At 48.4% G+C, this 72089-nt stretch overlaps 1 protein-coding gene across 1 annotated transcript; it reads right to left on the reverse strand.

Annotated features, from left to right (window-relative positions):
- Positions 1-6737: 6737 nt before the first annotated feature.
- hhip (hedgehog interacting protein) lies at positions 6738-41421 on the reverse strand. Its single transcript, XM_034291267.1, has 13 exons — positions 40754-41421; positions 37293-37485; positions 31570-31714; positions 29450-29651; positions 23192-23343; positions 21847-22020; positions 21579-21722; positions 21338-21459; positions 19226-19349; positions 16339-16475; positions 13584-13663; positions 8421-8571; positions 6738-8278 (listed from the first exon to the last, which is right to left on the reverse strand). The coding sequence occupies exons 1-13, from the start codon at positions 41024-41026 to the stop codon at positions 8082-8084; spliced, it is 2094 nt and encodes a 697-aa protein (XP_034147158.1). The 5' UTR covers positions 41027-41421; the 3' UTR covers positions 6738-8081.
- Positions 41422-72089: the final 30668 nt, after the last annotated feature.

Consider the following 72089-nt stretch of genomic DNA (forward strand, 5'->3'; position numbering starts at 1 on the left):
ACCCCAGTCGTACGTCTGACCCTAAATCTCTAAACCTGAGGTCCTAATAACTGCAGACGCCTGTTTTAGTATCCTTGTGAGGACATCTGGTCCTCATTCGATCCGTGAAAACAGGCGCGCATGTGCTCGCCTCGAGCCTGCCGTGAGGGAATACTTCACTAGAGGGAGCCTCTCTCACTCTCTCACCGCCGCCTCCTCCTCCCTTGTTCCTCCCAACCTGTCCATTTAACCATGTTCCCTCCAGCCAAGCATCTCTGCCTCTTGGCTTGGCTTGGACCGGACAGGGGACGCCAGGGACAGAGAGACAGCAGGGACGGCACTGAGGAACAGCCATTGGACACAGAGCCTGGGAGGAGATTAGAGGCGCACAACGGCACAGGCTGTTTCTAACCACAGATTAGTCCTTTTAGCCGTGGAGGAGAACGCAACGGTGCCGTTGAGGCGGAAACACCAAACCACGCAAAACGGGGGTCGTAGGAAATGTCCCCGCCTGAATTCTGGACTTTACATAACGTGGATGCGATTGGAGAGAGTAAATGGGGAGAATGAGCGTGGAGAGACCGGTGTGTGTGTGCGCGTGTGTGTGTGTGTGAGAGGGAGAGAGAGAGAAATTCAGTGCGCTCTCTGTAACATTCTCTTTCTGGAATGTTGCTAATGAGATTTCTTTCAAACGTGTTATGAATTCCCAAGGAGCACGCAGTTGTGGATCAGGGGTTTAGGAAGCTGCGACTGGTGGACGGATGAGTGGTTGAAGCCAGGAGGTTTCTTTCCACCTAGGATGTGACGGTGTGATTTGTAAACAGTGCACATTCACATTGGCACACACACACACACACACACACACACTAGCTTTATGACAGGCTACAACAAACACTGATATTGTGCTGCAAAAAGGATTAAAGGACTAATAGGTAGATGGACAGACGATGGATGGATGAGCTGGACCCAAGCACCCAGCCCAGAGTTGTGCAAGCCACTGTTTAAACTGCATATACGTATGAAACCACACAGGGCCCGTGGTAACGTAGGTGGTACAGGAGTGGACGGCACGTCGACCTACTGACCCCTCTCGGGTTTCGGTGTGTGTGCGTGCCGCTGAAGTGCCGCGCACGCGCACACACAGAGGCACTCGAGGCTCGGTGCTTGACCCCGGAGCTCCAGTGTTAGCGTTGGGGCTGCTGTGGATGTAGCAGGGTTGGCTCGTATTGACGTAAGCTCCGATGAGACCGGCAGATTAAGAGGCGAAGGCAAACAGAGCGGCCTGGAGACGATCCCCAGTGTATACAGGCCGCCACAACAATACTGCAGAGGAGTGCTGGCATGAACCATTTGCATAACTCCTTTTAATGTGTTTGGGAACATTTCTTTGCGTTCGTTTTGAAAAGCCTACCTCAACGTGGAAACTTGTGCCTAGGTGGTCCATTCCAGTCCTCAGGAATTGTTTACCTAGCCCCGCAGAGGATCGCATAGACAGACGGGGGAAAGACGAACGCACGCACACACACACACACACACACACACAAACACACAAAGAGATGTGTAGTCTTTCAGAGACACAAAGACAAACACACATATACACAAGCGCGCCCAGAGGGGAGTCTCGCTGCACCGCTCTTGTGTTCTTCCAGTGGTGTGTGAGCTGACAAGTTTTGTCTCAATTAAAATGTACAGCCACAGCTACATCCCCTTTTCTAGCCCCTCCCTCATCCATCTCCAACCTGGATCATCCCTACCTGTATCATCCCTACCTGTATCATCCCTACCTGTCTCTCTGGGCCTGCTCTCTCTTTCTATCGTGTTTTTTTATTTGGGCGTGTTTACATGACAGATTGCGCCCCAGTGGGGCCCTTAATTGCATCATTTCATGGGTCTGGTTCTGGATCCGGAATGAGGGAGGGACCGGGAGGACAAGAGAAAGTGATAGAGAGGCAGAGAGCGAGGGAGGAGGGAGGGCGAGATCATTTCAGTCGAGAGGAGGACAGCCCATCTTCCTTGGCTGAAGGCGAGACGGAGACGCGTTTCGGGAAAACAAATCGGTTGGTAATCAAACCCAACGTACGGTGACCGGTTCTTTGTTTTGATACCCGATAAGGGCTCGGGGTAAATGTTTGGGGCGGGGACGCCCGTCAGTCAGCAGGCCCGGGGAATATGAGAGTTCAGCTGCCTGGGTCGGTCACGCACCACACCAGTAGTGCTCACTGAGTCAGCCGTGTAAACACATGAGGTAATTGAACACGCCGCGCCATTACGGGCGTGACAAAAGTAGACACACAGGCAGTGGGATTGACACACATGGAAACCACCATCGATGTTTACGCAAGCCAAATCCAGCTCTTGCACATAAGTCAATGTTGTTATAAGGCGGTGGGGAGGGGAGTGGGGGTTTCAGTCAGGGTTATAGAGTAACGGGAATACTGGACCAATGAGAGCGATGCACTGTGGATAATAAGTCGTGCGGCTGTGCTAATACCTCTCATGACACGTGTGACATAGGATGCGACATAGACAGCAGACTGATTAGCGCCGCATAGCGTAGCCACCGCGCCGTGTCATTCAGCTGCCAGCGATGCAGTGTTTGTCGAATGGAACTGGTCTGTTAGATCACGGTGGAAGCCATGGTTCAGGCTGCAGGGTCCGACAGATGTTTCTCTCAGATGTCAAGTCGGGCCGGAGCAGATGTCACGACGATCACGTATCCCGGGCCGCCCCGCCTTCCAATACAGTGTCACTGACGGCCACTGTGCCGACGGCTAGACCTGATTGGCCGTCAGTCTGCGGTTGTGCCGGGGAGTTAGTATGACATATGGGGGAATATCAGTAGTCATTTCCAAGCGTATGTAATTTGAATTCCCTTCACAGAGGCCACTTTGACTTATTAACCCTGTGTGGTCTGGGCAAACATGGTCCGCCAGGTCCATTTCAGTCACGCCTGCTAATACGGTAACGACAGGCTGAGGTCAGGTTTTTGAGTGGCTTCGAATACGTTTACAAAACGTTTTATTTATTTATTTTCATTTGTGCAGTTCTACAAAAATAAAATCAGATGAAGTGCACTTTAATTATGGTAAATTTTTTGGGTCCTGAGACACCAAAGCATCTTCCACCACCGCCACGTTTCCACCACGACGCTACCTCCGCCACGCTTCCACCGCCACGCTACCGCCGCCACGCTACCGCCGCCACGCTACCGCCGCCACGTTTCCGCCGCCACGCTACCTCCGCCACGCTACCGCCGCCACGCTACCGCCGCCACGCTACCGCCGCCACGTTTCCGCCGCCACGCTACCTCCGCCACGCTACCTCCGCCACGCTACCGCCGCCACGCTACCGCCGCCACGCTACCGCCGCCACGTTTCCGCCGCCACGCTACCGCCGCCACGCTACCTCCGCCACGCTTCCGCCGCCACGCTACCGCCGCCACGCTACCTCCGCCACGCTTCCGCCGCCACGCTACCGCCGCCACGCTACCGCCGCCACGTTTCCTCCGCCACGTTTCCTCCGCCACGCTACCACCGCCACGCTTCCACCGCCACGCTACCACCGCCATGCTTCCAGATTGACCTGACAGCCCTATGAAAGGCCATGACGGTGACATCCAAGAAATGTTCATTGTTTGAAAATTTTGTTGTTATGATATTTGGAGTTCTGATAGTGTATGAGTCCATTATCTGTTTTATTCTGTAAGAATCAGTTAGTATTTGTAACAACTAAAGACTCCAGTTTTACACAATAAAAGCTAATTTACCAAGATTTTCTGAAAACGGATGAAGCATTTTGGGAAGAAATCCTCTTAAGATGTTTTTAGAAATGTCCCCTTTCAAATCAAAGACGGAATTGTTGTGTCGATCTCTCTCTGTCCGTCTCCCTCCGTCTGTCACCCCACAGTATTTGGTTGGGCTAACTCTTCAGCTCATGTATACAATTTTATAAAATGCACTTCCAGCCATCTTGGTCCTACAAATATTTAGTATACAGACTCCTCATGTTTATTCGAAGTGCTGGGTTACACTGTTTATGACAGATAGGCTGGCCAGTACCCTATGGGAGGGGGAAAAAGAAAACTATTCCAAATGAAAATTCATGATTCATGCCACAGATAGTGTATAAACTAAAATATATGCTGCCTTGTAGCTGCTTGGACCTTGAATCACAATTTGCCCAGTTCCACTTAACGCAATTCTGATTGGCTCTAAACAATGCACAGGCACTTAGTATTGCCTTACAGTAAATATGGAAGTAGCTGGCTGGGAGGACGTGTGTGGTGAGGGTGGGTGGTCGTCCCGCGCTATCATTACAACCAGGGGAGCCTGATTGATATTTTCAGAAGGAAATTAATAATGCCATCAGCCATGGCTGTTTCTTCAGCGTGTGTGTCTGACTGAGTGTGTGTGTGTGTGATTAACGTTTAGATCTGAGCTTCGGGGCTTTGTGCGTTTTGTCTGTCGCAGGCATATCCTAAAGGTCCTTTATGAAATGTACATTCACATACCCCCCCCAAAAAAACTATTTGACGAGACAAGGCTTGAAAAGCCGCACTGTACAGCCATTGTGAGGCACTCAGTGAATATGTTCCTGTGCTCGTGTCTATCAGAGACATACTGTAATATGCATATCTTTTCCTCCCCTTCACTTCCTCAGCAGGCAGCTTCGCTTGCAGGCTTTTCCATTCACGCAAACGTTGGGGAAAACCTTGGGCTGTGATCCACGTTGGCCCTCGGACTGCTTTTCCGCCAAACATTTTCTAAACCTCCCTCTGTCTCTGTCCTAGCTCGGGCGAGGAACTTATGTGATGGTGGAAATGTGGTGTGTAACGTGCACGAAACGGAATTTTTCCTTTTTTTGATTCAGAGAACAGTGGGAACGTCGGGCTCAACAGGATGTGTGCGTGTCTTAAACTCTTGGCTGCAGACCTCTGAGGCCAACCGGACTATCTGCCATAGACTGCTTCTGTGTGTCGGGATCAAACCTTACATTTAAGGTGAAATGAGGGCTCAGTCTGTCTCCGTTTGTAATCACACTGCAACAACCCGTTATTTCCTTTCCTCAATGAGCAGGAGTTGTCAGTCGCATGGAAATAAAACAAAAGGGTTCTGTGACGCTGTTTCTATGGGTTGTCTTTCAAGAAGACACGCGTTCTGCTCCAGGCGACATCATCACGATCATAAAACAGACTCGGCGACAAGAACCTTTCAGACATGCTATAAACTTTAATAGACATATTGATATTTCTGAAAAGAAAACAAAGATAGCCCTAGGTTTTATTTACAATACATGATCAAAATACAAATTGTCACATACAGCCATAAAAACAATTGTAGAGAACTTAAATAACTTTGTTTGTGTAACTACTTAAATAATGAAAACGGTTACTCTATTTTATTCACACCATGCCGTCTCAGCAGCTACAATGCAAATTTCACATTAAGTGCTAAAATTATAGTATTGACTTAACAGCACGAGTTCCATTTGACGCACTACAGACCAGGTAGAATCGAAAACTGGTGAGAATTTAGCAACTGCTGTCACTGAAGTGTCAGAGAAAAAAAAACAGCAGTGGAGATAAGAAAGTGGAACTGAAAACCCTGAACATTTCTAACCTCTGAGCTCAGAACGGGAACTCGAGAAAAAAAAAAAAGAATATAAAAATATCATTGCAAAAACAAAACATTTTTCTTCTTTTTTTTTTCTGGGGCAGGCACTTAAAAAAGATAAAAGAGCAGAAGATGTGAGAGGCCGCTCTAGGCCCGTCTGCCGTCAGAGACGTCACACTTCCCTGGCCGTAGTTCAGCCGGCATTAATATGGTATCAGGGAATTTGCAATGGCACCATATCAAGAGAACCGGTCCTGATCATGTAGAGGAGGGGATGTTTATGTGATGCGTTTCACACAGTCTTCTAAAGAGCAACGACACATCGATGGGCTCCACATAATTATAGCCTGTCTTTAATTGTCGTTTGGCCTCGCCGAGGACATTTAAGATCTCTTTGAGACGAGCACGGCCTCTGGCACGCCGCTCCCTGGTTAAGGACCCTCGGATGTTTCCTTTCCTCAAAAGGTGGATCAAAAGTTGGGATTTGACAAATGTCATCGTATCTCCTGTCTTATCTGAACGTCTGGTGCCAGGATATCTTCCTCCTGATCTACGTAGAAGAAGCCTCACCTCCAAAGAGCTGGTGGCTTCCTGATCTTATCCCAAACGAAGATCAAAAGGCAGCCATTACGGGCACAGTTCAGTGTGAAAGATGCAGAGACACTGCGGGAAGGAAATGCAGACAAAATGTGGTGTTCATTCTCAACGTTTGGATCCAAACTATTCTATGCAGGTGTAGACATGCAGTAGCCTTCGATATGTATTAAACCTGCAGTAGACCTCGAGTGTCTTTCAACCGGCCGCCCCTCCAAAAAAACTGTGAGGAACGTGGAAACTAAACTTTAAAATAAAATGACTTGGATTTACATGCTTAATGTAAAAGCCCTTTCTACTACCGTAGTTCTCTCCCATATATTATTACAGTTAAAAAAATAAACCTCCTCTATGAAAACAATAAGAATGCTATATTATTTAGCAAGGCTAACAAGTACTTGGTTCAACTGAAATATACATCACCGCCTTCCCTTTGTTATTCCCACTGACACTGAGTAGCATGTGTGTCTGTGTATGTATGTCTGTGTGTGTGTACAGTGTGAGAAATAAAGAGTAAGTGAGATTTGGCCTGCTGCGTGCTTTTGCATTAGTGTGTGTGTGTGTGTAGGTCATCAGTGTTTTGGGCATACTGGTCCCGCCTTATTCGTCTGCACAACACAAAATCCCCACAACATTACAGTGCACGGAGCCGGGGACTCCATTACAAATGTCCGGAACTGTCTTTGACACTGCCAGGACAGCAGAAGCGATGAGAGCGATCCTATCAGTGTCATCGGGCCGTGTTCCAAATGATGCCCACTACCTCTGCCACCGGTGAATAGGGTGCCATTTGGGGCACAGAGGGCACAGAGCCCAATAGATCGGGAGATACTTGTTGAGTCCTAATGCAGCACGTGGACAGGCAGCCCATCTCTGACCTTGTCGATAAATGTCTGAATAAATGAGGTCTAACAGCTGGGAAAAAGATGTGATTGGTCAAAAACATTCAAATGGAAAAGAGAAATTTGGGCTGCTGGTCTCAATGCCAAAGACACATTCTTCAGCGGGACATTTTGTACATTGGTAGCATGTAAAGTGAGCGTTGAAAAACAAAAGTATCTACACCGCTGCATTATGATACACCCAACAAGCAGAGTGGGACAACATTTCTACATTATTACTGGGACATTATTGGTTGATATGTCTTTCATATTACAAGAAATAGTACAGGAGTCTCTATGGGGTTTCTATACACAGCACATTACAAAATCTCGACAGTCTTTAGCAGTATGATCACATTACTGATGCTGAAGAGACAGCGTGTTTATGTAACAGACAGGTGAAGACTGTTCTGTCTTTTGTCGGATGGAAGGGCACCCAAAGTTAACACTCGTTATTGGTGTCTCCACCCTCCAATCCTGGGGGCTAACCAACGCCACGTTTCCACTCCTCCTCATGCCTCTCTCTGTGCCACAGCTCAGCCTGCTCCCCTTCACTCTCCGTAAGGCTTCAGTCGAAACTGTTGCCGTTTGTGTGTGTGTGTGTGTGTGTGTGTGTGTGTATGGACAGAAATGTGAAGGAGGTCTTCCATCTGTAGGGGGTGGGGGGGCAGCGCTGAGACCAAGTCATCTGCACGGGATTTCCAGAACGGGGGAGAATTAGAACGAGAGGAACGTCCTCCTGTCTGTGTGTGGGTCAGTGGAGGGATGGCTGAACCGGAAGGTGCCCGTAGCCTACTGTTCAGACAGCAGCGCGTAGCTCATGGGCAGGATGATCACCAGTCTGGGGAGTGGGCGGTATGTCCAAACCAGGTTGTGTGTGTGTGTGTGTGTGTTTGGGGTGTGTGAATCAAGAAGGTCCAGTTCGGGCTTCCCCTCGGAGACTGCCGGTAATTCAGTTGGGGAAGGCGGGGGGGAGGGGCGTGGGGGGGCAGTTGGTGACCCCCTCCTCGTGCCCCTATACGATGTAGCTGGTGAGATCCAGCAGGTAGGAGGTCATGTCTATGATGTGGTCCAGGATGCCGTCCTTCTCCTGGTCGCTCGGCATGCCACGCTCGCCCTTCTCGCACTCGGCGCCCGAGTAGCCGCTCTTGCACAGACACGCGTTGGGCTCCACACACACGCCGCCGCTCCGACAGGCCGGCTCGCATTTAGCTGTGGCGCACAAACAGAGGGAGGGGGGAGGGGGGGGGCAACCGGGGAGTCAGAGACCGGTGACACTCAGTAACAACAGGGGGACACGTCGGGCGTTGATGCTATATATTCCGGCCACTGCTGGGGTTGGCCCCGGACTCACCCACTCTGCAGAACGGGCCCTCCCAGCCAGCGCTGCAGCAACACGTCCCCGTGGGCGTGCAGTGTCCGTTCTTACACTGCCACGAGCACGCCGTGCCCAGGAGCTCCGGGGCTTCCGCCTGCCTCTGACACTCCTTCGGGACCACCGGCCGGGGGGGGGGGGGACCGAGGGGGGGGGGGGGTGGGTGTCACAACATGTCCATCACACGTGACACGCACGGCGACGTTTATTTTCAGGTGGCGTATTCGTTCACGCGCACGCGCTAATGCACCTCTGAAGTCGGTCACATGCGCGCACACAGCAGACATCTGAAAACATACACTGGCACATGGCAAGCAGACATATTGTGATCCTTTTGTAAGTCAAACACACACACACAACATACGCATGGGCCCAAATGAGGCGCGGTGTGATCATCTCATATCACGCTCCGGCCCGTGCTAAGACAATCTGGAAGTAATACTGCCCTGCTGTACATAATGAGTTCAAATGTTAGTTTGTGTGCGTGTGTCTGCGTGTGTGTGTGTGTGTTTGTGCGTGTCTGAGGTTAAACAGAACAGGCTAATGAGGCAGGACAAGCCTCCACCACGCAGTTGGTTGACATGTGCACCACGCACACACACACACACACACACGCACACACGCACAGTGGTAGTGTTATGGAAAACGGTGGTGAGCGATGATGAGGTCAGTGCATGTGCTTCGTGATTATAATGACGGTCTCGCTGGACTCTCCCTCTTGCTCACTAATGAAGGAGAGGTAGACACACAGGAGTCGCGGCCCCAATCCGATACGACGGCTCCACTCGTGAATGCTACCGACCACGGTCGGTTAGCGCTCTGTAGTACAAAGAAGGGGGCCCTGGGCTCCCGGGGTGGGCGGGTGGGGGTTTGCTCCTGGCGAGGGTCCCGGGGGTGTGTGAGTGGGTGTTAGCGTGGCCCCCGTTGGCCCCCGTGGCTGAGACAGTGTCATCCTGACAGCCACACTGACTGATGGCTGAACCGGGACCCAGGGGGGGTCTCCGGGGGGGGGCTGAGCGGGGCAATTCCCATGCTCCGCTCCCCTCAGCACCCACCCAGCCACGGGGGCCTTTGTTGTGACAGAGGCTGCATGTAGTCCCAAAGGAGCGGGGGGGGTAGAACGAGAGAGAGAGGGCGAGGGAGTGGCAGAGCTGGGGAGACAGAGAGAGAGAGAGAGAGGGTGAGGGACTGTGGGGCCCCCCCCTCCTCTCCGTAGTACCAAATTGATTTCAGCAGAGGACCGGTGTCCAACGCGGTTGACGGCATTGGCCAGGCTGTCAGGGGTCAGCCACCGCCAGCGGCCCTCGGCAGTCTGTCTCCGTGCCATGGGTGGCCGCGGGCCCCGGTGAAAACAACACCTGCCGCAGCGCCACTTGACAAAGGCAGCTGGGTCAACAGGCACTGTGGGAATGGATCAACTCCGTGAGGCCACTTGCATAGAACATTAGTTGATAAATTAGAGGAGGGCCGGCTTATTAGTTTAATAGTGTCCGTGTGGTCGGGGCACCCCCCACCCCCCTAATGGAGAAGGGAGGCCGGGTGTTGATGGAGTGGTGAACGGAGCCCTTTTATTCCAGAGCAGGAGGCCTCAGCCAGGAACAACACGCCAGGGCCGGATCCTAGAGCAGCTCCCCCCAGACCACAGCCTCCCTCGCAACATGTCGCCGGGCGGGAGCGTCGCACCGGCTCGCGGGACACAGTTTGTCGGTGGGGACGTCGGCAACTTAGCGACCGCTGACCGCGTTTCACCTACGCGGCGCCGGCCGGCGATGGCTGGGTGGGCGAGTCGGTGGAGATGGTTCCCGGGTGGGGAGGAATGTGTTGGCTGGGGCCTTGGTGTGATTGGCATCAGGGGCATTGTGCCTCCGGACAATGGCTTAATCAAACGGCCCAGTGTGAGCCCTTTGGCCGTTTTGTCATCCGACTCCATTGTTGGCGGGGCCTCTTTGTGGTTTCATCCCTTGTTTTATTTGTGTCAGAAATGTACTGTGCATTGTAGGAGCCGGGGGAATTCAGTGGAGTGCTTGGACGGCCTGGTCAAGGGGAGGACCACTCTGGTGTAGCCACAAGATTTAGGAGGGACATCTGAATAAAAGGACTGGCTTTTTTTTTGCCAACATGCTGAGAGCTATCACACCACACACACACTCACACACACACACACCCACACATACTCACCACACCTCCCATTCCCTCTTCCCCAGTGTTTTCAGTGATTTGTGACTTCCATAGCGAATCCACTTCATAAAGGAGGTCCCCGAGCTTTATTCAGTTTCCACCGGGCCAATATATTTACTCAACGCAATTCTATTAGTGGACTTTGCACCTGACTAAACTAAACCCTCACAAACGTGTGAAAAGTATATTACGACGCCGCAAAACCCCTTTCCTGCAATTTGTATTCATGATAAGAGCAGTGGTTTCAGTGGCCCAATGGATTTCTGGTCCATTTCCAGATTGGAGCATGAGGACCAGGTAACATTGGTTTTGAACCAAACTCTGGTCTGTCCATTCCATTCTTCTGCACAGTAAACAACATGACTGTTAACACGCTTGCCCGTTTGACTGTGTGGGCCACTTCATTTCTGGTATCATCTGTGTTTGTTTGTGTCTCTCTCGTCTCCCGGAATGAAGCCTCCTCCTCTCTGCAGTTCCAAATTGATTTCAGCACCAGAAATAAATACCCCCCCCCCCCCCCTTCAGCTTCCATGGGAAGCTATGAGATTGAGATAAGACGAGTTCAACGAAGCGGTCCATGTTTCGACCTGAACTGACACTGCATTAATTATAGAAAGAAGGGGAACAAGAACAACAAAGAAACATAGCTGAAGCCTTTAGAAACCTCGGAAAGAACAGTGTGTGTGTGTGTGTGTGCGCTTCATATCGAGTCGTTTTCTATCCTTGACAGTGCTGTGAGGTGTTTTAACACAAGTCTGTCGCCTTCCACTGTCATCAGCGCCATCAAACCCTCAGTCATGATCTTACTGTCTCTGTGTCCAAACAGGACTCAGGCAGACACAACACCCGCACAGTACCCAGACGCTCGGTGGAATATTTATTATTAGACCGACAAAACAAATACAGAGAAATTAATTCACAGCTCCGCCGAGATGTGTGTATGAGCCCAAAACGTCGCAGAGGGGTTTAACCGATCCTGCTCCACCCCGAAAAAACCTCCGACCTCCAACCCCCCATCCCCACTTCCCCAAACATTTAAGTAATGAAAACACACACTGGTCCCTGCGGTTGGCAGGGGCCCGCCTCTCTACAGCACAACGCTGCCGCGAAAGGAGGCGCGTGAGGAGGCCTGGGTACCCCGAAGACGATGGGAGGACCACCCGACATGATGGCGCAAAGTGTCCAGTCACGAGATCATCCCCTCTCCATTTTCTCATTGAAGATGCACGCGTGCGCGTGTGCGTGTGTGTGTGTGTGTGTGTGTAGACGCTTGACTCCCAACACTACAGGACCCAACACAGACTAAACATGCACAATAGATGGGTGGAAATAATTGTTCTTTGGGAGGAATGCGTTCATGCCAGAAAACATAAATAAAACATTGAGCAGGCCGGCAGGGGCCCTTAGAAACATCTGTGGTGTAATTAATTGCATTAAGTCTTGGGTGGCACTGTCTTCAACTTAGCCAGGGATACGTATCTATTGTCACACACACACACGCGCGCACACACAGGAACGCACACACACACACACACACGCAGTCTCAGAAAGTGAAATGGAAACGTCAGTATGGGACCTTTGTGGACCTCGCTCTCACTGTAAAATGTATTGAGATGCCCCATCTGTGACACCAGCCTAACCCCACCCCAAGCCCCCCCCCCCCCCCCCCCCCCCCCCGCCCCCATCGCAATCCCTGCCAACCTTTGCTGAATTACTTAAGCGTACGTTACGATCTCTAGTTCAGGCCATCCCTCAACTAAAGCTGGGCAATATGGACAGAGATTAATATTACGAAAATCGTCTGAATTTACGAGTTAAACAGACGGGTACGTTTGTAACATTAATGTGCATTGCTATTCTAGTGTTTTCAAAAAAGGGAGGTTGTTTGAGCAGAGTTAAAAATACAGATTGGAGCTCACTTGTTTTAAATTAGAAAGCAAGGTTCTCTTCTTGAGTTAAATGGCATTTCAATCCTGGATGTCTTAGTTATTGACTGCGGGGAATAGGGAAATCATATATATGCCACATTTTCTAGTGTGCATGGATGAAACGTTTGTGTCGACGCCAACAGAATTCATTAAAGATCATAAACAAAAACAGCAACCTTTAAAATGTTCCTATAAAATGTATTCATTTAGCAGATTCTCCTATCCATGGCGAACTACAGTTAGAGGAGTCATATCTTCCTCCCAACATCCTCCACGTCCCTGAATAACTCAGACACAGTGTCAGCTGTGATTGGTGGTACACACTGGGGCACATGGGACACAGCATCCCTTCATCAGATCTGCCATGTCTTCCAGTCACATGGCAAATCCCTGTAGTCCTCGCTACGACTAGAGGATAAACATTCCCACTCATCGACAGGTGCCCCTCCGTTCTCTCCAGGAGCGAATAAGCCGCCCTGTCAAATACTCCGAAAATATCCCCCCCCCCGTCTCTCTCTCTCTCTCTCTCTCTCTCTCTCTCTCTCTCTGTCTCTCTCTCTCTCTCTCTCTCTCTCTGTCTCTCATCCGGAGCCGGCAGGGCTAGTTACTTGGGGAGGGAGGAGAGAAAGCCCAGCACTGTTGGTGTTCGAGACACGTTACACTAACATTTTGAATTGGTATGCTTACTCTCCAATTACTGCGCTGAGGTTTGTGTTGGCCAGGGAACCGGCAGCTGTGTGATGTGTGTGTGTGTGTGTGTGATGTATTGGAAAGGTGTAATGAATGAGGGATAGAGGGAGGGATGACGTTGCCTAATGACGATGCCTCTGAAAATGCTGTGTGTAGGTAAAGGGGGAAGCCACCGACATATTTACACACATACTCACACACACCCATACTCACACAGGCATACTCACACACACACATACTCACACACACACATTCTCACACCCATATTCTCACACACACATACTCACACGCACATACTCACACACACATACTCACACACATAAGGAATCAGTTGTGTCCTTTACCGTTTAGGGTCGACCAGCTTGTAGAGTTTCCCACTGTGTGACTGAGCCATACTTTTACTGCTGGCGAGGATGTACACTTCACCTGAGGGGAGAAGAGGGGTTACATGGTGAATGTAATCCAAGGCCTGTCTAGAGAGAAGAAATGAGAGAAAAAAGAGCGAAAAGGGAGGGAGAGGAGAAAGTGAGGAAGATAGAGTCTGAGAAAGAATCAGAAAGACAGAGAGAGACAGAAGCGATAGAACAGAACAGGCCCTGCAGCGCTGCAACTTGCCGTGGGACTTGGGAGAGAGAGGCAACATCTGAAATCTTCTGACTGAAACCAGGCGAGTCGTTTAATGAGGAGCAAGGCCACAACACAGATTCATACGAGGACAAATTGTAAACATATGTCCACTAGGCCTTGCAGTGGGACGCCAAACCTGTCTATCCCAGCCCGGCGCTCCACTATTCTCCTACCCCCCATGTGCAAATCATGAACAAATGCGTAGATCTCCGACTAACACCAGCCCAAGACATTGGCACGTTGCCTTAGTTGCACATGGAGCTCAATATGGATCATTTGGTCTCCTCAACGCAAAAGCTTACAACTGGCCCTTGTGTTAGGGTGTTTTGGGCTTCAGTGGGTCTGCTGATGAAGTGAACCTTACCTCACCTTACCTCATCTGACCTCACCGATCCTCACCTAACCTCACCTAACTCTAACTATCATCACCTAAACTCACTTAACCTCTCCTAAACTCACCTGTCCTCACCTCTCCCAAACTCACCTATCCTCCCCTAACCTCTCCTAAACTCACCTAACCTCTCCTAAACTCACCTGTCCTCACCTCTCCCAAACTCACCTATCCTCCCCTAACCTCTCCTAAACTCACCTAACCTCTCCTAAACTCACCTAACCTCTCCTAAACTCACCTAACCTCTCCTAAACTCACCTGTCCTCACCTCTCCCAAACTCACCTATCCTCCCCTAACCTCTCCTAAACTCACCTAACCTCTCCTAAACTCACCTAACCTCTCCTAAACTCACCTGTCCTCACCTCTCCCAAACTCACCTATCCTCCCCTAACCTCTCCTAAACTCACCTAACCTCTCCTAAACTCACCTAACCTCTCCTAAACTCACCTAACCTCTCCTAAACTCACCTGTCCTCACCTCTCCCAAACTCCCCTATCCTCCCCTAACCTCTCCTAAACTCACCTAACCTCTCCTAAACTCACCTAACCTCTCCTAAACTCTCCTAAACACACCTGAAATGATATTGCTGGCAGACAGTTAAAAACATGCCTAAATGCGCCCCCACTCCCCACCCTCGTCAAACCCAGCCATCACAAACAATCTCCAACAGGTAGGTGGTCAACTACATCACATTTCAGTGGGCTCTTTGGGGGCTGTCGCTCTTTTATGGAAACTACAGTGTTATCCTTCAGGATGCACAGACACTTTAATATCCTGCTATGCTACAGGAACACCCCACAGAGGAAGGGCGACACCGCGGAACGGATAGAGGTGTACATTTCACGCCGTGTGACCTCGGCGTTGGCTTTCCGGACCAATATCATGAATATCTGGAGTAACGCCTTGAATTTGAGAAGCCTCTGACATTTCCCCCCCCGAGTTATTCATTTCATGAGAGATACACCCATCTGTCAATATCAATCGGCGATGTTGTGGAAATGAATGCTGCACACTGACATTGCAATCCATATGCTGCAAGATCTGTGTAAATACGTGTAACCGTTGTTCCATATACAATGCCCCAATCATTCCGAACTACAGTTCTACACAGTTTTGACATCTGTCACTGGGTGTAAACATGGGTTTCAGGATGGCTCGATATTCTGACAATCAGTCTTCTGCTCCCTGACGGTTTGTTGACAGAAGATTTCACTCACAACATCAGCTCAGATGGAGAGAGAAAGAGTCTCAAAAAGAGTCAGGAAACGGAATATGGATATACATGTACAAGCCATATTGTTCCTGTCTTAAGGCTACATTTGGGCTGGGTCCCAAGTGGAATTCTACTCCTCGTGATAAAGAGGTTAATGGAGCACAACCCAAACATTGGATGTGTCATGGAATCTTCACCATAGTCTTAGATCCTGTTCGCCCTGGATCCGGTATTCTTCAAGGACCTCTGCATTTTGCTCTACCCACAACCCTGTGTCCCTGGCCTTACTGCTGAGAAGCTTCCCCATAGCCTGATGCTGCCACCAGCATGCTTCAGGGCAGGGATGGTGTCCTTAGGATGATGTGCATTCCTAGGCTTGCGGTACAGATAGCGCTATGTGTCGAGTATAAAATCCCTTTTAGTCTTAAACGTCTACATTTGTGAAGCGCCCAGGTCTGCTCAGAAGACTAAATCTTTTAGAGTTGCCATAGGGCTCTTGGCAGCCTCCCCTGACTACTGCAGTTCTCACCATACTCTGGAGGATTTTTGGTTTGACCTAATCAAATGCATTTTGATTTCATGTTTTAACACAATAGAATATTGAAATGTAGCTTTCCGCAGTCACGCGTTAGCCGTAGTGTTGTGTGTCTACACGTTACGCCGTTAAATATATCAAAATCGGAATGAAGTAACCACATTGTGGGCCCATTATAATAAATAAGTTGCGATGGATTTCACAAATATCTGCTTTGTTAGATCAAGTTTTTCACCATTTCATCGACCTCTTTACCACAACTATGGGACCCACTTTTGCAGTACACATGGCGCAAGGTACCATTTGGAACATAACTGGTGCTGGTTCTACTGACCTAGTTCATCCTCTCCGAAACCTAGGATGTGTCCCACCAGTGCAGACCCGCAGAAGCTGCTGGTCCCCAGGCACAAAGACTTCTCCTGCCAGTGGCCCCGCATCGCTGCTGTGCTCTTCTGGAGGATCCGCAGGTTCCTGAAACACACAGAGAAAAACCACAGAGAAAACAGAGTGTCAGCACATGGACACGGTGAGAGATTAAGCGCAGGGGTCGTTGAAAAAGGCATATCATTTGCTTGCAGATCACAGCACAGCAGTCTTGCGTTTCGGTTCCTTTGTGACCATGAATTAATTTGGTTTCTAAATAAACGCTTGTGCCCAAATCCTCATCACCCCTTCACAACAACGTGCCCCCCAAAACTGAAATGAGGCGAAGTGGCTCCAAGTCATTTTTCCAAAGGCCATGCCATGATATCTCAACAGCATACTTCCTCCTCCATATTTATTTCCTTGGCCATGGCTCTTGAGCAAGATGAATTACCGACCAATGAGACGTGTGAACAACACGAGGCGGTAGCCAAACCAACTAACTGGGGCAGGAAATCACATCTCCACTTACAGTAAAGAAGCTGGAGCTGTTGTAGTGACAGTAATGTAATAGTAACCTTACCCCCCCCCCCCCCCAAGCAAGGATAGAACACTGGGTTTATGTTGGCATGGCGACAATGCCGTTGGCATAATGTTTACGTTCACCGTCACTAATGATATCTGATTGTGTTTGTTCAATCCCAAGTCAATTTACACTCCCCTTCGGGAACGTTGTGAATGACAGAACAACGTTGTTTGAACAGCTGTGCACTTATATGATAATTAGACAAAAAAATACAACCCAGTGGGTCATAGTGCCAAATCGTCCACAACGGCCGATGTTTGAGCGCTGGCTGTGCCCGGTCAAGTGATCATGTCCTTGCCCACTGATCTGACTGACTTCCTGGTTGGAAAAACAGTGTAGAAAACAGTAGCTTGGGCAGGATGCCTAGTGCGAAGGCATGCTGTCATCTTCAACTCTCCTGTGTCTGTTAGGAGTTGCTGGAAGTAGGTGCGATTGGATGTCATAAATGCAAAGAGGGGAAAAAAAACATATCATGTATATAAAAATAAATATGGGTATTTTTTGGGCAGTGTTGTTGTCAAATTGCAGTCATTTACCCACTGCCAGTAGCCTGGGTGTATCCACTGAAGTACAGGCAGTTGATAACAGGCAGTTGACGAACTACTCCAAGGTGATACGTTCACCGATCAGTCATAACATTTGACCACCTGCCTAATATTGTGTAGGTCCCCCTTTTGCCACCAAAACAGCACTGACCCGTCGAGGCATGGACTCCACTAGACCTCTGAAGTTGTGCTGTGGTGTCTGGCACCAAGACATTAGCAGCAGATCCTTTAAGTCCTGTAAGTTGCGAGGTGGGGCCTCCATGGATTGGACCTGTTTGTCCAACACATCCCACAGATGCTCGATTGGATTGGGATCTGGGGAATTTGGAAGCCAAGTCAACACCTTGAACTCGTTGTTGTGTTCCTCAATCCATTCCTGAACCATTTTTGCTTTGTGGCAGGATGCATTATCCTGCTGTTAGAGGACAATGCCATCAGGGAATACCGTTGCCATGAAAGGTTGCACATGGTCTGCAACAATGCTTAGGTAGGTGGTAAAGTAACATCCACATGAATGGCAGGTCCCAAAGTTTCCCAGTAGATCATTGTCCAAAGCATCACACTGCCTCCGCCGACTTCTTCCTATAGTGCATCCTGGTGTCATGTGTTCTCCAGGTAAGTGACACACACGCACCTGGCCATCCACGTGATGTAAAAGAAAATGTGATTCATCAGACCAGGCCACATTCTTCCATTGCTCCTAGGTCCAGTTCTGGTGCTCACATGCCCTTTGTAGGCGCTTTCGGCAGTGGTACAGGGGTCAGCATGGGCACCCTGACTGGTCTCCGGCTACGCTGCCCCATACACTGCGATGCACTGTGTGTTCTGACACCTTTCAATCAGAATCAGCTTTAACGTTTTCAGCAATTTGAGCTACAGAAGCTTGTCTGTTGGATCGGACCAAACAGGCAAGTATTCGCTCTCCACGTGCATTCATTTGCTTTGGCGCCCATGACCCTGTCGCCAGTTCACCGCTTTTCCTTCCTTGGACCACTTTTGATAGGTACTAACCACTGCAGACCGGGAACACCCCACAAGGGCTGCAGTTTTGGAGATGCTCTCACCCAGTCGTCCAGCCATCCCAATTTGGCCCTTGTCAAAGTCGCTCAGTCCACTGCTGGCCACTGCTGGCCCCAAATGTAGATGTGGCCTCCAAGCCTTAAATGAAGTACTTTGATGACCACCTATGTGTCTTCACAAATGTTCAAGTGAAAGAAGAGAAGGCTACCCTTAACTCCTGTATGCATTAATTATTAAGTATGTATGTCTTTCCCTGTTATTGCAGTGAAGGCTGAACAAAGACGTATGCCAACCTCCTTATGAAACTGATTCTTAATCTTAACATTCAAGTCAATGACGGCCATCCATGCAATACCATATATCAAAAAAAAAATGATCAACCCACCAGGAATGTGAACTCACAGCACAGGTGCTGAAAAACTATCCTATGAGCTAATTATACTGACACATTCCTACTGGTTATGTAGTTAATTTGACAATAAGAACACGTATAAAACCATTTTTGCTAAGGTGAAAAACATTTAGGGCCAAATAATTATCTGTTCTGCATATCATATCATTGTGGCTACTTTTACCAGGCTGGCTTATGAGAAAATCTAGCTAGCCATTTAGCCATTTAAACTAATCGTTTCTGCGTCTGGCCCTAATGTATCCTTGGATTCTTATGGTTCTTAGAGAAAGAGCAATATGTATGACAAAACACTTACCCGTTCTTGTCTCCGAAAACATAGCTCCCGTAAAGTCTTCTGGACTGACATCCTCTGTAGACGAAACCTCCTACGGGGGCGGCTCCTCCACTAGCCGCCAAATCAAAGATGGATGCCTCATTTTCTACAGAAACACAAATGCACAGGTTTAGTGTCCTGACCAGAGGGGCCTGGTCACAAGTAATGCGCTATAAAAGGGTTTAGTGTGCCACTTAAGACACAGACCGACAGACAGATCCCAAAAACCATAAACTGTGATGGTTGTTAGTCACTTTGTGTATTCCAAAACATAACCAATTTAAATAATTAGTTTCAGACAAATATAGTTGTGAGTTAAATTGCTTGGCCAAGGGATTTCTTGCTGCATCTTTGATGTAACGCTCACATGACAGAAACATATCAGCGATTTTCTCTTGTTTCACAAAGTGTTCTGTGGTGCCAAAAGTGGCAGAATGTGTTCACTCAGGACTTGGAGTGTCAGTAGTCCGAAACCAGGCTAATGACCCAACTCCCTAAGACTTGGGGCGTGATTTATTCCCGCTCTAATGAGCCCTGTTTTCTGTGCTGGTGTGGGAAGAGAAAAGGATATCCATGTTTACTGCACTCCGTCGTGAGTCCATTAGCACGTAGAGGAGGGTGGTTTCAATTACAGTGACCGAGGCTTGCCTTGTTAAAAACAACCCTGCTAAACTGGATTAAAATTGAACTGTTTTGTTGTGGGGCTAAGCAAGAGTCTGACAACTTTAACTGCCGTCCTATCGCTTAAATTACATTAAAACTGAATGCATGAAGGGAGTCTGGGTTTGGACCGGTAGTAAAACAGAAACAAATCAACAGTTGAACACAGGGATTCATTGTAGTGAATTTCCATTAACTGTTTTAAGATTTGGGATATGGTAAAAAAATTAATAAAAAAATAGATAAATCCTATAACCATTAAGATGGACTTCAGTACTACAACGCTGTGAGGACATTAATGGCAGACAGAATGGATGCTTTGAATTTTGTCAGTGAGGTCCTTAACCTGCTTCCTCAGAGCCAGTCATTGTATGATATCACATAAATTAAGAGTTGGTTTCACAAGCTAATGCTAACTAATGTATGTACAATGCTAGCAGTTACCACAGACTTTTTGGCTTACTTTCACAATTTGTATGGTTTTGCCCCATAGTGTCTGATTTTGAAGATGTACATGTACTCAAGTCCTGGGAACCACGACCGACATCTAATATCGAAGTCAATCTGGAGAGAACACTATGTGGGGTGCTTTGAACTTGACTATGGGGCGGGGAAAGTAGAGGGGGTTGTTTTGCGGGTGACTGAAATAGCACTCATTGTGTGGCTGTTAAAAACAAATAGCTTGACATAATTCAAACCAAACCAAAGTAATAATTTCTTCATTGTGTCAGAAGAGAGAGTAAAAAACACGTGTCTGTGTGTTCTGGTATCGATTAGGCTCTTTCGACGTGCACGGTTGAGCATATGAACCCCAGATCCTTATGGCTGTGTTTGGCGTGTTTTCAACAATACTAACCCATCATCAAGATATTCATCGTAGCTGACAGCTATAAATCATATTCATGGACACAAACTTACATTCCACTGGCAACGATGTGTGAGGACAAATCATTTGTGGATCTCAGTAACTTTTCATGCTTGAGCTTTACGCTCTTTATTTTTTCTCTCAGATACACGATGTACAGACGAGTTGGAGACTGACCAAATACCGTGTTCTCACAATATGAAAGAATCAACGGTTTTATTCCTAAAAAACGGAAGACATTTTTTTCCACACAGAACACACACAGAAACATGATAGGTTATCTAAAAAAGCCATTTACGAAGAATTCCATCAGATTCCTGCACACTTTCCCATGCTGAAGGGGCCATGAAATGAGAATGTAAGGCAGACACTCGTCTATTTTCACAAGAAGCAACATTAATGTATCATTAGTGTATTCCAGACAGGCTCCAAAAAGGTCATTCAGTGATGTTAGGGCCTGTGTCCCAAAAACACCACACGACTCCAGTCAAAAGCGGTTGTCATTAGAGCCTGGCTTGCCATGTAGACTCAGTGTTGTATTAGAAAACGCCCGGGAAGAAGCGACTCACCGTAGTCTTTCCCTTTGGTGATCTCCAGTATTCTCCCGGCGGACGAGTTCTTCCCGCTGGCATCGGTGCACAGCAACGAGAGGCTCCCATTGATGTCTGTCGAATCTCGGTCCACTGCACACCTGAGGGGGGGGGGTAGAGGAAACGCTGGGTAACCCTGACACATCCATCTGGCGTTAACCATCCCACCCAGAGTGTCAGGCAGGACCCTGGTTAGGCAAGGCCACGTCATCTCACTCACCTGCCTGGGTCGTGCAGCCCGTGTGCGAAGATCTCCGGCGGCTGGTTGGTGCTGTTGAAGTAGGGGTTGTTCCTGGGGATGGAGTAAGGGGCCGCGCAGCAGTCTGTGTCCACGTCCACCCTCAGAACGGACCCTGTGAAATCACTGAGGAACACACGGCCGCTGGTGAAATCCCTTGACAACATAGGGGCCGCTTGCGAAAATGGCCGCGTACAACGTGGTCTGCGCGACAAGGTTCCACGGGCGAAGGTGGCAGAGGTCCCCTCACCTTAGTCCGTCCATCTCCTCCATGTCGTCCAAGGTGATCATGCCGTCTCCCAGGACGATGTGTAGCAGGCCGTCCGGGCCAAACAGCAGTTGACCCCCCAGGTGCTTCCTGTGGAGCTCGGCCACCTCCATCAGCACGCGCGTGGTCCGACTTTCCACCATGTTGGGGTTTTTCCTGATTGCAGAATGGACGAGATGGTTATCAAGGGACATCTGCGTCGGAGGAGTGCTGCGACTTGTTGTTGCAAAGGGTGGACAGGCCGGCAGTAACGCCACCTCCCCCTCGACGCATTAGAGCCAAATGACCCTTATAACATACAGCATAGCAAGCTATTTGGGATGAAACAACATTATGTAAATGAATGTACGTCATGATCAAACTGAAAGTCATGAGGTTTGCGAATTAACAACTTGCTATGGAGAAAATAGCTATTATGTACTTGAGCGAAAGGATACCACAGCAGGATAGGCCTCTGGCATGTAGAAAAGCTAACTTCCTGTCTACTCGTGTGTTGTCTCTGGGCCTTAGATTTGATGCATTGTGAAAACTCTTTGGTGTGGATCTCAACTCAAAGTTGTTGCCCAAATCCATGAAGTGATGCCTTTCCAAGTCCAAAAAAAAAAAAAAAAGAACTGGCTTCATATTAGCAGCCACAAAATGTTTAATGATGTGTTGTTTTGGGCAGGGTATTTAGACAGAGAGATTCCTGTAACTTTTCTTCAACATTGTTGCTATGCCAGGAAGAGATCAACTATTTCACACTAAGTGACATTGAAATACCAATGTTATGACCAGTCCTTTGACGGTCCTGCCACCTCCAAGGATATAATTGCTGTTTGAAACATTACGCATTTAAACTGAGCCGTATAACTGTGATTATCATAATAAAAAACGTAATACGAGAGGTTTGTTTGGTTAATAATGACCTGTTGTGCAACTAAGCATCTAATCAGGGGGGCCAGAAAAATAGAGAGTCATCATTAGTGCTGCTGTATAATTATACATCACTGTAATTTCTTTAAAATAAAAGCAAAAGACGTCGCTGTCAGAAAGCCTGACTTGGCTGCAAGCTGGCGTGGGGCTGTGTTACAAACCCACCACCAAAACTAAAATGTCACGTCCAAACGTTTACCTCAGGAATATCAGTAAATTAACTGTGTGCAGACGTCAGTTGAATTGTCACCAGTTAAAGCATAGGGCCGCGGTATGATCTTGGATCGTCTCGTACAGTTGAGGGTTCATTCAAAATCGTCATTATCATCGATTAGCATTTTACCCAGCGGAGGTGGCCTTTCCGCATTGCCCTGAACCGTTATTAGCCGATGTTCGGGTTTCTCCGTCATACCTGGAGACGGTGTACTCCACCACGCGCAGGATGTGGTCATGGGGCCCGATGGCCCATCGCTCCTGGTTGGTGGTGTAGGAGACATACAGCTTGCCGTTCTTCTTGTAATTGGGGTGGAACGCCAGGCTCAGCAGGCCCCTTTCATCTCCCCCCTGCAGTCACAGAACAAACACAAAAGACCTGGCAGTTAATGACGCCCCGTCTCTCTTTCTTTTTTTTCCTTTCTTTTTATCTTTCTCTCCTATCCTGTCCGTCTGTCTGTGGATGTGAGCGGCTAGGGGTTTAAAGCCGGCCCCCGGAGCCCTTACACACCCACACCACACAGCCAATCGGCTCAGCCCGTGTCACCGCACATTGCTTACTCCCATTCTCTCTCTCTCTCTCTCTCTCTCTCTCGCTCTCTGTCTCCATCCATCTTGGTCGTCGTAGATCCCCACCCCTCTCCCCCACGCATACATCCGCCACCACCCCTTGACTACTGCCTTACAAACCATTAGAAAACATTTGACTCCAGGCTGCACTCCCCCCCACCCCCCCTTCCTACCACCCCACCCCACCCCGGTGCTTGTCCTCAGGGTTGGGGGGCCCCGCGACGTCCAGGCTCTCCCGGGGGCCTCCATTGTGCGGTGATTTGTGTGTATAATCTTCGGGGGATATCCATGAATGCAACGCTGAGTGTCTGAAAGAATTTATTAGCTCACTCGCAGTTCATAGAGAGTCCTACGACACCCCCCGCCCAACCTCCCCACCCAATCACCAAATCCATGCAAAATTAATGGATAAGGGGGGGGGGGGGGGGCTAAACAGGGAAAGAGCGGGCCAACTCCCACTGTCTTGGCTACATGTTTAGAAAGCGTCTAAATTGCTTGTGTGATACTTAAACCTTTGTCTCACCCCAGAGGCAGCTCACTACATCAGTTGTCAGTTGCTATGGTGGTCCTCCCATCAGTTAGCTGTAATAAGCAGCTATAGCGTTTCAGTCCCTAGGCAAGGCAATCAAGTAGGTCCTTTTTTTGTGTCTCTCTCCCCCTCCCGTCTCCCTCGCTTTCTCCCCACCCTTCTTCTCTCTCTGTCCCCCTCTGTATTTTAACAAAAGAAAGAACAAAATGCCTGGCTTAGGTGCGAAGAATGTTTAAAATGCGCCCCCTTTCCATTTTTTGCAAGGCCGCATGTTTTTTGTCCCGGCGCTCTAAAACGCCTCCAGCTCCTTTCCCGTCCAATATCACGGACGAAACACTGCTGGGGGAAAATTATGAATCAAAACCCCCTACAGAACCCTATACAGGAGGCCAGCCTGAACCGGCCAACAGACAAGCCTGCAACCATACAATGCCTGTCGCCTGCGTCAACCTCTTGGAATTCCCTCTCAGAAAATATATATGAAAAAAAATGAATCCAGGCGGGGAGAAAGAGGAGGTCTGGTCTTTGCGTTTGGCCTGGAGTTTGGGAGCGTTTGGAGAGGAGTTGTCCCATGTCACAGGCCAAGCAACACAGACCATAAATTAATTTAAGTGCACTGGATCCCCCAGAATCCCGTTTGGATGGTGCACGGCCTAGCCCAGTTCAGCACCGTGGTGACAGGGGCTTCATGCTAACGTCAGAACAGAGGCCTCCTTCCAGTGGAATGGAAGTGTCTTCCATCATGAATCATGACTTGCGATCATCAGACACGATTCCCTACAATGACCTTTAAGCCCCATGAGATTCTTAACTTTGGGAAATAAAATATGCACATGCATTTCACAAAAGTAGGCACGAGGTCCTTAGCACAAGAAAACGTGAGCATGACGTCAGTTCTGTTTTGCTCAAATTAATAGGTGTTATGTGGGGTAGGCGGGTAGGCGGGGAGGGGGGGGGGTAAAAAACAAGCGACAGGTGGATGGTACAGAGTGACAGAAGATTCCAGTTTGCCACAGACATATGGACGAACCTTCCCTTTCCTCACCTCCAAATGGCAGATAAAGGATGCAGTGACCTAAATTAACCAAATATACACTGGGAAGGTCGAAACAAGAACTAAGGAAGGAGGCGTGTGATCACCAGCTAAAGGAACTGCAAGGAGCCGGTTGATGTTAGCTCTGTCGCTACAGGTTGTCCAGACAGGAGTGAATAAGGATGGCAGCGGATGACCGGGTAGGGGGATGTTACTCGATGATGTCATTGTGCCTCCTCTGTCAGGTCCACAAACCAAAACAACGACCACCATCCCTCTCCCTGTGGGGGTGTGTGTAGTGGACCTCCCTACGATGACGCTCCACAAACACCTGCCCTCCACGTCCACGGCGTCGAACGGATGTTTTCTGTCCTTTTGGGTGTTTTCTTTTTGGCTGGGTGAGAGCAGTTTTCTTGGGGGCATCAGGAGCCAACGAAAGCAGTGGTTGGGGGCTGTTCGGCAGCATTCCACAGAGCCGGGGGGGAACAGGAGCTGGAGCAGGCGGCATAGTGAGTGGCTACCGTTTCCAAACCCGCCAGTCGGCCATGATTCATGGTTCAGCTCCCGGCATTGTTAACCCAGCACCTTTTGATCACGCCGATCCCTGCAAAAAAGACATTCCACCAGGAGGAGAGCTGACTGGGGTAAAAACAATGAAGCCTCATTTACCTCTGAAATGTTCACACTCACCCCCCTCCACCTCCTCCCCCAGGAGTTACTCCACCTCCCCCGAGGTGTTGCTCCACCTCCCTCCACACGTTACTCCGCCTTCCCCTAGATTGGGTTAGGAGACCTTTTCCAAGAAGCCTGTCAATATCATGTCAGCCAAAATAACTGTTCCGGGTCTGCTGCCCGGCCTTGATATAGAACGACTATCACTTGACCTTCGCTTGACATCCTCCAGGGTCCGCTCCTCTTCCAATTACATGAATGGGATAATAGGCTAACACTGCCACTTTAGAGCCTCAACTCTCCGAAGGAATCAACAGCGGGCGACTTCCAGCTAATTTGTCACCGGCCAGGGGACTTATCTTCGACAGTCTGCGAGGAAGCTTCGCACGCCGCGGCTGAGTTAGCCCGACAGCTGTGGATGCGGTGTGACGGAGCGCAATAACACGGCATGAGCCATTTGTTTTTTCGCAGGGAAATATTTCACCGGTCGGCCGGGGTCTTCAGCCCTGTCATAAGAGCTAATAAACTTCAATGAAGGTGCCGGGGCAAAACCCACACTTTTCAAAGCAGATGTCTTCATTCCAAACCGCCGTCGCCACATTAGCCTTTGCCGCTGGCTGGCGTGAGCAACCGACATCAGCGTTGCTGGATTTGCACACATATGCGATGTGTAACTGCACATGGAATTAAAGCCAGCACTTTTTGCCAGCCACCGCCGGGCACAAGGAGATTTATGTGTTAAGCACGGATGTCGTGCTATCCCGTCCCGCGGCATCTGGAAGCGGTTCACACTTGAAGTAGAAAACCGTAGGCAAGTGAACTGGCTTAGCATCTCAGTTGGCGCACTGCGGTGTTACACGCCGGTGCTCAAACATGGCGAACAAGAGATGCGGCAGGCAGACGTGTATCCATGGAGCAACCCAGGTCAGGGCCGACACATGTCAGCCTGGCAGTGGTGGCACAAGCCTACTTCCAATTACAGAGCAGCTTGAAAATCGAAATTAACCAATCAGAGGATGGTGATTGTGAAAAAGAGTGAAAGAAACGGAGATGGGTGGGCACTCCATCTACATTCCTTTTTCTTTCCATCTCTCTCTCTCCATCTCTCTGTCCATCACACTTCATCTCTCTCTCTCCATCTCTCTGTCCATCACACTTCATCTCTCTCTCTCCATCTCTCCGTCCATCACACTTCATCTCTCTCTCTCCATCTCTCTGTCCATTACACTTCATCTCTCTCTCTCCATCTCTCTGTCCATCACACTTCATCTCTCTCTCTCCATCTCTCCGTCCATCACACTTCATCTCTCTCTCTCCATCTCTCTGTCCATCACACTTCATCTATCTCCCTCACTCTGTCCATCACACTTCATCTCTCTCCATCACTCTGTCCATCACACTTCATCTCTCTCTCCATCACTCTGTGCATCACACTTCATCTCTCTCTCTCCATCTCTCTGTCCATCACACTTCATCTCGCTCTCCATCTTTCTCTCTCTCTCCGCACACAGAGCGCTCTGTGTGTGGGATGTCAGAATTAGCAGGCTTCCTACCGGGAAGAGGAGGCCAGCCTAGTGTGTTAAACACACACACACACACACACACAAACCAAGTAATGACAGGAGGGGAAGGGTAGATTGGGTTTCAGGGAACACCCACGGTGCACTGAGGAGAGGAGAGAGCCTCCCTCTTAGCATTGTTTCCAAGCGGGTCGCCTTAATTGCCACCGGGGGGGGGGGGGGGGGGGGGGGGGGGTCATTCGGGCTCGGGCTAGAGGAACCACAGAACATTACAATCCAGCCAGGGAGGCCCTGCCAATGATAAAAAAAAAAAAAAAAAAAAAAAAAAAAGAAACCTTATCACCTGTCCCCGTCTCAATCCTCCTCATCTGCCAGCTCCCCCTAGCCGTATCTGTGCAGAGGGAGTCATGTCCTGTTGACACTGGGAGTAAACACCTCGGCGTCCCCTGGCAGCCTCTCTGGTTGCATCCACCCCCCTCCCCCCGGACAGCCCGAGCCTTGTAGCAGCCAACGTTGTGGAATAGGACTGCCGAGACCACGGCCACTCTCTAATTGTCATAATGATTGTTTTATCCGCTAGCGATTAAGTTTAATGATGATAAGACAGTGGGGGTTGGGGGGGACGGGGGGGACGGGTCATCCAGGGGTCCCCGTGGGGCCGTTTTGCATGTCCTTTCGTTGGGGTCCGCTTCACTCCCTGTAATCTCTGCCATCCTCTCTCTAAAGATCCGGCAGGGGGGTTGGGGGGGGGGAGGGGCGTGCGTTATAAATAAACTTCCTGCCCAAAAAGTGTGCCCCTTCAATCCGCCCTCCCGTCGTCTTCATTTCCCTATCGCTGAACACTTTTTAAACATTTCGCTTTCAAATACCGGAGGTAAATGCAGAGGGGGAGAGGGGTGGGTGTTGGGGGGGGGGGGGTGTTGGGTGGGGGGGTTAAGAAAGAAGAACTGTCATGGTGGATTCCAGACCATTTCAGAAGCTTTAAAATCCTTCACAGCTATGAAGAGTGATGTTTCCAACTGCCGGCACTTGACCCGGCGCCGCATGCCTAGGGCACACACGCACCGCACCGCTCCATTGCGCCCGGTCCCCTACCCAGGGCCTGGAAGACGACGCCCGTGGAAGAAAAAAAACATGACTTCCTATTGAACTTTTTTGCCCTGGCGGTGGTGACGACACAAAGCAATGGAGGAGCGGGCCGGCAGTGATGATCTCTCTTTGCGGTCTCTTCCCTCTCAGAGAAGCTGCCAAAGCAAACAGCGCTATAACATGTCTTCCACGGGGGTCCCCTGTTCCCCCGGAAGTCAGGCTTCCATGGCGGTGGGAGGTCGAGCAGACCAGACAGGCTGGCTAAAAGTCGGATAGGTGTTAATTCCCTTCGGAGGTATCAGACCAGTCGATGGTTTTCCTGTCTCGAGGAAACCATGGTGGAAAGACAACGGCAGCACGTTCTTCTCTTGTGTGTGTGTGTGTGTGTACTGTGGACACTGTTCGTCTTGACTAACCGCTCATTGCCAGAAGGTCCAGAACAGACAGAATATACCAACGTTGTCTTTAAAGGCCGAAGACAAGAGAGAGAGAGGCAGCGAGAGAGTGACCGGACTACTAGAAATGCAATGGGTCTTTCAGCGCTGTGAAAGGGTTGGTGCTGTGGGAAGTCATGTTTTACAATGAAGAATTGTATTGTCTTCACCCTGTGCAATCAAAGGCCACCACCGGTAAGGAAGCACATTGGTGGAGGGGAAACTTACACTGTAACCATCTTGTAGGAATTAGCTGTACACTGCAATGTTCTCAACATGTGTGCTAAGCTAATTGGAGGGTAATAATGTAAGGCTCAGCCATATTGGGACAATTAATTAAAAGTAGCTAATAGTTTTCAGAATTACCTAAGTTAAGGAATTAGCAACGTATATGGAGTGGGGAGGCTGTGCTTCACTCCCTTGTCAATCCTTGTAGCTAACACACTTGAAAACGAACTGTTAAGAAACGTTAGAAGTTAAAAGAAACAAAGTTTGGTCGAGGAGCCATCGGTAGGCCGACTAGCGTTTGTTCAACAAGTGAACGAGAGTTTGGAGCAGTCCTGATCCACTCCTGGCAAAAGAAGAAAGTGAACTTGTGTTCCTTACTGACCTTGAGTCCACTCTGCACCATCTTGTGGATGTCCAGGAAGGGCTCTTTCAGCAGCTCCATGTTGTGGGTGAGCACCCGGACAAAACCTTCCCTCTCCAGGACAAAGAGACGCTGGGATCCGTCCCCACAGTGGACCACAGCCACCGGCTGCCTCAGGCCACTCAACACCTCCTGGGCACAGTAGCAGTTGTGCTTGTGTTTCCTGGGCGACCAGAGGAGGAACAAAAGGTCAAGGGTCGCTGACGGATAATCCCGTTAAAAGAGAGAGATGGGGGAGAGGGAGTGAGCGAGAGAAGTGTACAAAACTGAACAGACAGCCCACCCCCTCCTCCCCCCACACACACACACACCTCCCCTCCTCAAAACATATATACTGATTGAGTTACAGTGACAGTTAAGTTGAAACCAGTGGTTTACAGAGGAAGAATGAAGCGAGAGTGCCACTGGGTTTGAGAAAGGGTTCAGATACTTCACTAGACAGGGAGGTTCATATGCAATGGCCATGCATGTGTACACACATTTGTGATTCCGTTGGAGAACAGTGGGGAGCAATGAGGGGTCGGGTGTGTGTGGGGCAGAGGCGTTGCTAGGATCGCAATACATTTGGGGCTTAGCCCTGGACGCCCAGGCCTAATGATGCCATTGGTGGGGAGGGTACCGCCGTGGAACATCTAAACCTTGTCATGGAACATCTAAACCCTGCCAAGGAACATCTAAACCCTGTCGTGGAACATCTAAACCCTGTCGTGGAACATCTAAATCCCCAACATGGAACATCTAAACCCCATCGTGGAACATCTAAACCTTGTCATGGAACATCTAAACCCTGTTGTGGAACACCTAAACCCCCTCATTGAACATCTAAACCCTGTCGTGAAACATCTAAACCCTGTCATGGAACATCTAAACCCTGTCATGGACCATCTAAACCCTGTCATGGAACATCTAAACCCTGTCGTGGAAAATCTAAACCCTGTCATGGAACATCTAAACCCTGTCATGGAACATCTAAACCCTGTCATGGAACATCTAAACCCTGTCGTGGAACACTGCAGCAGCGTGCTAACACACATGAGGGCGATGACACTGTTTCCTGTTTCCCAAACGCAGACACTCACAGTTGCTGTTCCATTGAGTGTTTTGTTGGGGGGAGGGGGGGGTTGGGGGGGACGGGGACGGGGGGACGGAAGGCCTGTTCAGATGGGAAGAGTCGGCCCCACCAGATTCCCCTCAGACGAGCGGCTGCCAACAGATGCTATGTATCGCTCCTCAGCCGTTCCACAGATCATTGCAGCGTTCCTTTCTTTGCGTCATCACAGCAAGGGCTCATTACTAGGATGGACCAGAGCTCCATCATCCAGGAATGCCAGCAGCACTAAGCCGGCCCTCATAGACTCGACAGCATCGGCATAGTTCCACAGGTCTGGTCCGGGTCCAGATGGCAGGACGGTCAGAAGGTCACGTACATCAGCCGGGGGGTTGGAGGGTGGCGGGGGGGGGATGTGGAGCGACCTGCTTTCCAAACTGCACCCTACCCACTAGGTGCGCCGCTTCTCACCGGGGCCCATGGGACTTGGGTTGACGCGGCCCTGTTGGTCATTTGGGAGACGCGCGTCGTTCACTCAGTAGCAACCAGGGATCCAATCCGGGGGCTTAGGGGCTCTCTCCTCACACCGGCGGACAAAGGGTAGAAATGCGCCTGTGATCTACAGCCGCCCGCTAGCACTGAGGGAGCACTGGCCCGCGGCTTCCGGCTAACGCAGGCCAAGCATTTCTATTGTTCGACTAAAGCCGGGGCCGAATGCAACCCAAACAAACAGCCGGCTCTGGTGATCACTGGGGATAGCTGTGGCATGTGAATTTGGGGCGGGGGGCGGCATTCCACTGGTACATGGAGGGGGATCATCCAGGCGTGGCTTGGGCATGATTTTCATGACCCGTAGGTGGGGGGGGGGGGGGTCATTGGCCAGTCGAAAGTGCTCACTGGATTCCGGGTGTGGGGGGAGAGACTGATGGGAGAGACTGATGCTTCCCTCCCTGAATTCACCGACAACAGCCCTTTGTGGAACGGCAACTTAATTTTTAAACGATGTATTGCCTAGTACGAAACCGGTACAAACCTGTTTATGTCTTCGACGTTCTCATCACCCAGGTAGTTGGAGTCTTGCCCCCGCGTTTGTTTTCGCTGAAAATCGGGGAAGCACAAGCCTCCGTCCCTCTTGCCGTAATACTGGCAGAATTCATCCACGTCGGCCTGGAACAGCTCTGGAAAACCCCACAGACAAGAGACGGGGAGATTGCCATGAATCAAGTGACAACATCACACCGCGTCTAGAATCCCCGATGCGAGTACATCATCAAAATAACCATCAAGCCGAACCAAATCCCCTCTTAGTTATGGCTGCCCTTAATGCACGTTTACTCGGCTTTAGTTCCTTAAGTCCTCAGTCGTTTGGGTTTCGAGTGTTGTGAGCCAAACTAAATCCCGGCTAACTCTGGGCTAAACAAGTGAAGAAACCCTTGGCGGGGGGGGGTGGGGGGGGGGGTTAGGGGGCAGACTAGACAGGCCAACCGGTTTGGATCTGAGCCGGATGGAAGGTATATGCTCATCAGCCAGTTCATCGCCTATCCAAATCGGCAGTGGAGCACCAACCAGGAAGGCCACACCCTAATTGACCTTTATTTTTTAGCTCTCATCTCCTCAGCTGGGATACAAAGATTTTTTATATTTTAACACAGGCTGCTGCTAAGATTCAATTAAACTACAGCAAGGAGGCCATTCCAAATGGTTCCCCTACTCGCTGTGTGGTGCACTGGTTTTTACCAGACCCACTGCCCTATTGGGCTCTGGTCTAAATGCAGCTGAACTATGGAGAGTAAGGGTTCCCGTTGAGAAAGTATACCAACAGTTCTGGCCTTCATCAAGCCTGAAGGCAGCATATGGGAGCAGCATGTGAAATTCGAAGCATTCTAATTCAACACTAACCATTGTTTAATTAACATCCCAGTCCTCCAAACACTAACAGTCACATTTTTTTCCGGGAGGAAGAAATATTCTGCCTGCTCAAAACCCAAATGGAGAAAGGACGTTCCCGAGCGGTGATCGATTGTATTCCACCGCTCGCTCAGACTTCTGGAAAGGTTAAAGCAAAACGGCCCCAATCACACTGTTATTTCCTCAGAACATCTTTATTTCTCTTGGACCAGCCCGGCTGTACTGCCCATAAAGGTAGTCCAAGAATAGCGTATAGGGTACAAATGTGATCTGAGAAAAAAATCCCATTCAGAAACAGCAGCCTCAACCTAAAAAACCTTCCCAGTGACTCCGCTATTCCAAGGCCTCCACCCACGTCCTTATTGTGCTAGCTGGGCAAAACCACTAACGTGGTGAAAAGAATGCAAGCAACGGTGGATCTTACCTAAAAACAACTGTGGCGATATTGTTTCCTTAGCACGGCCCTCTGAGGGGCGGAGGAGCAGGAGAGCAAATACTACAGTGGTAAAAACACAAACAGGACTGGCTGTCTCTCCTTTCATCTCCCCTTTCACACCTCCGTGACACCCTCCACCCTCAGCCCCCTGGACACCGACCGCAAGGCTTCACCACACCACCGCTGGAGGTGATAGGATATCCCACCAAACATCTAAACACAACACGGAGATCAAACGCTCCCTCGGGAAACACACACAAACACAAACCCGCTAGCAGTCGCGATTCGCGGGCCTATGCCACCCACTTGCTTTGCGCCGTTAGTTATCTCAGCCGCGCTGGTCCAGTGACCTCAGGTGCGGAGGCGGAAGGGGGAGGGGCAGCCAGAGGAAGGAGGAGTGGTGGGAGGCCTCTAAGTTAAAGTGAGACTCGGGTCGTAAAAGGATTTATGGGAAAAAAACTAGCTATAACTACCCAAAATGTATATGGAAATCTATGGACCTTATTTTCCAAAATGAAATTGATTGGGAGCTCATTAAAAAATTAAACTAGCTTCTCCGGCAACCTTTATTGGTGGACTCTATGCATTTGAGAGTTTTGTGGTGATTGCTTGAATATTTTTGTCTGTAGAGCAAGCAGAGTAAATAGAATAACAGAAAGTATGTAAAAAATGTAGAGTTGTGCTACGCCATACAGGCAAGCACACCTAATTGGCTGTAAGCTGTGGTATATGAGACCGTGTCCCATGAGATTGACAAAACATTCCTTTTCACGATTGTAATTCAGTCAGTAATCAGTTTACAACAGCATCAAGGCATAGCAGAGGTTTCGCTATATGACCTATACGCCAAGGTAAAGCTCTGTTCTTATGCAGGATGCATCACAGAGGGCCGCAGTGAACTGGCCATGTACCCCCTCAAGCCCCCCCCCCCAGTCCCATAGGTCTTCATTATAAACATTTAGGTGCCTGGATGACTGTAGGCACACAACACGCCCGCCACACTCGATAACAGACGGTGATTGCGGCAGGTACATTTCAAGACCCCAACCGACGCGACTGTAAACCGAGACATGATATGAAGGGATGTTGTGAACAGATCCTTTGCTCTTTTCTGTCTCGTCGTGCAAGAAGTGCACAGCCGAATTGGGAGCTGAAGAGATATTTTCACGCTGAGCGGGAGGATATTTAAAGATGCAGCAAATGCTACAGTTCAAATGCACCACTGCTGGTCAGTACGTTGCATGTGTTCATGCCAAATCAAATAAAGTTCTGAAAGGTTTTAGAATGTATTCTTCACTGTCCAGGGTCACGGCCAATGGGTGAACCCCGCCTGCTCAGGGGGAGCGGGGCATGAAAATAGACACATTTCCATTTTACACCCACACACTTGTAAAACACCTGTGTGAAACAAGCCAAAATAACAGAAAATTAAACCAAAAATGTAACAGTTTGATGAATATGAATGTTTGCATGTCCAGTATTCCTTTAAATGCCAAAATGACATGAATCCAGACAGAGACTCTTAAATCCATAGGAGGAAAAAAACGTTGTGTCCTGAATTACATTTACTTAAAGGACCATCCAATTTGGAGAATTTATGGTTAACAGAGCATAGTCGTCTGTCTCTCCCTCTCTCTCTTTCTCTCGATCTCTCTCTTTCTCTCGTTCTCTCCCTCCTCAGTGCTCCCCACTTTGATTGTACTGCCAGAGAAAAAGAAAGGCGAAAGAGAGCAAGAGGAAAAGAAAGCGAGAGAAAGAGAGAGCGAGAAAGAGGAGGGGGAGAAAAAAGATCCCCCTTCCAGGCAGTGAGCGAGCGCTAAGGTTTTACTTCCATCTGGTTATCTTCCAAGACAACCTGGGTGGCCACCCAAAGTACTTGACATCTTGATGCACTTCAGCAGCTTTACATATACACAACCTTTGTAGAAAAATAAATGTGTCATTCGTCACCACATATGCTGATCTGTGTAGAGAGGGAGAAAGAAAGGAGGGAGGAACGGGGCGGGGGGGGGGCGCGATTTACTCCTCTGGCTCAGGCTCCTGGTATCAAGCTCTGGGTTTAACTGTGATCTCTCCCTGCTGTCTGCCAACTCACTGGCTGGTGTCTCAGTCCCTCTTCACCAAACCCCCACACATACTCCTCTCTCTCCTTAAGGCACTAATTGAATTGCTTCCCTCATGGCCAGTAGGTGAAGATTCCTGCGCCTGGAGGAATTGGTTTGACTGTGATGGAATGTGAGGGTTCGGTCGGCGGGAGGTGTGTGGCGACGGCGGGCTAGACCCACCACATTGGGTGTTTTGAAACTGTTCTCCGCTCAGCCAATCGCGGTCGTATCTAATCTGCTCGCGGCAGCGAGGAGAGGAGGGAGACTTGGCCGGGGCACAGCCACAGCCGACGGATCTGAGGGAATGTGCACTTTACTGGGAAGCAGACAGGTAGCGGCACTTCAAAGGCCCCTTCTTCTGAGGACGGGGAGCATTCAAAGAGGGATCCTATCATCTCTCAGTGCCATCGTACACAGGCGGACTCCGGGTGTCATGTCATCTCCTGGATTGGTTAACATCGGAGAGGAGGCTGTCTTATTTTCTCGGGTAGCATGGCCATGTCTGCCAGTGCGGGGAAGCGTTCCAGGGCTGGGTAGAGGGGTGGGTAGAGGGCTGGGTCCAGGCTGGGTAGAGGGCTGGTAGAGGGCTTGGTAGATGGCTGGGCTAGGCTGGGTTGACGACTGGATAGAGGGCTGGTAGTGGACTGGATAGAAGGCTGGGTCCAGGCTGGGTTGACGACTGGATAGAGGGCTGTGTCCAGGCTGGGTAGAGGACTGGATAGAGGGCTGTGTCCAGGCTGGGTAGAGGACTGGATAGAGGGCTGTGTCCAGGCTGGGTAGAGGACTGGGTAGAGGGCTGTGTCCAGTCTGGGTTGACGACTGGGTTAGAGGGCTGGTAAAAGGACTGGATAGAGGGCTGGGTCCAGGCTGGGTAGAGGACTGGGTTAGAGGGCTGGTAAAAGGACTGGATAGAGGGCTGGGTCCAGACTGGGAAGAGGCCTGGGTATAGTGCTGGGTCCAGGCTGGGTTAGAGGGCTGGTAGAGGACTGGATAGAGGGGCTGGGTCCAGGCTGGGTTAGAGGGCTGGTAGAGGACTGGATAGAGGGGCTGGGTCCAGGCTGGGTCGAGGTCCAGCAAGGCAGCTAAGCAGCTCTGATGGTGTTTACGTTCCATTGAATACACCACAGAGGAAAACAAACGGCCGGTGTGACTGGCGTTTCTCTAAACAGGCCGTTAGTTTGTGTGTGCGCCGGCGGCTCTGTGTGAGGCCCTCCCCCGGTGGTGGTGTCAGAGCTGCTCATGTCTAGACCGTAGCCAGGGTCCTCACCACATACACATCCCCAAACAGCCCAGAGCACGGCAGAACCACGCCGCTGACATCAGCCACGCCGGCTTAGAGGGCCGGGCTCATAAAATCCTCAATTTACAACTATCTGGCAGGTTGTAGGCGCTTTGCGTGTATGTGTGTGTGTATGTGTGTGTGTGTGTGTGTGTGTGCGCGCCGGTTGCATTTAAATTGTATGAATTGATTGAAATTTAAGGGAAGTCTCTTCACACTTTTTGCCCGTTGTACCCAGAAAACCGTGTTCCATGTAGCACGTCTCCAGCAAACTTCCCCTCCAGTTCAAATGTAAATAAGGATCCTCACAGCACTGCCAAACTTAAAGGTCTATAAAAACAACAAAACACGTCAAGCATTTGTAACTATGCTAGCGCAAGGAAATAAATCCTGTCCTCCTGGTGCCATGAAACAGCATGCCGTGCCGGGTTGCTTCAACGTGCCGCCTGAGCAACTAAGTCGTAAAGAAAGAAAGAAAAAAGAGAGAGAGAGTGAAGGAAGAGAGAGAGAGAGAGAGAGAACAGCTGAACAATCTTTGTGGACCGTCTTGATCGCCCGGTCTACTGTGTGCAGTCTGACTAATTAACAACGGGCCGGGCCGACGGCTGGAGTGGGCAACGTCTGCACGCCAGGGTGGGCAGAGTGGGATCGGGACGAAGCAATCCCTGCGCATGGGGGGGGGGGGGGGGGGGGGTTCGAGGGAGGCAGAAACCCTGAGCGATGCCACCAAGTAGAGGTGAGGTCAGGTGTACGAAGCCTACATTAATAAATATTCCTCCTTTGGTACTAGAATGGTTACCTGGTACTTGTCAGTAACAGGTGTAATACTATGGTTACCTGGCACTTGACTGTAACGGGTATATTAGAATGGTTACCTGTTACTTGTCAGTAAACGGGAGATGTGGAATGGTTACCTGGTACTTGTCAGTAACGGGAGAAGTGGAATGGTTACCTGGTACTTGTCAGCAATAGGTGTAGTAGAATAGTTAGCTGGCATGTTTCAGCAGCAGGTGTAGTAACATTCTTACCAGGTATGTGTCCGCGGCAGGTGTAGTAAAACTCTCTGCAGTAGTCCTGGCAGAGACGTGGCAGGTGGGGCTCCCTGAGGGGGACTTTGTCTGACTCTGCGGAGTGGAACAGCACCTGGGCGTTGGGTGAACAACGCGCACACTTGATCTCCTCCAGGAGACGGCTGCACTCTGTGTTATTGGTGGAGAAGATCTGGGGGAGGGAACACACGCAGCAAGGACCAATGACTGGCTGGAATGCGAATTCTGTAAACATGAATGTGTTTCTGGCCATTTGCTGGAATGTCAGCGATGTTGGCTAAACATTGTTGTAAGACATTAGCAGAGTGATAGATGATATGAAATACCTGAAATGCTACACTTTAGGAGCTTTGTTTTTGGTAAAGCCAGTAACTATATTTACATATTTCCCAACGTTTTAACGTCACTTTTAAACACAGATTACTTAACTTTCTGAGAGAAATAGCCCTTAATTCCTTTATTTATGTAAGAATGCAAACGGTCAAATTACATTTCCCATGTCAGAGTATGGATGGGCAAAAATGGATGAAGGCAAATTTGTCTTTTGGGAGGGGGGGGGGGGGTGGGGGTTTACGTTACTTAGGTCGCTAAACAAACGTAAACAAGAGATTTAGACCGTAGAAATTAGCGGGGATTATTTACGTAACAAATTAGGTGTAATAAAACACAGTGTAATCTGTCCTGCGTTTAGACATGTGCAGTGGTCGGGCAGCAGCCTGGCAGCCTGGCTGGCAGTGCTTTGCACTGTGTGAGGTCCCGCCGTCTGTAAACACCAATTTAGAGATAGACAGGCACATCATTCCTGCACTGGTATCAACCAATTAGCAGTCTGTCCAAGTCAATTAGGCCCGCGGACCTAACATATGGATGCCTCCCTCCCTCCCTCCCTCTCTTTCTCAATCTCGCTCAGTTCAACCATAACCTGACTGGTTCCAGAAGACAAAACATGTGGGAGCGTCTGTTAACGATACAGCCACGCTGCGGTCTTGTTCAAGACCGTTTTGCGACCGCAGCTTGAAAACGGGTCCTTACAACCAATGCGCGGAAGATGGACAAAGTAGTGTTTGTTCCACTCCTCTTTATCGGGGACGGTGTAAAACACGCAAAGGTTTAGGCTTGCCAGGAGCACAAACACAAAGGTTAATAAACTCCGCTCTGAAAGTGGGCTTCAGGGCCAAAACTCAGAGCAGCTAAAACCCATTAGCCCTTTGAAGTGTTGACATTCCAGCATTAAACAAGAGCAGCGCAGGTTTGGCTAAAACCTGCACAGTCCGTATCTCTGTGGCGTAGCACGACTCTCTCTCCGACTGCCTAGGCGTTTAGAGCTTGATGCCAGGCACCGGGTTCTACTCCCGCAATGAGGAAATACACACACTAAAAAGTATTTACTGGCTGTATATTAGGTCATTTTCTGACAAAGTCTCCACTGGGGAACACATGCTACTACATTAATACCCCTACTAACCTCCAAGGCCTTCTGTGTTGCCCCAGTGGGCATGACCGCCTGCCTGCCCTCCTGCTCTAAATTGCCCATTGATTCGTTGTGCCATGTATCGGCAGGCGGTCCGTGGACAGGAGCGTTTGTGTGCTATCTGCCGTGCCCCGTGCCCATATGTCGCTGGGATGGGCTCCAATGTTGCCATCACCCCCCCCCCAAAAAAAAAAAAACGGAAACAAAAGGACCTTTGTTCGGCCGTGTTTAGCTGCAGCGATTTACCACCAGTTCGTTTATAGAAAGCAGAGAGCAAAAATATCAGTCCGCAGGCTCGGTGGGAGTTGGAGCGCTGTTTTAGCATTACAAGAGGAACGGAAATGCAAGGGACACAAATCTCCAAGAGGTAAACATACAGATATATGTGTGTGTGTGTGGGGGGGGTGGGTGGGGTCACAACACATTAATAACATAATATTACCAGTTCACATTGACAGCAAAATGCCAAGTCACCGCCATAAGCACATTAAAACAGGTTGTTGTCCTCTGCACTGAGACTTTATCAAAAAGCCAATGTGTAAATAGCTCATTGTGGACCAGCAGCTGTTACAGGATGACTTGATAGGATCTGCACAATGGCTTTGTCAGTGAAATTGCCGGAACAAACATATCAATGCACAAAGACACACTTGAAAACAATTGCTTGTCATTCAATCTCAGACAATGTGGGCCGCACAAGCCTCATAAGGTCTCACCATCGGGAATCAGAGAGAGAGAGAAAGAGACCACCAGAAATTGCCCCTATAGAGAAAAGAGACTGTGCTGTAGGCAAGACTAAGACTGGTGTTAAAAAGCTTAAACAAAACACTTGTCCTTTGGGAATAGGTGTAAGTTAGCGAGGGGTGAGGTGAGGGTGAGAGGCGGGAGTGAAGGACAAATAATTCTCTCTGAAAGGTATTAACGCTTGGACAGAGCCAAGGGACGGAGGGGGAGACTGATGTTCTCCAGCTTCACCCATTAGTGAAACTAACAAACACAATGGTGTTGTTGTTATTCTTTTGCCATAAGCAAAGAAAGCTCCGTGTGTGGGCAGCGTGGTTGGGCGATGTCGAGGTTATTTTTGTTCTTTTACTTTTTCCTACTATTTGCATGACTTGAGCAAATTAAATAACGCAATATGCCTTTCTGTCACAACACAAAGTGCGATACCACCCAACCGCATGTGTTCATTCGTTGGAAGCAGTTTGCATTTGAATAGAGCGAATTCTACCGTGAACTCCGCATTATGCAATTGAATTTGACAGTTGTTTTAATGTAAAACGTAGAGCCAATATTTCAGCGCCAAAGACAGAATATCCATGGACAGTGTTAAAGATGTGTTAATGTGGTCGCACCAGACACCACAGTCTGTAACGGACAGATGCTGCGGCGCACGCATTAATATAGAAATAAGGACGACGTTATAGCACAAACCACTGGTGCGAGACATTCTCAGCGCGCTGACAAACAAGCCACACGTGCGCATAACTACGGAGTGCGACGCAAAGAAAACTTTGAAAATATTAACCATCATCAAAGCTGCGACCTCATTTAGAATTCGTTCTTACGTGCGTTTATTTTTTAGCGTGGGGATGACCCTGAAGGCTTACAACAAATAACCTTTATGCAAAACAATGTACAACTTTGGACTCCTTTGAGCCGCACAAAAAACCTACAGGAGTCGTGTTGTTTCTCACAATTAAACACCCTAGTTAGCCACAAAATTAGTTTTGCATTTGTATAGATTTATACATATTTAATGACATGACAGACCAAGAAAACTAAACGAAACAGCCTAGAGCAGAGCAGGACCAAACCATCATTTTATAAAACGTTACGGTTTAATTCTACTGACACCATCCCATCATCTCGTGGATTCTAACGCTGCCAACAAGTCGGAAAGACACACCACGCAGTAAATACACTACAGGCTGCTTTGAAAGATAGAAGTATGCAGAGTTCAACATACCCTGGCGTCCCTCCGGTGGACTATTTGATAAGCAGCACGCCTGGTGGGGCAGCAGGACACACGAGGGTACAACCTGTGACAAACTTCCCCGCTGCTCGCACCGCCGTCGACTGACAGTTTCCTATCCCTTTTCTTCAGTCGCTTGGGCATGCTCCCGTCGTAACATCTCCTTCTCCTCGGACTGCTCTCTCCCTTTTCGCCAAATTTCGCATCCCCACATTCCCACACGTTGACTGCGATAGCCAACACGAGCACAAATTTCAAGTGCCTCATATTAAAAACAATTATTGGAAGGAAAATCACTGAATAACTGAAAATCAAAGTTTGTATATCCAAGTCTGTAATTCTATGAGCTGTATATCAGGTAAATATTATTATACCAGAATACAGAAAAAGCATTAACATTCATTAATGTGAATTAAATATTTGCCAAAGAAAAATTGCTAACTAAAATAAATTAATGGAAGTGCTGGTTATGATGTCATATTAACTTATAGAAATGCATTTTCCTCGTAAAAAAAAATTTCAGCTTAATAAATAAACTCTGAAAATTGCTGTAACCTTAATTTGAGTCCTTCCTTATGATTTAAATCCCGTTTTAGCACAGTTCACTGAATTAAAAAAAAGTAGGCACAAGTTGTCTCTCACTAGATCCTCAGAGCGCTCACATGTTTCTCCTTGCTCTTTCCTCCTTTTTAACCAGCGCGCGAGAAGAGGAGCGAGCACCGTGACGTACTACAGAACGAGTACGCGCATTTGGCCCGAGTCGGGTATGTAGGGCAGGCAACATCCGGGAAATACAGAACAAAGAAGGGCCTACCTGTTCGTACTCAACAGTACAGTCTAAATGTGTCATAAGCCATAGCCTACAGAAGAACAGAAGATTTCAGAAGTCAAGTGTGCTAGGCTGTTTCAGAAATCAATTGTGCTACAGGCATTTTCTTTTCTAGGATTGCAAACTGTATTGCATGTATATATTTCCTAATTTCGTCCAGGCCACAGTAAACATGGTCATCTACACAGCATATTTCACCCAAGAGGATGTAAATGCTCTTGCAAATGCTGAGCTGTGACAGAGGGTGCAACTTGTGTACTGGTTCCTATACATTTTTGTGCCCATGTGATTTGTTTTAGGTGCTAATCTGCAGACAGAAAGCTTGTAGCACATCACATTTCATACATATTGGTCATTCAGTGCTAAAGTGGTAGCAAAAAAAAAAGTTTTTCTAAATGAAAAAGTTTTTCTAAATGAAATCCATGTTGGTGAACCTGTGTGTCCGCAAAGCCGGCACTATTCCTTCTTGAGGAAGATTCCTTGTGGGGAGAGGGACATATGTAGCAAATGTAACAAGGTTTGGTCAAATGGGGTATGGTGTGTGATCTTAAAAAAAAAGAAATTCAATTGCTTTTATAGCACAGGCTATAAGTGATGGCAAGCAGTTTGAAAATTGGGTGTGGCATAACATTTTAATATTTCCATTGGCTAATATTTAAATATACTAAACTTCTCCTATTATTTTGAGTTTTCGTTTCATTTCACTTTTGTTCATCATCAATTTATTACCATCCAATAAGATGTCTGTGTGTTACGTTATGATATTCAAACGTTGATATTTCTTTTACACAGATGTTTTCAAATGACTGCAAAACTAATTTGCCCATAACCACATGGACACTCCATGAGCCACCATACCATATATGTTAAAACCAACTGGCAACATAACGCCAAAATCAGCAATCTGGCCGGGATTAAAAGGTATTCCTGTTCCTCTGAAGGCCCCGATAAGACAAAGCCAAACCCAGGACAAATCTTCTTTCATTCGCCTCTCTATTCAGAGTGATTACACGATACCAATCCGAAAGGCAAGGGGAATGTCCTGTGGCAATTACACACACACACAAAAACGCTCCCTGGAAACATGCGGAAGAGCTGGAAATCAGTTCCATTCCCGCACCTGTTCTTCCTTGGGGGTCCGACGGCTCGGCCGGTACTGTCCCGAATCCGGCGGACTGCTTATCTACAGGAATCTAGAGCGCTTCAGAGGAATCCAGCCTGATTTGACTGTGGGGCAATTATGGAAATGACTCTGCGCTGCTGCTACAACACAGACCTGCTGCCTGCCAAATCAGACCTGAAGAATTACCCCCCCCCCACTCCGCCCGCTGCATGCTGAAGCCGTTTGCTGCATTCTTTAGTGTTAGCCCACCGAACAGTTTTTGCGACCAAATTTAGCCATGGCCAACCGTGCTGCACGTTTCTCAGCGGGATGTACAGAGCGGACAGGCTGACACCCGGGTCGGCCGGTCGACATGTAGCTGGAGGAGAAGCAACGCAGCCTCTCTGAGAGCCGTACTGTGGTGTACGGCGGCGTGGTTGGACGCGGTGAAAACACCGGGAATGCCGCTGTGGGACACAGGAACTACACGCAGTGATCCACCAGACAGCCGAGGGGGAATCAAAAGGGGACGGAATGAGAAAGAAAACGTAGCTCTGAGCTAACATTTTGTCGCACTGTTCTGGATTGGCTTCAGATCTATGCAAACAGCCATGTTCAACCAACCCACCCTAATTCACATGTGCTTCTAAGTGTTTACATCGAAAGGTCCCTCTTGTCCTAAAGAGCTGGTCTCAGGTGGAGCAATACAGGTGAACAACTTGGGAATACCATAGTCTGGAATACTGCTTTAGGCCTGATACTGTTAGTATAGCTTGTATTTTTATCATGGAAAATATTGATTTGGCTTAAAGACGAGATGTGAGATCTTAAGCATAATACATTTGCATAATATGTTGAATTGGATACATAACCTATTGCTTAAATCAAACATTTCTACAGTACAACCATTTTTTATAAATTGTATAATTTTTTTTTTGCAGATCACAAAATATCATGGATTGGGGAAAATACATCATTGGAATATGTTGTACAAACAAACCGGACCCATTTTGGCAACACTTTTACAACTACTGGTTAGAATTACTCAAAAAATAAATCCACAATGCATCTTTTAAACATATGTATTTAAAAGATCATTTAAACACCTCAGTTTTTCCCCTAGTTTGTTTCTGCGGGGTAAGTTGGGAAATTCTTGTCCAGTTTGTGTTACTCAGCATGTGATTCTCAGATGGAGGGAAGGAGAAGTAGAATATCCCATGGGATTATGGTTAGGTTTGTGTATGACCACACAAAGATCAACAACATGGTTCTGCAGCTCAGTTAGATCCTCTTGTACCCTCCTCCTCCTCTACAGGGGATATACCTCAGCTAATGCTTTTCATCTTTCTGTGTCATGTTCAGTAGAGCCCGCAGTTGCAAAAAATTTCTTTAGAAAGAATGTGAAGTAGCTTACTTAATTTACATTCTTATTTTATATCTTCAGTTGATACAAGTGAAATGTGAATGTGACAAGTTCTACATCACACGTTTGGTTTCATATCTCTAGTGTGTTCAACAGGGATTCAAGACTTATCAAATTCACAAAAACTATCATAAAAATAATGCCTGAAGTGTGCTTCATCAGCCAGTATAAGAATTATGTGTTTTTAAACACTGGTAAGCCTATTGGTTTCATTATTATTGTGAAACCGACCCTGGTCTCACCGAAAGACATATAATACTATACAGTACGTTCCTCAAGACATATCACAAAGTTCAGTCATCCAGTCTATATCCTGTTTTACAACTGGGTTAGTTGTGATTTGTATGATATTTTACAACCAAATCGAATGTTGTGTTACAGATTTACGTGCAGGATAGTACGAATTTGCCTGAGACCAAGCTACAACTGTAGACCAACCGGGTGTCATGGCTTGGTGACAGACAGCACTCTGCTCACTGACTCCCCATCCCTCTTGCAGGCACGACTCGCCTCACACCTCAGTTACTCACACCTCAGTTACTCACACCTCAGTTACTCACACCTCGTTACTACACCTAAAGCCCCTCGTCCTTCAGTTTTGTGATGCTCATGGCCAACTTAGCTGTAGGTCTCAGGGGCAATAAATACTGTGCCTGCTTGTGTGTGTGTGTGTGTGTGTGTGTGTGACTGCCACGGTCGTGATGATCCTCAGAAGCTTAATGTACAACGCAAAACACTCCCGGCAAACACTGGCCCTTCTAAACTCACTGTGTGGCTGGAAGTGCATCAGCTGGACTCGTGTGTTAGTCATTATCGTAAGCATATGGAGTTTGGTAGAGTTCTCCCAACAGGCATCAGAGTAACTGTACCTGTCTCTCAGTGGGTTCCCACTGGTAGTGGTCGTGATAGTAGGAGTGAGTGAACCTCGGCAATTCTGAAGTGTGTAGTAAGTGTTAAGTGCGTTTAACGTAATAAATGTGACTGTTCTGTTTCTTTTTGGTTTTTCTGACTGGCTGTCGCATGGCTTTTCACAAGAAGGCGTCATTTTAGAACCCCCCCCCCCCCCCGCCCCCTTTCATCTCATCCGTCCCTTTACCACACAGCTGGAACGTGTGACTCCCACACCTTCTTCGACGGGCCCGGGGTTTGGCCGCGCTAAGCTCTGGGACGTGCTGAGCATGGAAAGTGTTCACGATGTCATTAATAGTCGTGACAACAGCTTAATGAGGCCTTCGCCATCTGTTTATGAAAGCTTTGGTAGGAAGGGCGGAGGAAAGAAAACTATGATTCAGTAGCACATTTTCAGCTGTGTGTGGGTGTGTGTGAGTGTGGGTGTGAGTGTGTGTGTGTGGGTGTGGCCTGATTTCCACTTGAACCCGGTCAAAACGGACGAGGACGTTTGAAGTGTCGTGACTTACAGCGGGAGTCCGCCACATTGAGTCAGTAGCTGTAGCCTGGGCCTTTGGCCCGGTATCAACAGCCTCTAAATTGCCGCGCTTCAACAGTCACACCTGGGGATCACACTCACTTCAGCCACCCCCTCCCGCTTTTCGACACGGCGTGTTGGGGTCTCGTTGTAGCATGGGGGTCCCCCAGACTCGGCGGAAGGAAATGAACTGGAGCGGAACGGGAACACTGCGGTGTGGCTGGTCCCCCGATTTGGTTTTGTCCGTGGATGCTCTACAGGGACGTTGTGTGACCAGACCCCTGGTGGGCAAAACCTAATGGCCGTGGGGTACTCCTCTATCATAAACTAATTGCTTTACCCCCCCCCCCCCCCCAACTCCTCCTTATGTAACGATTTGTGCTGTGTGACGTCCTGGAAAAGAGCTCCCTCGGAGCTCCCTTCTCGCTCCCCAAGATACCGTTCTCTTGTCCTCTACAACAGCCCTGAAGGACAAGTGCGACCGCACGCACAACAGTTCCGTTTCACTTGAGGGACGTCCACCTCGGCATGACTCGTGTCACCTCAGTCTTGACTGCCGGGAAGAGCCCCATCCCTGAATTCTAGCGGAGAGCAAATTCAACAGATGGAGGTCTTTTCTCGGTCCAATTATTTGTAAATGTTTCCAGTAGGGGTTAACAACAGACCCAAAGTAGAACCATGCTCCCTCCCTCCCTCCCTCACATATGTGTGCAAATTGCAGATTCATTACAGTTTAGCGTCAGTGCAATGCACAGTGGTAAGTGCGGTCTGGTGTGGGCAGGAGGTCTGATGGTGGTCCATAGCTGACTCTCCACCCCCAGCGCCCCATTCTCCCTCTCTCCTCCCCCAGCACCCCACGCTCCCACTGTCCTCCACCAGCGCCCCACGCTCCCTCTCTTCTCCCCCAGCACCCCACGTTCCCTTTCTCCTCCCTCAGTGCCCCACGCTCCCTCTCTCCTCCCCCAGCGTCCCACTCGCTCCTCTCTCCTCCCCCAGCGCCCCTCGCTCCATTTCTCCTCCCACAGTGCCCCACGTTTCGCAAGGGCCATCTGTCCTAGCTTGGCCCCTCCGTGCTCTCCATCAGGTAGGAGCTTCGGTAGGTTGAGCCGTACTCTCACCTTATGGCATCCATATCAGCCAGGAGGAGGGGGACGTATTTCAACCAGCAGGGGTGTGTCAGCCAGGAGGAGGGGGAGTATTTCAGCTGGGAGAAGGTGGGAGTATTTTAGCCTGGAGGAGTGTTTTAGCCAGGTGCAGCGGGGGAGTATTTCATCTTGGGGAGGCGTTTCAGCCAGGAGGGGAAGGAGTTTCACCACGTGAACGTAGGTAACACCATGAGGATGAGGACCCACCACTAACACAATTACCAAATATTAAGGGGCATTACGAATTCACCGGATTTTACCGGACGCCTCTTTTTAGATATTTAATGAGAACCTTCTGAAAGTACCTTGCATTCATTCATTAACTGTTTCATATTCCTGGAATATTCCTGGAATTCTGTTTCTGTTTCTGGAAAGAAGTAACGTCAAACTGTTCTCAACCTCTGAAATGACGTAAACAGTAAATACTGGTTCAGATACACTGTCGTTTAGAATTCTGTTGACGCAGGTTAAAATCTAAGCAATGTCAGTACCCTCTCTAAGCAATTTGTACCTATCCCTATTAACTACGATGTCTGGTTTATGCTCTGAATTCTTGTTGGGGCGGCAAATGAGGCGGCATCAGTTCTCAGTTAATACTTTATAAACATGGAAGTCTCATCAGGGTCGACGCGCCTGAAGTGTTGCTTTATCCCCACATACATTCAGCTTTTATAGTTCAAACAAAAACGTTCATTTGCTTTTTGGCAGATTAATCAATGGGAGCACTTATTTATATTAAGGGAAATCGGAACCATTTTATTCCCCATTTTTGGAAGTTACTATCAAGGTGGTCCTGTCTCCATCTCTGGGGGAGACTGTTAGATAGTACTGTAATGGTACAACCTGAAGCTTTTTTCAGTCTGGTTTTTCCAGGACCTTAGGGTTTGATTGTGAAATGTCTTGTGCAAAGCTGTTTTATAATGGTCAGGAAGGGAAAGCGAGAGCAAAGAAACATGAGGAAGAAAATAAGACAGTTTAGGTGTGGTGGTGGTTTCAGTGAACATTTTTCCACTTTCAACCCTCAAATAGAAAGGTCATGGTTTGGGAATCCAACTGAGTTTTTGTTGTCTCTGGGAATTGTTTTCAAGGTAATATTTCCATGTTGTCTGGCCCTCTTGTTCTTTTATATCAAAACCCAAATTGAAAACTTCCCCTTTTGTCTGGGATCTGATTACCAGGAATGAGTCATGGCCATAAAGCAGCGGACATCTCATGTCTGGAGGTTTTGTTCCAAATCCCTTTCAGTTAATCCTAGATATGTCTTCTAGAATACACAGCCAGATTGTTATAGTATAGATTTTCATATTGCCACCCTAAATGTAATTTAAAACTGCGGTATAGTATTCGTGTTTTGGTGGTTTGGCTGGCAATGGCTTTAATGCAACAGCTAAATAGCAGAGAGCTTGAACATACTGTTGAATATGTTTGTGTGTGTGTGTGTGTGTGTACAAGTGCATGTGTATGGGAAGTTGTAAAAGCTGATTTTCGGTCTTTCTGGTACCTTATAAAAAACAAGTGTCTTCGAAATGTATGTAGTTGTTCCTCAGACCTAAGTTTAACCTAACTAAACCTAACTCATCTTACTACTACCATAATGGCAACAATCTTTGCAGATTTCATCAGGTCCTTCCATCCACCCCCCGGTCCTGTGGTTCTCATCAGGGTGATGGTTCTGTCAGGGCCGTCGTCTCTGTTTTGACTCACAGGCCTTTTCTCAGCGGGGTGATGGTTCTGTCAGGGCCGTCGTCTCTGTTTTGACTCACAGGCCTTTTCTCAGCGGGGTGATGGTTCTGTCAGGGCCATCGGCTCTGTGTTGACTCAAGGGCCTTTTCTCAGCAGGGTGATGGTTCTGTCAGGGCTGTCGACTTTGTGTCAAGTGACAGGCCTTTACCCAGCAGGGTGATGGATCTGTCAGGGCCATCAACTCACAGGCCTTTTCTCAGCAGGGTGATGGTTCTGTCAGGGCCGTCGGCTCTGTGTTGACTTACATGTTTTTTCTAAGTAGGGCGATAGTTCGGTCAGGGCCGTCGACTCACATGCCTTTTCTCAGCAGGGTGATGGTTCTGTCAGGGCCATCGACTCACAAGCCTTTTCTCAGCAGGGCGATGGTTCTGTCAAGGCCGTCGACTCACAGGTCTTTTCTCAGCAGGGTGATGGTTCTGTCAGGGCTGTCGACTTTGTGTCAAGTGACAGGCCTTTAACCAGCAGGGTGATGGATCTGTCAGGGCCGTCGGCTCTGCTGACTTACATGTTTTTTCTAAGCAGGGCGATAGTTCGGTCAGGGCCGTCGACTCACATGCCTTTTCTCAGCAGGGTGATGGTTCTGTCAGGGCCGTCGACTCACAGATCTTTTCTCAGCAGGGCGATGGTTCTGTCAGGGCCGTCGACTCTGTGTCGACTCACGTGCCTTTTCTCAGCAGGGTGATGGTTCTGTCAGGGCCATTGACTCTGTGTCGACTCACGTGCCTTTCCTCAGCAGGGCGATGGTTCTGTCAGGGCCGTCGACTCTGTGTCGACTCACAGGCCTTTTCTTAGCAGGGTGAGGGTTCTGTCAGGGCCATAGAGTCACAGGCATTTTCTCAGCAGGGTCCCACTCTCTTCAGAGCAGTGAGGTCACCGGCCTGTCTGCCACAGCACGTCTCTCATTCCTCAAACCCTCATCACACACACACACACACACACAGGGAATGGATGGATGGACGGACACAGAGGAGCACACACTCACACGCGCACACAAACACACACCACCCCCCTCTCCAGTCCCACGGCCATTCAACATTAAGCAGGCGAGAGCCAATTACCATAAACAGAGGCCGCGTTTTCTTTCCTCCCCGCTTTTGTGTGGGAAAGCTCATTTTTGTAAATATTTTTTAGGGAACAAATTATAAATCAGGACTTCGCACAACCCAAGTTTATCTTGAGCTAATGGCAGAGACACAGCGTGGGTTTTTTCAGTTGTGGTCCCTACTGTGCTGCTTTCCAGATGCCGATACCACTAGGCCAGAGGACCACCAAAGACTTAAAGTCTGCTCTATTGACTTACGATGTGTAAGACTCTGATAAAGAGCTTCCCTCCACTGGCCAGCTATCTTCCATCAGTGACAGACTGGGGCAGGTTCTGCATTGTCAGAAGACGCCTTCCTGTCGCGGACTTGTCTGTCCAGAGGTTCCATCGCCTGGGAAACCGCGTGGGTGCCGGTCAAGCAGAAAGACGGACAGACAGCGGCCCATCGCGAGGGCAATCTCTAACAGCTAATTTGTCGCGTAAGAATGATCTCCTTCTTGAATTTGTCTCGCCGCACATCGTGAGAGACAGACACGAATGATGCTCCGACATCTAATGTCGCTGAATGAAGAAGCACATTGCAGGGACACTCACAGTAACACGCCGAAGTGTGTGGTAATCTGAAAACGGCTTTATGTAATTCCGCATCCGGCGCAGGAGGGAGTGCCACCGTCGGAGGGGAAGAGTGGCACGCAGCTCCGCAACGAGGCCAAAACTAGCTTGCCAAACTAAGCCTTGCCATATAGCACTCCGCTTTGGTAATCGGTAATCCCTCTGACATGCATATGAGTCTTCAGTAGTTCGAAGTTGTTATGACTTTACAAGCCAAGATACAGAGCCATGTGGAATGGTTTTTATTAAGATGCTAAATGAACTGAAGCTTTATATTCCTGTGGTGGTTGAGGCCTGCGTCGAAAAAAACCCAACCTGTTCCCTACTTGGAGCACTAATTTAGTATAGGGCTCCTGTCAGAAGTAGTGGACTACATGGAGAACGGTTTGCCATTTGGGATGGTGAAGATTTAGGCATGGCCCTTCGCAGAGCAGTGAGAGCTTTGTTCTTCCCTCCGCCTGTGAATGTTGATATCCAAAGGAAAGCTGACCTGGTCGTCTTGAGTAATGCGTGTGAGATACACCCGCCAGCAACGAATAGAGTTGGAGCGAGTTATCATAAATCATTGGCGCACCCTAGTGCATTGTTCAGATGCGTTTCAACACTTGTCCGTCCTTCGGAAAGTTCACTTTTACCTTTCTCATTGTACAGATTCCAGACTATTTGGAGGGGGAGAAGGAAGGAGACCGGCAAATATAGCGCATTTGGAAAGTTCACTTTTTTCCACATTTTGTGATATTACAGGCGCATTTTAAAACGGATTAAATCGATTTTTTTCCCTCATCTATCTAAACACAATACCCCATAATGACAAAGTAAAAACGGGTTTTTAGAAATGAATATAACATTTAAATTAAATATAAAAAAAATATAAGAAACATCAGAAACATTACATTTAAATAAGTATTCAGATTATTTGCACTTGAAATTGAGCTCAGGTGCATCCTATTCCTATTGATCCTAATTGAGATGTTTCTAGAAGTTTATTGGAGTCCATTTCCAATTGGTAAGACCTGCATGATTTGGAAAGGTACACACCTGTCTTTATAAGGGCCCACAGCTGACAGTGCATGTCAGGGAGATGCCATGATGCTGGGTCCCAAAAAAACCTCTGCAACATTGACGGTCCCCAAGAACACAGCGGTCACCATCAATCTTAAATGGAAGAAATCTGGAACCACCAACACTCTTCCTAGAGCTGACCGTCCGGCCAAACAGAGCAATTGTGGGAGAAGGACCTTGGTCAGGGAGGTGTCCGAGAAATGGAGCTCCAGAGTTCCTGTGTGGAGATGGGAAAAGCTTTCAGAAGGGCCATCATCTTTGCGGCACTCCACCAATCAAGCCTTGATGGTAGAGTGGAAAGACGGAAGCCACTCTTCAGTAGAAGACAAATGACCCACTGAGAGTCCTTTAGGTGGCTTTTTTTGCCAACTCCTAAGTGGGCTGTCATGTGCTAAAACATTTTTTCAAAATCATGTTTAAAAGGAAGTAGGAAATATGTGGGTCAATTTCAACACACTGCACTGAAGTATACTTATCACTGTTTAAATAGTAGTTTAATACTACACCAGTTTACTGTACCAAAGTGCAACATATGTGGTGTCAAAATAATACTCTTTAAGTATACTGCTTTTTTGGCTTGAGCTGCGTGATTTCCTTACACTAAAAACATTTGCCAATTAATCATCTATTAATAATTAATGATTTTCCTGCATATAAAAACATAACCTTTAGCTAACTCATTACCTCGACTTGTCTGTGGATTACTCAGTAGCTTATAACCTCTGTGCTGCACTCATACAGCAGCCCCAGATCTCTGTGAGTGGAGGTGTAGTCTTTGATGCTTAAGTGCTGTAATCAATACTGGGACTGTCTGACTGCTTGACCCTGTGGCCACAGAGCCCCGATAGTGCACGACCTTTGACCAGAGCCTCTGAGTGTGTGCCCTGGCCCGAAGTCATGCAGCATCACGCGGAGGGAATTTAGGACGCGCCCTACACCCGTGTCTGTCTGGGGTTTCGCCGATGACGTGTGAACGCCCGGACACCGAAATGGATCACGCAGAGCTTTGCCTTGACTCGCGCCGCCTGTCTGTCCGTCTGCTCGACTGTCTGTCCGTCTGTCTGTCTTAGACGCCTGGCACGCCAATCCTGTTTTCCAGTTCAGGCCTGGCCATAGGCGTGTACGGGCCCAGGCCGTGGCCCGTTCACCCGTTTACTGGCAGACCCTACGTAGGCGCAGGCCTGTGGAACATTTCATTTCGGAACAGCTTTTTTGCGCTGAGTGACGTATTCAAACACAGTAGCGGCATCTGCCATGTCACTATCAGTGCTCCCTATCTACACTCCTGGAGGAACTCAGGGCCCATGGAATATTTATTGCTCGTGACTTGAAAACCAAATACTAATTTGACATGTTATTTAGGGTATTGGGACGTATAAATACACAGATTTTGTCCTGATAATTGTTTTGTGACGCTGTTTGGAACGACGGTGTCATGGCACTGGAAGGCTGGCTAAATATTTACAGGTTTCGGCGGTGGGGGTGCGCTCCGCTGAGGCTGTGTGTCTGGTTCAGGGAGGGCTGAAGTAATCGCTGATGGCTGATGCCACTGGATGGCAAACCCATGACGCACACACGGGAAACACGCGCGGACACGCGCACGCCTTGGCGCTAGCTTGCTTGTAGTGACCCCTTTACCATTTAGGGGTCCTGGACTGATATGGGTGTTATTGACCCGGGGGCCATATGTGGCATGTTTGGGATCTGCTGAATATATCCCGAGTCTTAACCTATACAACGGAGCCAATTATAGTCTGGAAAGGCCAAACAATACTATCCATCAGTCAGGTCCTGGGATAAACAGGGGAGCGGGCAGCCGATGGTTGGCGAGCCAGGGGTCAGTGGATCTGTTTGATTGTCTAATTGGGGGGCGACTAGTCTAGCGTGTCTGCTCGAACACTTGCTATGTCTGCATGGCAAAAAGAGAGACAAGCAGAAAGAGAGCGAGAAAGAGAGAGAGACGGAGAGAACGAGAGCGAGAGAGAGAGAGAGAGAGAGAGAGAGGGATACACAGCCCTAATGAATGTGTGTTTGTTCTCCAAGGCCCCACACACCTCTGTTTGTTTGAACATGGGCAGTGTTCCTGACACTGTTTTACCCCCCCTGCATATTGCATGTCTCCAGCTCTGCCGCGTGCGTCCCCCCCCCCCCCCCCACCCCCCCCCCCCCCCCCAGTGACAGAGCTGAGGCGCAGGCCAGCGTCAGACAGCAGCGCTGTCCGGTCCCTGAGATAAAAATTCACAAACTTGTGTATCGGCTAACACAAACACCAAACACAGTTTATCTGCGAGCGCAGACAACCCTCCCAGTAATGAGGACATGGCGTCTTTTCTGTTTAAGTGTCGTCTTCGCCAGTCCCCGCCCCTGCCCCCACCCCCCTCTCCTCATCCCACCCCACCCCACCCCTGTCACGGCAGACTGGCGCTGCTGTCCAGGAAGGGCCGTCCTTGCAGTCAGTTTGAAATCAACGACGCGGGGACTTGGGTCAGAGCTGCAGGCAGCTGTAAGGAGCTCCAGCAGTAATGGTCACTGCACAGTGGCTCCAGGCTACAAGACCACCAGGACCGAGGGCCTTCACCTTTCTCCCCCCTCCCCCCGCCCATTAATCACACACACACCCACGAATACAATACTTTTAGATGATGTGCACATGATGCATGTAAAAAGTTAGTTTTGGTACTGGGAATTGGATAGGATTTAGTGCTGTAGGGACGTACAATAAGTGCACTGTTGTATATAACTCTGCATCTTTCCCGTAAAAGATGCAGAGTTGTTTTTATATAATTTCAGTGAAAGTAATGCTCACAAGCCAAAACTGATCCCTGTTTTTATGTAACTTGTATTACTGTGTATCCCTATTTAGAAATTCTTTAATAGAAATACATATTCTATGTGTGTCACAGTTATTGGCACCCTAGCATTTTACTTTATATGCCCACCTTCTCAGTGCTGTCTCCTGCAATGTTTGATTAGGTGGGAGAACACAAAGAGGGGATTTGAGATCAATCCTTCATAGAAAAACTCTCCAGATCCTTCAGAGTATTTGATCCTCACTTTTGGACTCTGTTTTACAGCTCCACCCTTCAGCTCATTTTAGTTGTGACTGTGATAGCCAAAATCTTGATTCTGTTGTCATCGAACCATTTTTGTTTTACAACTAAGGGAGTTTAGCTTGTGTGTCACCTCATATTTGTACCCCAGTGAAACAGGATGTCATGAATGACCCCATGATATCCCAAAGAGATAAACATTAAAAAGTAATGTAAAAAAAATTGGAATATACATCATCTAGATTTCTTAGGAGTGAATAACATCAATATTTCTTGCTGACAATATTTTTGTTTTCAACACTTCAACTAAAACATTTGTAACTTTTAATTTTTGTTTAACAAAATAGTTGCTAATGGATGTAAAAACAGCTACCTCAATAACCTCTTCCTTTATACAGAACATCAGTTAGAATACCCCAACAATTTGTGCCTACATTCAGTGTATCTCAAAATAACATATTTGGATCACCTACTGTCTGTCATGAATAGTTTCTGCAGTCCAGCATTGGCTATGAAATCAAAATATCTGGGCATGATTGGACCTGCTAACTGAACTTTTCAATGGGTGGAGATGCCGTAGATGTGTCCATTTGGTAACTTTTTATTTATTTCTTTATTGTAATATGTTCCTCTCATTAGACAGTCTGGGAAAATTGTAAAACAATGTAAAAACGTTGTAATAAAAAGAGCTGAATGCAGCTGGTGTGTTTAAAAAAAAATACAGCGCGAGAAAGCAGCCACCCCAAACACACACACACACATTCTCATAGAAACACACATGCAAAGACACAATCACTCAGAGAAGTCCTTGGCATTTTCTCTCGGCGCTGCGCTGTGATGGCCGCAGCGTCCTCTAATGACACTACGAGTGCCGCTTCCCCGCGAGTCCTTCAGTTGTCTCCAACACCCTACTTCAGTTCAAGGCCTCATTGCCCACCCAAACAGGTCACAGGGATTCTCTGCCCTTCTCTCTCCCTAAGTGGGTGGTCCCCTGGGGCACGGCTGAGGCACAGGTGAGGCACTGTGGGGGTGTACCCCCCAGAAAAACAACCCCCCTCCACCCCCGCCTTACGGAAAGGTGGACCAAATTTCCCAGAACGTTCCAACAGCAACTCTAAAGATGGATCACTGACGTGAACAGACGAGCAACATAGCCAGAGCCACTGGGAAGAAGTTAAACGCAAATGTAAGGCTAGGAACATCCCCCTGATTCCATTGTTTGCCTCTCAGTTCTGTCGCGGGAAAGGGCCCTCGGGAGTTGTGTCTGAACACGGTGCTTCTGAAACGTATAGTTTCAATAAACTAACCCAATAACCGCCCTGTCGCAATGACTGCGTCCATGGAATTAAGTTACATCTAGCATTTGGAGGAGGAGAACCCACCACCCCCCCACCCCCCCCCCCCCATGAAAAGAAAAATCCCTTGCAGCTGTTTTTGTAAATAATTACAGTTCTGCTGAATGTGTTGTATAAAGTTTACTCGGTAGGTTCACTGCACCCTATCTGTTGTGTGTCGGTCTGGGAACCACCGGTCAGATGTTGACACATGGCGGCCCGGGTCGTAGTACACCAGGCAGGGATTACCTGGAGCATAATAAACAGGAGCATAAAGACAGATCTGTGCTCCAGGGGCCTAAAGAGGAGTGACCCCTCCTCGGCTCTCTGTCTGTGTGCCTGTCTGTCTGTCTATCTGGGTTCTGTCTGTCTATCAGGGCTCTGTCTGTCTGTCTGGGTTATGTCTGTCTGTCAGGGTTCTGTCTCTCAGGGTTCTGTCTGTCTGTCAGTGTGCTGTCTCTTAGGGTTCTCTCTGTCTCTCAGGGTTCTGTCTGTTTATCAGGGTTCTGTCTGTCTGTTAGGGTTCTGTCTGTCTGTCAGCATGCTGTCTCTCAGGGTTCTGTCTGTCTCTCAGGGTTCTGTCTCTGTCAGTGTTCTGCATTTTTCTCAAGGTTCTGTCTGTCTGTCAGTGTTCTGTCTGTCAGGGTTCAGTCTGTCTGTCAGTGCTCTGTCTGTCTGTCAGGGTTCTGTCTGTCTCTCAGGGTTCGGTCTGTCAGGGTTCTGTCTGTCTCTCAGGATTCTGTCTGTCTGTTAGGGTTCTGTCTGTCTCTCAGGATTCTGTCTGTCTCTCAGGGTTCTGTCTGTCTGTCAGGGTTCTGTCTGTTTTCCAGCTGGTCAGGAGTGGACTCCCCATGGTTACATACTTTCTTTGGTGTTGCACTGTGAGACACATAGCATCGTTTTTATCTGTTGGCCCCTGGACTGGAGGATGCCAGCCACCTGTTCACATAACAGAGGATGAATTGGTATGAGTATGGGCTGTTAGTAGCAGTAGTAGTACTAGTAGTAGTAGTAGTTTTAATCGTGGTAGTAGTGTTGGTGGTGGTTGCAGTAGTGGCAGTAGTATTAATAGTCGTGACAGTGGTAATACTTTTCTGTGTGTGGGTAGAGTTAGTGGTAGTAGGTGTTGGGATTAAATGCATTTGACACACATTTAAAACAAGACATTGTTGACATGGAAGGATGAGGCAGGTGCTCCCGCTGAACTGGTGGTGGTGCTCTGTCTGTCTGTGCAAAGACCTGGCTGTTCCATATACCTGCGCTTGCCAGAACCTTCTACTTCCCTGGGTCGTTTATACTACTCTGACTGCCCGCGTTCACTTTGACCTCTACGCAGGAACAGGTTGTAGCCTTCAACCGCCAATAAACGAATGTAATCCTGATGAGGACAGATGTTTATCCGTGTTCTTTTTCACAGCTTTTATTTGTGGTTTTATATCCCATTTATTATGTTTTTTCACTTTCGGAGAGAACACGTCGGGGGAGCAGCTTTCATTTGGTTTAAAGTTTTGGCAGGGTCTCTAAAAGCCCATTTGACAGCGGCTTAAGACGGGGACGGGATGGGAGTTTAGCTTGAAGTATTTACCGAAACACACGCGTGATTTAAGTTCCGTTATCTTGGGCTGATCACTAGCTCCTTGATAAGGGAACAGACTGCTGAAACATTCTTCGCCAGAGGGCTCTTTCACAAATGAAATACCGTCGCTGATCCCCTCTCTGATTTGAGGGGAACGGACAGAAGTGTTGTCCTCCATACGTGGTTAGGACATATGGCCCTGTGCTACAGTCCTATTCAAATACCTCACCCGGTTTCCTTCGAGGCTACCAACCAGCGGGCCTCCTCCGCTCCAATGGGTCATCGGGCTCCAGGTGTTCAGGTTGTTTCACGTTAACCTTTTAGGGAGAGAGACAGGCGCCTCGGCCACAGTGAGCGGCTACACCCCGGGGATCAGGACCCCACCCACCCCCCCTCCCCCTGCTGACACTGATACCATCTCCAGGTAATTGGCCTTCTCCCACCCGGCCAGGCCTCACTCCTCCAGAGTGGCTCATAGATGAGGAGGGCTGGAACGCACACACACACACACACAACACACACAGGCACCTAATGCCCACCGGTTGTGGTCACGAGGTCGGAGTTCACCGTGAAATGTGTGGCCCGGGGTCAAGACGTGCTCCTTGGCCCCCCCTCTAAAGGTGAGGATAGAATTACCGGCCCGCTCCGCTCAACTCTCACCCCGAGCGTCTCGCTGCCACTTACATTCATCCCCCCTCACAAGCGTGTCGACCTCCTGCCTTTGGTCAGGTGACAGGGGCCCACGATGGGTGGGCGTGTGCGTGCGTGCGTGCGTGCGGGGACCGGCAGAAGCGCTGAAACGAGGCTTGAATACCGTGTAAGTGCACGCGGTGGGTTCTTTCACCCTGGTCGCCGGCTGTGGGACGCGACGGGGGAACCGTGCCGCGGCTCCCTGGTGGTCGGGTGACAGGCCGTGTCTTACCTGACTTACGTTCACCCTCGAAGGGACGGTCGTTGCCCTCTGACTTCCCGTGACTGATAGTGCAGTATAGTCTACCCCTTCCCTGGGGGATGACCTCGATCCGGTTTCCCTGTTGACTGTCAGTCGGGGCCCTCCCGCTGTTTTCCCCCCCGCCTTGACGAATTCCACAGACGAAGAGCACTGAAACCTCCAACCCCCCCCCCCCCACGCCGTCCTCACGCCGTCCTCCTCAAATTCGCAGAGCGCCCTGGGTTTTGCACAGAATGTTCTACTCCTTATAAACGGGATCTGTTTTAATGGTGTGCAGGAGAGCCTGTCCTTGTTTCACTGTTCCCCAGGCTGCTCCTAAGACAAGGGAAGGACAGTGCTTCCTCTTCCTGCGCTTGCGAGTCTGGCTCTCCCACTGACTTATTATGCATGCCAAATGACACCCTGGTCACTATATAATGCACACCAGGGTTCATAGGTTTCCCATAAGGCACTGGTCAGAAGTTGTGTGCTTTGAAGGGAATAGGATACCATTGGGGATGTAGTTTTAGGCCTGAGTCTCAGTGAGACAGGAGGTATTACTCTTTATGATGCTCCTGAGCAGGGATTGAGACACTGGCTGTTTTTTTTTCTGTTTTTACTATGCAACAGAAATGTTCCTGGCAAATGTTGTTGACATCTCTTTCTTTTTGATGCTGTACTCTGGCTTTCATTTTGGTTTTCTGGTTTCCTCTCATCGATCACTCCTCTATTCTGTCTGTATCTCGTCTTTTCCTTTTACTTTCCCAATCTATTTCTTCTCCACCTTTCTCTATTTCTACGTTTTTATTTTCTCCAATTCTCCTCAGCCTGCCTTTCTCTCTTCCTCTCGTTCTCTGCCTCTCTTCTGTCTCGCTCTGTTCCTCCCACTCTTTACCTCTGCATCTCTCCCTCTGTTTCCCTCTCTCTAAACCTCTCTCTCTCTGCCTCTCTCTCTCCTGTGGTGTTTTCTTCCCTGCGAAATAACAAGGTCTGGGGCTGTGTGCATGTTTCTCGCACTGGACTGGGGCTGGTGCAGGGCTGGGGCTGCTTCTTGTGTGGTCCCCCGGCAAACTTTATGATTTATTCAGCTACAGGCAGAGGAGCACGACCCCCCGTGACCACAGAAAGAGAGCCGCACGTGGGTTTAATGATTCCACCACAAAAATGTCTGCTACAGCGGGGCTGTGGGACCGGGGCCCCTGCCGACTGAATGGGGCTTGAAAGGAGAGCCCAAACGGGCCGGGTCAAAGCAGAGCTTACCCACTACACTTCCACTGAGGGGGATTACAGCCCAGTTCCTAACCTGTACTCCCGGAGGGGAGGGGCCATGGGGGGGGAGCTCCTTCCATCCACCGGTCAGGTACTTGATTGGCGCCTTACAAAATGCTTAATATCCCCTCCTTTCACGGTTCCCATTCACGCAGCCCTTCGCTCAGCAACGTGCTGATGTCGTGATTTACACTCCCATTTTAATTGCCGTCCAGTTTCTCTCTCTGTCTCTCTCTCTCTTTCTCTCTCTCTCTCTGGGAGGTGATGGTAGGGGGATTTTAGGGGCATAGATGATGTAACAGAGTACTGGAGAGCAGTGAGACAAGGGACAGAAGTAATAAGATAAGAACGGGGGGGCGGGGTTCCAGGCATTAGTGCTGGTTGACTAACTGGCTGACTGACTGATTGTGCTGACTAACTGACTGACTGATTGTGATGACTGACTGATTGTGCTGACTGACTGATGGACTGATTGTGATGACTGACTGATTGTGCTGACTAATTGACTGGCGGACTGATTGTGATGACTGACTGATTGTGCTGACTAATTGACTGGTGGACTGATTGTGATGACTGACTGATTGTGCTGACTAACTGACTGACTGATTGTGCAGACTTTTCTTTACTCTGTTGGTTGGTATCATCTTTTAATAATGTCAACAACAAAAAAGTCCATGATGTCATAGAAAAAAAAAAAAAAGTACATTGTTCCAGATTAATTACAAATATAAAACAGAAAATATTTATTTAATGAGTATTCATTCTCTTTGCTATGACACACATGATTGAGCTGCGAAGCAACCAGTTGTCTTTAGAAATCTCTTTATAAGTTGAATCGAGTCCAATTCGTTGAATGGAGTCCACCTGGGTGCAATTAAAGTGTTTCACATGACTTCAGGTTAAATGCACCTGTCTCTGGGGATGTCCCACATTTGGTTAGCACAATTCCTAAGAAAAACGACATCATAAAAGGAGTGTTCAAAGCAAATCTGAAATAAGTGTCTTCAAAAGCACCAATCGGCTAGGATATGAAACATTTCCAAGGCCTTGATTATCCCCCAGTAAAGTCCATTGGAGAGAATGTGAGAACTGTGAATCTGTCTAGAACAGGCCATCCTCAAACACAGAGTATTCAGTTCTCAGATGTTCTATCTCTCGTTGAGTTCCCAGGTATCACATCCAATAAGTCAGGAGTTCAGTATAAAGGGTTGGAACAGGATCGCCAGTTTAACTGAAGCGCTGAACAAAAGCCTGCTGTAAATATTGAGTTGAAATGTAGCTTTCCCATGTCAGTTTGGTAGGATTGATTTGAAAACACATTTTTATGTTATATTGTTTTATTGAATTGAAACGTCTTATTGTTTATGACCCGGGTCAGTGAGGGATATTTGGAGGGTTGTTGATGTGTATATTGTAAGTAATCTTCATTGTATACATTTCACTACTGTTATTGTTTTGATCATTGGGGTAATTACCCTACAAGAGGGATGAAGAGCTTTTTGGTATCAATGCTGAGTGCTATGTTTGATGCAAGCCTAATTTCAGCCTGAGAACAACAAACCTACCATAAGGCATGGTGGTGGCAGCATCATACTATGGCGATGCTTCTCTTCTTTTCATTACAATTTTGGTAAATCGTTTTTTTGGATTGCTTATTGACTTATTTCACTGTGTGATCAACGTGTGCACTGGCATTACCTTGGTAGTGTCCCCTAGATAATGTCCCCTGGGTAGTGTCCCCTAGATAGTGTCCCCTGGGTAGTGTCCCCTAGATAGTGTCCCCTGGGTAGTGTCCCCTAGATAATGTCCCTTGGGTAGTGTCCCCTAGATAGTGTCCCCTTGGTAGTGTCCCCTAGATAGTGTCCCCTAGATAGTGTCCCCTTGGTAGTGTCCCCTAGATAGTGTCCCCTAGGTAGTGTCCCCTAGGTAGTGTCCCCTAGATAATGTCCCCTGGGTAGTGTCCCCTAGGTAGTGTACCCTTGGTAGTGTCCCCTAGATAGTGTCCCCTGGGTAGTGTCCCCTAGATAGTGTCCCCTTGGTAATGTCCCCTAGATAGTGTCCCCTTGGTAATGTCCCCTAGATAGTGTCCCCTTGGTAGTGTCCCCTTGGTAGTGTTCCCTAGGTAGTGTCCCCTTGGTAGTGTCCCCTACGTAGTGTCCCCTTGGTAGTGTCCCTTAGGCAGTGGACCCTTGGTAGTGTCCCCTAGGTAGTGTTCCCTAGGTAGTGTCCCCTTGGTAGTGTCCCCTACGTAGTGTCCCCTTGGTAGTGTCCCTTAGGCAGTGGACCCTTGGTAGTGTCCCTTAGGCAGTGGACCCTTGGTTATGTCCCCTAGGTAGTGTTCCCTAGGTAGTGTCCCCTTGGTAGTGTCCCCTAGGTTGAGTCCCCTTGGTAGTGTCCCCTAGGTTGTGTCCCCTTGGCAGTGTCCCCTAGGTTGGGTCCCCTTGGTTATGTCCCTTAGGCAGTGGACCCTTGGCAGTGGACCCTTGGTAGTTGTGTACTGTATGGAGAATAGGGTGCCGTAGGGATGCAGTCAGGCCCCCTGCTCTGAGGAATGAGTCAGCCCATCAGAGAGACGCCCCTGCAGCCCACGCCCAGGGACCAGGGCCCAGGGACCAGGGAAATGCATGTGCTCACCATGTCTGGCAATGTTGCAACAGCATGACAGCCCCCGCCCTACCTTCTACCCACACCCCCCCCGCCCCGACCCACCATCCTGGCCCTGACAAACACACACAGATATTGCCACCACACACACACACACACACACACAAATTCCACAGCACACACTCTCACATGCACACACCCTCACATGCACGCAACCGCCACCACCACCACACGACTTGTAAAGACGATGTACTGTGTAGAAAGGCAAATAGCATTACATTTAAAACATACGTGACTGGTGATGCCATTCGTTTGCTTTACAGCGCCCGTGATGATATGTTAATTAACCGTTCTGTTTGTGGAGAAATCTCAGTTTAATGAATTGATGCGCGGACAGCTTCATTTAGTGTCATGGGGCTAGTTGTGCCCCAAGGTGGTTGACTGGGGGCAATCTCACAGCAGTTACTTAGAAACAGGAGCGTACATCTCCGTCACCACCATCCCGAGAGTAAACACTGCTCAAAAGGAGAAAGGCAGTTGAAGCGCCTAACCTTTCCTCTGAGTGGCTACTGACCACCCGTCTGTATCATTTCCTTCTCCGTTTTTCCTCGTCTTCTGCCCCTTTTGAGTCTCTCTCTCCCTTTCTCTCTTTTTCTCCCTCCTGGAAGGGATTGGTAATGCCAAGGAGAGCGCCAAGTGTGACACATCCACGCGCCCCTTGCCCCCCCCCCCCCACCACCTCTGCCCCCACCCCCCACCACCACCTCTGGCCCATACCCCCCACCCCCCCGGTCCCTCTGAGGGCTGGTTTGTTTTGGGCCGAGCGTCCCCGCTGCGCTGCGCTGCTCTGTGTGGTTTCAGCCACGATGGTGGCAGACCGCCTCACGCTAATTACCACATGCAGTCCCAGATGAGTAAAGGAGAAACAGAGAGAGAGAGGGAGAGAGAAAGACGCGCTCACTCGCTATTTTTGGCCACTGCTCATTGGCCCCAGAAGAGAGACCCCTCTCTCTGATCTCCTGGACCTCCTCAATAGATGAAACAGGGACTTTGAAGAAAGAGACCGAGACACAGCGAGACAGAGCGAGGTAGTCTGGACCTGATCCTGTCCTCTCCATGTCTGGTGCAAACAGCTGCCTGTATGGGATTGTGGGCCTGGAATATCCCCGCCTCCTCTCAGAACATCTCCCTCTATCCAACCCTCACACAAGCAGTCCCTCACCTATCAATCCCTCCCTAGTACCAGGAGTCCCTCTTGTCTCCCTGGTCCCTCCACCTATCTCCCTCCACCTCTGTCTCCCCGCCCGTCCCTCGCCCCGCCGCGGGCCCCAGCAGTGTCCTGTGAGTTACGACAAACATTATTATGCTCCCCTTCAGATTATTTTAGCACATACTGCCGGAGTAGATCTGCCTGTTTTCCTAAACCACGGGTCATTTACCCAGCCAGTGTTTGAACAGCTGTAATGAACACTCAGCATTAATGGAACAGAGAGAGAAAGAGAGAGAGACAGAAAGAGAGGCTGTCTTAATACGAGAAGTGAAAGATTGTTGTTTTCTTACAGATTTGCTTTACTGACATGGGGGGGCTTGTCGCTGGGTTTTCTTCTTTGACGATAACTTTAAGAGGTGGTCTTTGACATTGCAATTTGGCGCTCCTCGGCTACAGACAGAGATGCTAGCAAGCCACCTTTCAGGAAGTCCTTCGGATCGCTGGAATACGTCGTTCTCTAGGATTTTCAGACGGCCTGTGTATTGTTTCATGCCCTGTACGTATCCATTTCTTGTGAAGAAAAATATCCACAGATATATCCAGCCGTAGAACTCTTCCGATTGGGAGTTCTCCACCCTAGGGGGTTTATTGGTGGGACAATGGAAAAACAACCGTGGGAAGGAGTGTTTCTCGGCCCGTCTGCCTATCATTCCCATTCCGATTGTCCACCACCGACAGGAATGAATGCATCTGTTTCATTTTGCACGATGATACGTCTTCCCCGACAGACAGGGGGACAGAGAGGGGGACAGAGAGGGGGACAGAGAGGGGGACAGAGAGGGGGACAGAGAGGGGGACAGAGAGGGGGACAGAGAGGGGGAAGAACACAGAGGGAGAGAGAAAGAGAGGGGGTGTCCGACACTAATTCTATAGTCTATAGACTGACCTCCGAGCCACCACCACTGGGCCCGAATTAGACTTTACACCACTTTATAACGAGTAGGTACGGTCTAATTTTACCCTTGACATAGTTTAAACATGGCCCCAATTGCCCATGGCATGGTATCACCGATGTAGGTAGCCTCTGTGTGCCGAGCCATGCCGCTTGGCCAAGCAGCCATCTATCATTACCGGTGTAATAGGCGGACCAGCTTATTGCTGAGTTCCAATTGAGAACAAAATGAATGCTTCCACACACGGCGATAATCGCCAGGAGGATGCCAAGAAAGGGAAGCAACCACCGCTGCCCTTCTTTTTCCACGCCTCGAGCCGGGGAGGTTTCAGGACACCGCTGAGCTGATTGCGGTTTAATTTGACCCGGTGACGTCGCCGGCTTCCCCCCCCCCGCAATCTGGTATCTGAGGACAAGATGGCTGCTGTCGTGCGGCGTTCAGGCATCGACGTGTTTCGAGAATCCACGCGCTCGCTGCCCTGTCTCCCGTCTGTTCTGCTTTTGCCACTCGGTTATTAATAGCCGAGTCCCCCGAACGGCTCCGGTTTGAAGCGGTTAAGTAATTTGAACCGCGTGGACAGCGTTTAGAGAACCCATCACGTCTCTTCCCCGGCTAGTCCCCCCCCCACCCCCCCCCCCCGCCCCATACATCTTCAAATCCATTTCTCACACTCATTGTCCCAAACAGTTCACTATTCCCTCGGAGTAAAGGCCTCTGGTCCACGGTAGTGTACTACATAGGGTGGAGGCTGCTATTTGGAAGGCCCCTAATGCCTATGGCTGCCAGACAAACACATGTAAAGCTACTGTATACACTCCCCCCTCCATCCCCTCCTGTTAGTGTTGTCAGCAGCAGAGATCCAGGCAATTAAAGCTGAGCGTACTTAAATATATCTAAACAAGCTGAAGGCCGGGCCGAGACAGGCCATGATTGCCGTCTGCTAGGCGTTGCGGTCGTCTCCGTATAGTCAGACACTTCTCTTTTTCTCTCCTTCTCTTGTTTTTTCGATTTCTCTCTTTCCCTTCCCCCTCTCTGTCTCTGTCTCTTCCTCGCTCTCCCCTCTCCCAGTCTCCCTCTGTGATTGGGACTCTATCTCCCTTGCCCGTTTTCCCTCTGACATTCCCTCTCTCCGTTTTTTTCCATCCCAGCGTGGTCTGTCATGTGTGCCCCCCCCGCAAAACATAGCTTTCATCACTACCGCCATGGGTCAGTCTTATCTGCTCTTAAATCAACTCTCCGTCCTCCATCTTGGATCGGTTTCATCACCACAGGCCACCGGCGGCCATCTTCTCCACTCGCCATCGTGTCTCATTACTGGGCTTTTTGGGCGACCACTTGGCACCGCCTCCATGTTTTCGCTGTCATTAGATCCCATCTAGTCTGACTGACAGGGCGAGACATGTGGCGGTAATGTGTGTGAATGTGATATCGTTTTACACCCCCACTTCATCATGCTACAGTGTCTCCCATTGTGGCATGTCTGTCTGAAGTGGTACGCCCGCCTCCCGTGATGTGTGCTTTCACTCAAAATTCTCCAACGTTCTTTTTCAGCTCTGTAAGAGGTCGTTCGGTGAGGTATGTCAGTGTTAGGCATTCGTGAGGTCGAACCGTCCGAACCTCACTCAGGGATTTCCAGTAACGTGAAGTGCTATGCTGTTTTCTTGTTGTTGTTGTTGTTGCCTGTATTTACAGTAAATGTTTGGCTCTGAATTCGTGAGGCATCTTTTGAGGTGGAGGTATCCAGTGACAAGCCTGCTACTTGGGCCAGGACATAGACTGACGCTTCTGTGGCTTCATAAACCTGATGCAACACTAATCAGGAGAGGAGTCAAACTACAAAAAAGCACTCAATGAACTCCATGGAGGCGCTCTGTTGACTTATCAACCCCTGCGTAAGGATTTCCAGAGACTTCTAACAGTCTGAGAATTGTCTAAGAAGCAAGCCAAATGTGATGGAGAGGATTAGTTTAAAAAGCTGCCTGACAACTAGACTCAGAAGTATTTAGTTTTCCTTGAGAGGTTCACAATTCAAATGTTGATAAAGTAGTAAAATATTGAATTCAATAGTATTAGTTCATTTCTTACATTCAAGCAATATATTAATGAATAAGCAAGAATTAATTAATAGCATGAACAAGTATAATATAATTGTTGTTGACTATATTATACTCCCATTTAAGATCTCCTCTTGTTCTCCTAAATGTCATATATGTTGTGAGAGCTGTTTATTTTGGATTGATAGCATTATCAAGCATTATACAGTTGTTTAGTTTGGCTTGATAGCATTATCAAGCATTATCCTGCTGTTTAGCTTGACTTGATAGTATTATCAAGCATTATCATTATCATTTTCGATTGGCACTGTGCTCATTTTCCGTATAATATTTAATCATCATACTCCCAATAATATGCAAAAAACAACGATAATTTCAGTCTGAAGATATCAATCCTGCCACTGATAGCGAGAAGCTAGTTATTTGCAGAATTCATTCCTGCCACTGATAGCGAGACGCTAGTTATTTGCAGATATCATTCCTGCCGCTGATAGCGAGACGCTAGTTATTTGCAGATATCATTCCTGCCGCTGATAGCGAGACGCTAGTTATTTGCAGATATCATTCCTGCCACTGATAGCGAAACGCTAGTTATTTGCAGATATCATTCCTGCCACTGATAGCGAGACACTAGTTATTTGCAGATATCATTCCTGCCGCTGATAGCAAAACGCTAGTTATTTGCAGATATCATTCCTGCCGCTGATAGCGAGACGCTAGTTATTTGCAGATATCATTCCTGCCACTGATAGCGAAACGCTAGTTATTTGCAGATATCATTCCTGCCACTGATAGCGAGACACTAGTTATTTGCAGATATCATTCCTGCCGCTGATAGCAAAACGCTAGTTATTTGCAGATATCATTCCTGCCACTGATAGCGAGACACTAGTTATTTGCAGATATCATTCCTGCCGCTGATAGCAAAACGCTAGTTATTTGCAGATATCATTCCTGCCAATGATAGCGAAACGCTAGTTATTTGCAGATATCATTCCTGCCACTGACAGCGAGATGCTACTTATTTGCAGATATCATTCCTGCCGCTGAAAGAGAGACGCTAGTTATTTGCAGATATCATTCCTGCCACTGATAGCGAGACGCTGGTTATTTGAAGATATCATTCCTGACCGCTGATAGCAAGACGCTAGTTATTTGCCTCCTCCAAGCTTGTCGGTGTCTTTCCTTCACAAATGTTATGTCATTTTGGTGCCATCAAGCCATTAAAGATCCTGGTGCTCTTGCCTGAGAATGAGTCTGAAACGGGAATCATGCACACAACAGCTGTTGTGATGTGAAGGAAGGCTTCGCACTCAGGTGACATGATCTGTTTCTAGGATGTACCACATTCATCACAGTAAAATGTCCCTTTCTAAAATCTCTGATGTCTGACCAGCAAAAGAGTAGTTCTGAACTTTGAGCCCATACATGGTCTAAAAAAATGTTTTTATTTCACCCGATGAGTGATTTATTTGTGGTGCATTTATTTGACCAAGGTCCTTCTGCCAGGTTAGGTTGGCCAGACTCCCAGTTATAGGAAGAGCCTTGGTGGTTCCAAACCTCTTCAATTTCACAATGATGGAGTACACTGAACTCCTGAGAGCTTTAACACAATTATATGAGGTCTAAAGAGAGTCCCTTAGACTTCATGACTTGGTTATTCTTCTTCACTTGCGCTGGAAAGTGTGAAATCTTATTTAGACAGGTGTGGCTTTCTAATTCATGTCCAATCAATAGAATTTTGCCAGAGGTGAACATCTCAAGAATAATCACAGGACACATGATCCATCTGAAAACAGATTTTTGCTATGTCATTATGGGTTATTGTTTATAGATTGATGACAAAAACCTATATCTAATCAATTAGAAATTATGTCTATAACGAAGAGGTCTAAATACTTTCCGAAGGCCCTACATACAGTTTACTATATAAGAACAGTCATTCTGTTGGTTGGTTTGAAACCACTCACCGTTCTTCTCTGTTATGTGGTTTGTCCTCTGTTGATTGTGTGGTCACAAGGAGCACAGTAAAGACATTATCCTGCTCTTATTCAACAGCCATTTGAAGATGAGGTTTGCGGCTAGTTTCCATCCACAACTCCAAGCTGTCTTTGATTAGACCTGTGATCTAATTTGAGGAGGGGGGCTTGTCTGTGTGGCGGCTGGGGGGCGGCGGCTGGGGGGCGGCTGGGGGGCAGCTGAGGGGCGGAGCCGTGACTTGCTTCCTGAGGCTCCTTTGGGTGCCTCATGTGTTTCTGTCAGTGCGGAGAACAAGTCACCATCTTTAAGTCTTAAAACCTAGAACTATACTCACTAATCCCCCCCCCCCCCCCCCGGGCCAGTGGCCACTCATTTGGGAAGAGAGACATTTGAACATAGCAGATGTGTATCAAATAAAATGATTCCCAGCCCGGTGCGTCTCCGGGCCGTGTGAAACAAGTGGGGTGGCATGGCGTAGGTTAAGAATCCATTCTGGGTACTCCAACGCAGTTTGGCCTCCATTGGATTTGTTATACTCACTGCCAACCTTTTATATCAGGCCTAATGCCTGGCACCGCACCCTATCCCATCTGTGGACACTCGATGGAGACAGGTCTCTGTGCCAAATGTCCGAAATATGTTCAGAAAGTGTGAGAATACAGCGTTAAGATGTGTAAAAGAAGCATGGAAGCATGCAGTTTTGTAGAGGGGGAGAGGGAGAGGAGAGTCTACTCTAATTTACTGTACTCTACTGTCATGTACTGCTGTCTACTCTACTGTATTGTAGCCTACTCTAATGTAGTGTACTCTACTGTAATGTACTGTTGTCTACTCAACTGTATTGTAGTCTACTCTACTGTAATGTGCTGTGCTGTGCAGTGCATGAATATGTTGGCCACTTTTCTAGGTGTCTTTCCAACATAATTTAGCTTCCATGGTGCTTTGTTGTAAACATTTGATAGTTACCAAAGGCTAGAAACACAAATAGTCTTCACACACACACATACATACACACACACACACATGTTTGTTTTTATATCTTTGCTGGGACCTAGAAATTAACCTTAACCCACAAAATTATGTTCTCTATTCCCTATCCTGCATGCCTAAACATGTCCGTAACCCTAACCGTAACCCTATTCTCAGTGACCTAACCTTGTGCCCAAACTTAACATTGCCCCTAAGTTGGATAAAGGGCGTTCGCCGCAACTAGCAATCAATGCAACGGTTGATATTCCAGTCGTGTCAGGAACAACTGTAGCAAACCCTTGGCAAACCCTTCTCTAATGCATATCCTAACATTATCCAATGTTATCTGAGTCAATGAACGAGGGGAAAAGACAGGAGAAGGAGAGCAGATGAAGAGAGGAGAGGAGGAGAGCCGATGAAGCGAGGAAAAGAGAGAAGTAGAGGAGTTGGAGTGAGGAAAGGACAGGAGAAGGAAAGCAGATGAAAAGAGGAGAGGAGAGGAAACATCCCCTCGGTCGGTGCAAACTGCTAAACTGATCTGGAATCAGCCATTCTCATTATGAGATGCTGAAATAATAATAAATCACTCATTAATGAATAAATTCTATTATTGGGGACCATGTTGTCTGATATCTTCTTCCCACATGGAGTTGTGCGCCATTTAACACATTATGTCCATTTGTGAACCTTGGTTGTCACAAGGCAAGGGGTTGCTTGTAACTGTCTTTGTACTGCAGTCTACTGTAATGTACTGTACTCTACTGTTATGTAGTGTAATGTACTGTATTCTACTGTTATGTAGTGTAATGTACTCTACTATAATGTATTGGTGCCTACTCTACTGTATTGTAGTCTACTCTAATTTACTGTACTCTACTGTCATGTACTGCTGTCTACTCTACTGTATTGTAGCCTACTCTAATGTAGTGTACTCCACTGTAATGTAGTCTACTCTACTGTAATGTGCTGTGCTGTGCAGTGCATGAATATGTTGGCCACTTTTCTAGGTGTCTTTCCAACATAATTTAGCTTCCATGGTGCTTTGTTGTAAACATTTGATAGTTACCAAAGGCTAGAAACACAAATAGTCTTCAAAGAAAGCTCTCTCTTTCCTCTTTTCAACACAAAAGAATACCTCTATCATACAAGTAATGTATTACAGAAAAAACAAATACATTTATATTTACTTTCACCAATTTATCCCTCCCTCCCACAACCACACCTATTTTGAGTAATAATTGCAGTCAACCAACCCCTTTTGACAACGACCCCGCTGTCCCCTAGGGGAGGAGGGTTGGGGCAGTGGGGTCAAGTGGCCAGGACATTCAGGTCTTCTCTCTGGCGGGACCACCTGGCTGTTTGGTGTGGACAGTGGACACACACACACACACACACACATGTCAGCATAACATAAGACGACCCCCTCCCTTGGTCCTCTCTTCGGAGTGCTAACTTGTGTCTTCGCCAACCTGCCTACAGGGGTGGACAGGGGGGAGGGCCCCAGCAGTGTAGATGGCCGGCGGGGCCCCCAAGCATCTGAGGTGTTATCGGGGCCACCAGGTCAGTTGACCCGGCCCTGTGACGCTTCCCCGGGCTCCACGTTCACAGATCACTGCCCCTGGGGAGAGAGACGGGGGAGGGCTCATTCCCCACATGCCGGCCTCATCACTCCTCTTCTTCTCCTGCCGACGAATCAGCCTGCAGGGCTTCAGCCGAACACACACACACACACACATGCACATGCACACAGCTCGAGCCAGCCCTATGTGTGTGTGTGGTTAACTCGACAAATACACTCATGGCACACATTATAGGTTTTTAAGGAAATTGTCAGTCGAGGTGGTTTGCGCTGGATGGGTACCTAATGGTTAATACTGATTTAGATACAGGCATTTCCACTGTCACCATCGTCTGGTGCCGTAGTCAGGATGCATGCTGGATATCACATTACAACGCCAGGGCCTGTATACTGTATGACGTAGCGTTTCAAATTACTAATCATTTTACGGTTGCTTGTGTTCATTTTCAGAGGCCTAAATCTGAACAATAATGTTGCAGAGAGTTGAGTAGTGTTTACGATAAAGAGTAGCTACTGTACTGACCACAGATGCACGCTGCTAGTTAGTTATAGTATAGAACAGAACAGGGACAGTACCAGACAACTACGGTAGCCTTCTGTACAGCCTGTACTGTACATTTTCACCATTACAGTTCTCACCACCAACCCCCACCCAAACAAAAAGAGCAAGAATCCAAAGAGCATTCGTACTATAAAGCTGAAAATAGTCCTTGGCATTGGTGCCTGGAAGCATTTATTGTTTATGAGTTTACTTCAAAGAGAGAAAGAGTGCTCGGCTTGACCACGCTGAAGTAAATATGGTTTCTGATCAGCTAGCTAACTAGCCCTGCACAAGTAAACGAGGCTTGGCAAATAGGCAAAAAGCACTGCGATGTTCCGTGTAAACACCAGTCGTCCAGAGAAAGGCGCTCTTTATGCCAGTGTGTGTGTGTGTGTGTGTGTGTGTGTGTGTACCTATGTGTGTGTTTTTGCATGTGTGGGTCCTAGAATTTGTAGTCTTCCCTCAAAGAATTTGCAATTAGTGTGGTGGTTTCATTAAATCTGCAAACATGCTCGTTTTTTGTGCCGTGCGGGTCTTCCTCCTGCCACCTCCCCCCCACTCAGGTTTAGTCGTCGTTTTAGGAGTCACAACGTGAGCCTTGGAAATCTTAACCTGACCTTAGTGAAATAGTATGGATGGAGCATTTCCACACAAGAGATCTAGCATGTGAGTGGAGCGACGTTTGTTTCTTGCCCGGTTTGTGATATTTGTGATGGTTTAGCGGCATGCTAGCTGTCACGCGGCCTGGCGTATAACTCGTGGCTATGGCTAGTTTCCGTGATTATCGTACATTGTAAATGTGCCACAGTTTTAACAGCAGGGCGGTGTTGTGTCACAGACTTCGATACAGCTCTGACTCCGAACTTCTCCGGGGCTTCAGTTCAATTCTCCTGCCG

Source organism: Esox lucius, chromosome 25, assembly GCF_011004845.1.
Source record: "Esox lucius isolate fEsoLuc1 chromosome 25, fEsoLuc1.pri, whole genome shotgun sequence".
NCBI lineage: Eukaryota > Metazoa > Chordata > Actinopteri > Esociformes > Esocidae > Esox > Esox lucius.

Coding starts and splice junctions, on each gene's coding strand:
- hhip (XM_034291267.1), bottom strand. CDS start 41,026: ATGAGGCACTTGAAATTTGTGCTCGTGTTGGCTATCGCAGTCAACGTG. Junction 21,723..21,846: donor GAGGAGATGGACGGACTAAG/GTGAGGGGACCT, acceptor TGTGTTCCTCAG/TGATTTCACAGGGTCCGTTC. Junction 19,350..21,337: donor CACCAAAGGGAAAGACTACG/GTGAGTCGCTTC, acceptor GTGTTTCTGTAG/AAAATGAGGCATCCATCTTT.